The sequence below is a fragment of the Hydra viridissima genome, unplaced genomic scaffold (assembly GCF_058129835.1).
Source record: "Hydra viridissima isolate aposymbiotic clone 2 unplaced genomic scaffold, HvirCarnegie_v1 scaffold_4, whole genome shotgun sequence".
NCBI lineage: Eukaryota > Metazoa > Cnidaria > Hydrozoa > Anthoathecata > Hydridae > Hydra > Hydra viridissima.
Window position 1 is genome coordinate 8,269,066 of NW_028324303.1, and position 72,089 is coordinate 8,341,154.

A 72,089-nucleotide genomic window follows, 5' to 3' on the forward strand; every position below is an offset into this window, starting at 1 on the left:
ATATATATATATATATATATATATATATATATATATATATATATATATATATATATATATATATATATATATATATATATATATATATATATATATATATCTGTTATTTAAATGGAGAAAAACAACATTTTAATAGTACTTAAAGTTTCGTGCCTTACGGCAATCATCAGCTATTAATTACAAATTAAAAACGTAAAAAACCGTTTAAAAACGAATCAAATTTACAATTTTAATCGGTTAAAAATTACAAAATTTTCAAAACTTTTAAAATTTTTAAATATTTTTGGTTTAAATACTGTAAGGCACAATCCTGAAATCCTTCCAACCCTGAAACCAAGACCTGTAACCTTTGCCTTCACGAGAAGTTTGAAATTTTATCGCATAAAGAAAACAACCTACTCAACAAAAGAAGCGAAATATTATCTAAATGTCGACATGCTAACAAGTTCCTTTTATCCTCTTTTGATACTGAAGACTAAATGATTGCGTCTTTTTGCTCATTACGTCAGAATTCGTTCTACCGTAAATTTGATTCGTTTTTAAACGGTTTTTTACGTTTTTAATTTGTAATTAATAGCTGATGATTGCCGTAAGGCACGAAACTTTAAGTACTATTAAAATGTTGTTTTTCTCCATTTAAATAACAGATATATATATATATTGCTCTATTATTATAATATTGAGCACTCTTTTACGCACAAGAGCTTTGTATTATTTTGATATAATACATAACCAATCAATATATATATATATATATATATATATATATATATATATATATATATATATATATTATATATGTTAATTATATATACTATATGCACTATATGTGTGTATGTGCTATGGACAGTTTTCCAAAACGTTAGTTTCTAATTTAAATATGATATTATTGAAGCTTAATGTCATATTTAAATAAGTAAATATGATGGTATGGAAATTGGAGCAATTTTTTACAAGCGTATGCCCTTCCTGATGTTAACTTGTTTTGTTAATCAGAACTGAGAACTGAGTTTTTTTATTATGATACTACCTTTAGGGGTTTACCATCAAAGGCTTACTAGCTCCTCCTGACATTACCCACAATTAAATTAGGAGTTTTATCGCAAGATATTTTACTATTATAAAAGAACACTTGTTTGATGTAACTTTTGTATTCTTTGTCTTTGACTTGTTAGCAGATTTATATTTTTTTTTTTAGTTTAATGATCAAAAATTTATTATAAGCAGTTTTTTATTACATAGGAAAAATACTTTTTTTTTTTTTAGATTAATAGCAGTTTTAATACATTTTAGTTTACACAAGTTTAAACTAAAAGTCAAAGTCAAAGAACTATGTGGGTTGAATATTGCAGAAGAAATTCGTAAATGTCACTCAAAGCATCATTTTGGAGTCAATCGGACGATGTTCACAGTTCAAAGAATAATTCCGCAAGTGATGAGGAAAGACGTCGAAGAATGTGTGCGCTCTTATCGTCAGTGCAACTCAATCGATCCAGCACCATTAAAATGGGAACACGGAATGCTAGATGTTCCCGATACATGGTATCGTATTGCCTTTGATGTGACTCACCATAAAAGGTCACTGTTCCTTACAATGATTGACTGTGGTCCGAGTCGATTTGCAAGGTGGAGAAAAATGTCTCGCGAAGATATAAAGAGTGTACTAACTCAATTATATTCTGTATTTAGGGAGCATGGTCCACCACGTGAACTATTGATGGATAATGGAGCGGTGTTCAAATCGAATGAGCTCTCCATATTTTGTGAGAAATGGTGTGTACTAAAGATATATAGATGTGTATATAGACCAGCAGGAAATGGGATTGTGGAGCGTAACCACCGTACAGTAAAACGCACCGCTGCACAGTGGAAAATTGTAGAGCAACAGCATATCATAAATGTTTTTTACTAATGTCGCTACTGTCATTATATTTCAATTTTATTTAATAGTTTAATGGTCAATCATTACTATAATGCAGGAATTTCACATAATTTTATGTAAAAATAAAAGATTTGAAGCCCTATTGTTTATTACTTTTGCGGATGTTCATTTCAAACCTGTTCGCTTCATCACTTTAAAAGTGAATTTTCTATAAAACTTTCTAGGAATAAGTATAAAGTATTATACATTTTTGAAAGGCTCATGTTATGGAGATTTTAAGAAAATTATACATTTTTACTTATATGGTTCAGTTTAGGAGTAATTATTTGAACAATAAAATAAATGAAAAAAATTAATATTCTTCAAGTTCACTGAGACTTTTGGTAGTTACCCACGCTTCCCCACGCTTTACATTTAATGTAGTATTGTAGCCTAGGTGTTTATTAAAAACATGTATAAAAATGAGTTGCAGAAACGTGCGGTTTCCGAAATTATCGAGAAAAGAGTGATAAAAGTAAAAAAACAGAAAACCGCTTTTTATCGTGGTTTCAAATTTTGTTCATTTATAACAATAGCTTGGTGTATGTTTTTTAACTTATTATCAATTTTTTATTTATACCATGGCATTCTTGTATTTGTGCACTCCTTTTGTAGTGAATGTACACTGCCAATATATAAAGAGTTGAAACATTTATATCAGTATAACAAATTCACAGTGGAAATTAAATCAACTCGTTTGAGTATTGAATATTACTTTAGTTACTTTTGTGACTTGTTAAAATGACAACTTTTAAGTGTTTGAAATGTAAATTATTGCTTTCCTATATTGATGGAGGAAAGACAGTTGAGGCACTGTCAACAATTTTAAAAGAAAATTATCAACTTTCTGAGGACAACTTGTGTTTCATCATGGGTGATATTCAAAGACACATTATTCCGTCTTTTAATAAACTATGGATACTGGCGTCACGGAAAAAGGAAGCTTTTTTATCTAAGAACAGTGATTGGTTGGATATTGTGTATCTTTACCTAACTCAGAAGAGACAATTACCGACTCCACGCCATCTACTTCTTTTGAAAAACGCGGAAGGCCGTGCGTGTCTTATGGAGATTCGTCAGAATCCAGCAAAAAAAAGAAAAAATTCCATGTTACTTAAGGAATATGGATTCGAGCATATTTTTAATACATATCTTCAGGCGTTGCATTCAATAGGAGAAGAAGCAGAAGCAAAACTTGTGGAATCATTAAGGATTGCTGATAAAGACAAAAAAAAAATTAATATCGAGTTTTATGGAAAACGCAAGCCAAAAAAATATGCTAACTGATGAAGAAGCACTCAGCGTGTTTATTGATTCAGATTTAACAAAAGCACAATATTTGTACATGAGGAAGGTGACAAATGAACGAAATTGTTCCATATTTCCACCATATTGTAAAATTCAAGAAATTAAACAGACCTGCTATCCACCATCTTCTGCAATAGAAATTACGAACACACATCCGAAAATTCTGGAACTGCAAGATTTATTGGATCACACTGTAGCTAGAATTTTGACCATAGATTCCGTGTACAGTATTGAATTCAAGCATTTACTTTCATATAGTAAATGGGGCTGTGATGGTTTCACTGGCCAAAGCCAATACAAGTAGAAACTTCCAGAGGAATCTGAACTTATTTCTGATGCAAATTTGTTTACTAGTTCTTTGGTGCCTATCAAACTAATTGATATAGTAACTGGCGCAGTTGTTTGGCAAAATCCGGCACCTTCATATGTCCGTTTTTGTCGACCTATATGCATAGAATTCTGCAAAGAGATTTCCAAGAAAACTAAAGCCATTGTAGATGAAGTAAAGAGCCAAATAAATTCTTTGCGTGAAATGTGCAAGAACTTGATGAAGATACTCTGCAGCTTTTGAAAGTCAACGAACTGATTTCAGGAACTGAAAGTCCCTATGTAGTTATGATATAGTACCTTTAAGGTGGTACCAGGGTAAAAAACGGCTATTTTTGATAAAATTTTGAAAAATACCAAAATTAATGTTTTGAATTCTTAAATCTTCCTATTTCAATATGCGTATTGCAAAAAGTCAAAAATCTTCTTAATTTTAATCAAATTTGGCCTTTTTTTAAAGAGCAGTTTGGTTCTTGCTTCATAACAACGACCTTAGAAACGCTTTTTTTCTCGCTAAATCTCAATTTTTCAGAAAAAATAACTTTTCATAGAAAATAGATAATAGGCTGAAATTTTGCAGGTTTAAAGATGAACATATTACGAATGTTGTCTGTGAAGCAAATTTTTGTTATTTTTTATTTAAAACTCATTTTTATCATGCTTTGGTCCCAAACTACCTTTAATTTTATATCTTAAAGTTCGAATGTCAACCTGGTAAAATTAAAAATGTTTTAAAAAAATCTGTTTCATTGACAACATTCTTAATACATTAAAGAATTCATGTTCAAATTTTCAAGCAGTTTTGACTCTTTTTGAGTTAGTTATATTAGATGAAAGAATAAGCAGTTTTGGGGGTAACATAACACTAATTATGCGCATAATTAATGACGTCATCACTAAAATTATTTTTTTTGGGCTACTGTTTTATATATATTTTTTTGTTCATTAACAGAAAAGAGCTAAAGTCTATTAATAGTTTTCAATTTCTTGTTAAAAAGTTACCTTTACCCTGGTACCACCTTAATATACCTATACATTATTTCATAAAAGCAACTATTTAAAAATTGTTATTAAGAAACTCTTTTAAATATTTCTATAATTAGTAGGTAAGCACTTTATGTATTTTTCGTCGTTTTTAATAATTTTAAGGTATTTTCATACATTTGTAAAGCATTGTGTTAAAGTGTAAATTAACAAACTGCCAATTTTGAAGTTTTTAATTTTTATTTATTTATTTTTAATATTGTATTACAAAAAATTCTTATAAAAAGTATTTCTCAAGAAGCGTCATATACTACTTTACATTTGTGCAAAATTTCAAATCTCTATTTTTAGTAACAAAAAAGTTATCGATTTTTGGTCCGAAACACACCTTTATTTTCCACTGTGCGCTGCGAGGGCACAGATATGTCCATTGCAAGCAGTATTTTGGTATATTTTAACACCAACGATTGGAACGCAAGAAGACTCAACACCTGCTTCTCTAAAGTATAAGTACGAATGGCGTCTACCACTTCAAGGGGAGAATAACACTGAAACTCAGGAAATATCAACACAGGTTAAAAATAACTACAGGATAGGAGAACAAGTTTACGTTCTTCCCAGCGACGCAAAGTGCACCTCGATTTGGAAAATTGGCAATGTAACCAACGTAATCACAAAAACAAATATCGAAATAGATGGTGTACCAAGACATGTGCGAGACGTAAGGAAAGACGTAAGGGACTGCAACATGACAATTTGCGACATTGCCGCTAAAATATGATTTTTGTTTCTAATTCCCAAATGTTTTTACATTAAATAACTATAATAACAACATGTAAGTTATATAAAACTTATAGTAATAAAAAAAAAAGATATTTATAATTTTTTTTCGATATAAAAATTCAAACATTTTTAAATTAAGGTGAAGAGTCCTATATTAATAGTCAGGTCTTATAAGAGCCAAAGTCTGGTCCGCTCTTTCTTGTATTTATTTTTCAATAATACACTCTAAAAACAATCCGTTAGAAAAAGTAACGGATTGCGTGTCTCCGTTAAATTAACGAAGTAATTCGTTTCCAAAAACAACAAAAATAACAGAATAAAGTTAACATACTACGTAATCTTCGAAATTCCATTAATTCAACGGATAAAATCAGAGTTGTTATCTGTCCAATATGTCCAAGACAAATTTTCTGCCGACATAAAATATGTCCGAAATATTTTTCTGCCTACCAACTTTGACATAATTTTATGTCTAAAACATTTTCTGCCGACATAAAATATGTCCAAAATATTTTTCTGCCAAGTTACTTTGACATAACTTTATGTCTGAGATATTATCTGCCGACATAAAATATGTCAGAAATATTTTTCTGCCTACTAACTTTGACATAACTTTATGTCTAAAACATTTTCTGCCGACATAAAATATGTCAGAAACATTTTTCTGTCCACATATTTTGACATAACTTTATATCTGAGACATTTTCTGCCGACATAAATTATATCAGAAATATTTTCTATCCACATATTTTGACATAATTTCATGTCTGGGACATTTGCTGTTTCTTATTTTAGAAGAAAAAATCGTACAACTTTATTGCTCATTTCAGATTAATTTGACGAGTAAAACAAAAGTTTCGATTTCCCCTTATTAGAATGTAAAAACTTAGTCTCAAACTTAGTTTTTATTACTGAATGTGGTTTTTATTATATGGCGTCCTGTGCCACATTAGAAATTATGTTAAGTAGAAAGAAAAGTAGAACTTTTAAAGGGTCGAACCATTTACAGCATAAATTCGACGATCTAATCGTCTTCAACATAATAAAAATAGAAAATAACTCTTTGTCAGAATATTTAATTCCGTTCCAGGATAGGTCGAATAATTTATGGTCGAAGCAAACCTTATTAAAAATTTAATTTTTCACCAGCGCGGCGTTTCAGGTTAAAATAGAGTAACCATAGGACAACCGACAATTTCAAGCAGCGGTTAGAATGCAATTTTTAGCCGTAAGAAAATCTCTGGCCAAAATTTATCTTTTAATTTAACCGAACCGTCAGAATCGTTTTTTGAAGAGTAGTGATCTTAACCGAAAATTTACTTCAAACAAAACAAATATCAATGATAATGTTTGGTTGTTAAAATTTTTTTTTCTCTTACACGTTTTTTAAAGAGAAAATATCCCTTTTCAGATTGTAAATGATACAACTCAAACAAATTAACTGGCAATTAAATGCCTTAGAATCAAATATTTGTCTGCTCTCCTCAATCAAACCACATGGCATTATAGGTTGCTAAACTTTGGAAAATTGGCATTTTTTTTTATCCAATGGTATTTTATGGCCTTTTACCTTTATTTTGGCATTTTGACACAGAAAAATTTAAGTTCTTGAAAAAGTATTTATTTTGGAAAAAAAGTTGAAATTAATTTTTGCCCCTCAAGAATTTTTAAGGATAATAAAAAACACCTTTTGACTTCCGATCCGAAGATTAACTAGTTGATTTCATTGATGAAATTTGTTCAAAATAAAGTGACGGAATCATTTTGAAACAGCCGCGATATGAAAAAGAGCATTATTATGGCATTTTACATTCACGCTTTTGGCATTTCACATGTAAAAAATGTTGGCAACACTGAATTTAATTGTCAATTAAAACGACTAAAATATGACGACTTGGAATGCTCGCTTCCACGTTTGAGACATTAAAACGATTTTCCTAACCGCATTAAAAAAACTCTTGGTGCTGGAGCCTTTTGATCCAAATGCTATTCAGTTGTAGCATTTTATATCACGACCGTTTTTATCATAATTCTATTCTCAAAATTAACTTTGACTTTTTGTGCTAGAATTCTGTCAAATACTTTGCTAACTCAAAAGCTAAAAGAATTTTATTACGTTATAAAAATTTTTTTTTTTATGTTTCGACTCTAAAAAGGTTTTCAGAACTCGACTCTTGCACTGGGGCGCCATAAAAAATTGACTAATAGAATATGTGAAATGTTCAGCTTTTTAAACAAATTTTATTTTATCAATTAAATCTAGATTATTTTTTACCACCATAATAGAGTCTAAGAAATCATTTGAAATGCGAGTACGAAGATGGCTATAAACCAAAGCGAATTCAGAGAAATCACGTTCAACTTTTACGCTGGAGAAGACTGCACCATAAACTACTTGCGAGATTTCATAGAGCCGATTCCATTTCGTTTTCTGGGTTTTCTTCCAGTACGCAAGAATGCTGAATTCAACGTCTAATGACACTCGTGGTTCATTAAGAGTCCATTTTAAAATTAATTGACGAATATCTTGATCTGATTCTAAAGCTGCATTAGCAACACCTTGTCTGGTTCCTCCTCCAGTATATTCAATGAAACGGCGTACTTTTTCAGCATCAATTTCTTCTGAGTTCATCGGAATCATCTCTTCAGAAGTATTTGAGGAATATGACGCATTTAGTTGCATGGATTCTTCTGTTGATGAAGAACTTGATTGTTCTCGTTGAGTACAAAGTTTTTGATGGATTTTGATTAGCTGTATAATTCCTCTATTCAACAATTCTGTATTAAACAGTTGATGACCAGATGTAAAGCAAAATCTAGGATCCAGAACTAAAGCAGCAATAAATGCTTCGCATTTAAAAAAAACTTGTTCTCGTGTATTGATTGCGTTGGTCAGTAGCATTTTTAATCCCAAATCACCTGTAGTCAATGTTATAAACGTGTTACGCTCGTGATTTACGCAGTTTCTAGCGTAAAAACAAAAAAATCGATTTCATAAAACTTTTTTGGCGTAACTTACGCTGGAAGCATCGTAAGTCACGCTCAAAACTGTACGACAAAAAGTCCAGCGTTAGTTCAAATTTTTGTCGTAATGATATATGGCGCTGTGCAATATCTATATGTTTTTTTTTGTTTTGATTAAGTATTAGAAGGTAAGTGGCATCCTCTAACTTTTTTAACAGAAGATAATACTAATAAAACAAAGTTTATTCTTTGCCATTTGAGATTCAAGGTAAAAGTATAATTGGTTTATATTATATTATTTTTAATGAAAAATAAAAATATTTTAAGACTTAGAAATTCTCATGATTACCTTTTCAATTTATAAATTGTTATTATTATTGTTATTGCAAGACCAAAAACCTTGTTGTTTTGTCCGCCAATTTGAATCACAGACATCTAAAATATTCAACTCATAGAGTTGAAATCTTATGACACACTTGAAACAAATGACGAAAAGATTACGATACGATGCAATACGCTGAAAATTATTTATAACATTGAAAAACTTTGTCACGCTGAAATAGTCGTAGCGTAACATTTCCATCGTAATTACGACATTTCTAGCGTTAGGCTAGAAAAAGTTTTATAACATTGACTACTGCTGGAACGTCCTCAATTTCTATTTTCATTTGACTCCATCAAACGTAGAATTCACTAATTGATAATTTTGCGGATTGAAAATCCATCATAGCCGAATGAATTGGTAAAAATGCATCGAAATATTCATCTATTAAACTCCATGAAGCATCATTTAATTTTAATTGGTCGTGTCTTAGCCTTTGATATGCTTCTGCATTGGTATGGAAATCTTCTATCATCAAAAACGTGAAATCCCAGCGTGGTTTAATGTCTACACGAGGTTTTTTTAGATTTTTAAATGTTTGAATATATGCTACTTTTTTGGATTCGATAGCAACTTTTCTGATGTTATTTAATGCATCTTCAAACATTGATGTTACGTCCTTAGCACCTAGCTGACACACATGTGCGCCACAAAACATGGCTGAACAGAACGATCTAACTGATTTTTCAACAAAAACAGTGTGGGCTTCACTATAATTCCCTTCTTCATTCTCTAAAGCGCCAATATCAATTTCCTCGTCTTCGAAATCTATAAATTCGTCATCATAAATTTCAAGGATCACTTTCATTTGAACTTGTGCATTTTGAAGAATTTTTGAAGCCTTCGTCATGTTCTTTCCTTGATCTGTGCAAGTTGCGTAGATATCATTAGCACATTTTCCAATTTTTCCAATTACATTTTCTAACTGAGCAGCTAAAATTTCGCCAAACTGTCGACCTTCTTGAGTAAGTATGCCTAAGGTTCTGTCAGCTATTTGCCCGTCCTTCACATATCTACAGCTAACTCCAAACACGTTTCTTCCATATCGCGACGCACTATCAAACATCAACGAGACAAGAACATTTTCAGTTTCTTCTCTTATGAGCAAAAAAATATTTTCACACGCAAGTTGAATGTAGCGTTTCATGCTATGACGATTTATAACAATTTTGAATTCTTTGAGTGCATTTTTCACTAAAGACAATTGTCCGATTTCATCAGCTGACGCGAAAGACAAGTTACGATTCATCATTAACTTAATCATTTCTCTAATTAATTGATTTACATCAACATCCAGTTTGATTCGTTTAATTAATTGAATCTCATCGTCCTTTCGATTCCTTGTAGCCGAAGTAGCTTCAACTAAGTCGATTTCGCCTGCTTTTTCTTTGTATTTTCGAAGAAGGTGATCTTTGAGGTTACTTAACTTGCCTTTGTAAAATTTTTTGCACATTTTACACCTTCCTCCTTCTTTACTTATTTCAAATTGACTTTTCACTTGTTTGTGCAATAAATTATTCTCCATATTTGTCTTTAAATCTTAAGGAAAACAAAAACAGTGATAAGAAAATAGTTATTCCAAGATCTATTTATACCACAGGACAATCGTTTAAACCGCGAAAAATGAATAATTAGATTAATAATCGTTTTTTAATGCGGCTAGGAAAATCGTTTTAATGTCTCAAACGTGGAAGCGAGCATTCCAAGTCGTCATATTTTAGTCGTTTTAATTGACAATTAAATTCAGTGTTGCCAACATTTTTTACATGTGAAATGCCAAAAGCGTGAATGTAAAATGCCATAATAATGCTCTTTTTCATATCGCGGCTGTTTCAAAATGATTCCGTCACTTTATTTTGAACAAATTTCATCAATGAAATCAACTAGTTAATCTTCGGATCGGAAGTCAAAAGGTGTTTTTTATTATCCTTAAAAATTCTTGAGGGGCAAAAATTAATTTCAACTTTTTTTCCAAAATAAATACTTTTTCAAGAACTTAAATTTTTCTGTGTCAAAATGCCAAAATAAAGGTAAAAGGCCATAAAATACCATTGGATAAAAAAAAATGCCAATTTTCCAAAGTTTAGCAACCTATAATGCCATGTGGTTTGATTGAGGAGAGCAGACAAATATTTGATTCTAAGGCATTTAATTGCCAGTTAATTTGTTTGAGTTGTATCATTTACAATCTGAAAAGGGATATTTTCTCTTTAAAAAACGTGTAAGAGAAAAAAAAATTTTAACAACCAAACATTATCATTGATATTTGTTTTGTTTGAAGTAAATTTTCGGTTAAGATCACTACTCTTCAAAAAACGATTCTGACGGTTCGGTTAAATTAAAAGATAAATTTTGGCCAGAGATTTTCTTACGGCTAAAAATTGCATTCTAACCGCTGCTTGAAATTGTCGGTTGTCCTATGGTTACTCTATTTTAACCTGAAACGCCGCGCTGGTGAAAAATTAAATTTTTAATAAGGTTTGCTTCGACCATAAATTATTCGACCTATCCTGGAACGGAATTAAATATTCTGACAAAGAGTTATTTTCTATTTTTATTATGTTGTAGACGATATATATATATATATATATATATATATATATATATATATATATATATATATATATATATATTGTGTGTTACGGATATTACAAAAATCACAGGTCATTGCAACTAGTAGTTCACTAACAAAACGCAATGACCTAAATAATATAAAGAAAAGAGAAGAGAAAAACATAAGAAATAAACTAGTCACATAGCAAAAGTAGAACTTTACAAAAATTTATAAGTAACACTTACAAAACAGACTTTTAAAAGAGTTAAAATATAGGTCAAGTAGCTATTATAATGTATTCACATATACATACATATATACACATATACACAAATAAGAAATTATAATATGTACATAAACATAAAGAAAAAAGTTATAGAGGTAAAGAATAAAGTTAAGCGTAACTTTTTAGGTAAAAATGATGGAGTGACGTTAAGAACAAATTCTTGGATCCAAGGATAAAATTTGTTTTTAGGGTGTACGGAAGGGTGTTCCAAGAAAGATTACCCTGATATGTAATAGAATTTATTCCATGTTTAGTTGTCTGTTTATATATATATATATATATATATATATATATATATATATATATATATATATATATACACACACATATATACACACACATACACACACACACACACACACACACACACATATATATATATGGCGCTACTGCAGTTTCTCCCCCACCCCCCCTTTTTTTTTTTTTTTATGATTGATTATGATAGAGAATTTTATGCTGATTCAGAAAAATATAAAAACATAGGCCTGAAAATCAACGGAAAGTGCTCTAATTCGAAGTCAAAGTTGTAAAAAATCCCACTAAAAACCCTAATATTCGCCATTTTGAAAATAATAAGTTAAAGATCTTTTTGCTGACAAAAGCAAACATTAATAGCATGGTTTTTACGTTAAAAAAGTTGTTAAAGTATGTTTATCTTGCGCAAGTTTTAGTGGCAATGAAAATAGCCGTTTTTTGACTTATTAGAGAATAAACTATATTGCAAGTAATGTACTTTTGTAATAATTTTTAAAAAAGAAATCAACAGTTTTTTTTTTCTAAAAGAAGAACTTTTGAAACTTAGTTCATAATTGTTTTATCACATGTAAAATTTAGAAATAGTAACCTTCAAACCATTTTTTTTTTAATAAAAAAACCAGCGTACGATACAATGACACTTATTCATCAGTTTGTCTGCATTCTCAAATTCTACGTTCAATCTTTATTTGAAATCTTCCATTAATTTCATTTCGTTATAACAATTTCGTTATAATACTTTAAAACAGTAATGAAAAGGCTGATGGAAACCAGGTCTGTTTATTGCGCAATGTAACGGTAATTAGTTTTCGTTAAAAATGAAAGCGTTTTAAAAAAAAAAGGCGAATATTAGGGTTTTTAGTAGGGTTAAGCATGGAATTCTCGAAACTATTTTTGTTTCGATACGTTACGAAACGAGACTCGTAACGGAACTCTTCTCGAAATGTTTTTGAGTTACGAGAGTAAAGTTTTTAAACTTTCGAGAAATTTATTTCGATCGGGTCCCGGTTGTTACGAGAATCATTACGAGAACGGTTTCGAGTTTCTCGTAATGATTCTCGTAACAACCGAAACTCATTTTTCCCAAATTTTCATTTTCTCATTACGAGAATTATTTGTGTTTCGGGATATTTCGGGATATTTCGAGTTATTTCGAGTTCCAGAAATGATTTGCAAAAAATTTGATTAACCAGTTAATCAGTTGAAGTACGCATTTTTAGGACATTTGACGAGCGCGACAGCTGAATTTTGTTTTCTTTTTTTAAAAAACACAATTAAAGGTTGAAAATATCAATTTAAAGTCTTTTATTATATTACTTATCAAGACTAGGGTTAGGACTATTGTAATTGTAATTGTAAAAATTAAATACAATTACACATTACAATACAATAAAATTGTATCGTAATATTACAGAAGATTAATTCTTCTGCGGCTGAAAATTCAGCCACTTATAGACTAAAAATTGCTTCTGCGGCTGAAAATTAACGCATGCGCAAGTATTCATATTAATTTACTTCATTTTCTTAACTTAAATATCATTGTGAGATATCTTTTAGGAATTTGAAGAGAATTTGAAGATAATTTAAAAAATACAATGAGCGACCTATCGATTGGAAAATCTTTTGAGAATTTAGTTTTTTTTTGATGTTATCATTTATTTGTCATCTCGATGTAACTTTGCGCATGCGTCAATTTTCAGCCGCAGAAGCAATTTTTAGTCTATAAGTGGCTGAATTTTCAGCCGCAGAAGACTCAAGCATTACAGAAACAATAACAAAATTTTACTTTAGTAATGTATTGTTGTGATGAAAAACAATTACAATAAGTATTGTATTGTTTTTCTTCTAACAATACAATAAAATTCGAGAACTATTGTATTGTTTTAATGAAATAAAATTACAATAACTATTGTAGTGTATTACTTTACATTAAAGTAGAAAAGCTAACGTATTTTAACGTATTTATATTCATCTCTTAACGTATTTATATTCATCAGTTTTTTGTTAATTTTTTAAAAAGTAAATGTACTATGTATAATTTAAATAATGTATTTTTTTAAAATTTTATTAGACTGTTTCAATGGTCGAGCGGTCTGAGGCATATGTCCCGTTATTAGAAAGTCGTGAGTTCGATCCCGAACAATCTATGACGTTTCGCGATTTGACTATTTCTTTAACTTCATCACTTCTTCAAACTACGTCACATTGCAAAAGCAAACCATCCTCAAAGCAAATTATGACCATTGAAAATTTTTTATTAATATTTTTTTCATTTTCTCGATATGTATCGAAATTCAGCTGTTGCGCTCGTCAAATGTCCTAAAAATGCGTCCTTCAACTGATTAACTGGTTAATCAAATTTTTTGCAAATCATTTTGGGAACTCGAAATAACTCGAAATATCCCGAAATATCCCGAAACACAAATAATTCTCGTAATGAGAAAATGAAAATTTGGGAAAAATGAGTTTCGGTTGTTACGAGAATCATTACGAGAAACTCGAAACCGTTCTCGTAATGATTCTCGTAACAACCGGGAATTTCCCGTAACGTAACCGAAATGTTACGAGAAATTAGTTGATTTTTCGAAATCGCTCTCGTAACTGATCGAAACCTCTCGTATCGTAACGTAACAATTTTCTCGATTGATTTTTCCCGAAACGTTTCGAGAATCCCTAGCTTAAGTAGGGTTGTTCGCCGCAAACAAAAACTTACGAAAATTTCGCATTTTTATCTTCCGTATTTCAAGTTGCTTTTGCGAAAGTTGTTCTTGCGCAAATTCACCTTCCGTAATGCGTTATACGAAAAAAATAAATAATAATTATTCCGTAATAACTCTTTACGAAAAGAAACTTGCGAAACAAATCATTTCGAAAGAATACTTGCGAAACAGTTCCTTACGGAAGGAGCATTTCGGAATGTGCGCTTAGGGAATAGACTCGAAAGAATTCATTAAACTGTTATACACAAAAATATTATTATTTATTATTTAATTAATGTTGTTAAATAATTCTTCAATAGTTTTTACATATATATCTGTGTATATATATATATATGTGTGTGTGTGTGTGTGTGTGTGTGTGTGTGTGTGTGTGTGTGTGTGTGTGTGTGTGTGTGTGTGTGTGTGTGTGTGTGTGTGTGTGTGTGTGTGTGTATACACACAATATATATACATATATATATACATACAGTGACCTAGAAAGATTAAGAAAGTTAGGACGGGGTGGGGGTGCTGAAACAGAATATAAGGGGGCCTAACGCAGCTAAAATTTTTAAATTTTAGTTGAGTTAGGCCCCGTTATATTCTATAATTAAATATATTAAATATATTATAATAATTAGTGTTTTAGTTACCTAGTTAATTATACGTATTTGATTCATAAAAGGTAATTAAAAATTTAAAATTAGCCGCGTTTCGTAAGTGTTTTTCTGTTAAGAACCGTTTCGTAAGTTGCGGTGCGAAAGAGTTTCGTTTCGAAAGAAATTTGGTTTTTTATCATTATTTCAAAAAATAAAACCTTAAAATGTTCATTTGTTGCAATACTGAAAATAAAATTTTATTATAAACATTTTGGTATATAAAAATTTTATTTTTTACAATTATATCCGTTTGGCCAACAAAAATTTATTATTGACTTCAAAACGTCGTTTAGCGAAAGAGCTCGTTCCGCAAGTGCGACTTCCGCAAGCGCTACTTTCGTATGTAGCAAAATAGTTTTATTTCGCGATTCAACTTGCGAAAGGCGACATTTCGTAAGTAGCATTTGCGAAATGAACATCGGCGGTTTTTTTTGTTTCGTAAAATTCGGTACGAAAAAAAAAAATTCCTGATTATGAATATCCTTCCGAAAGAATTCTATTTTTCCGGAATTGTACGAAATATTGCGGTTAACAACTCTAGTTTTTAGTGGGATTTTTTACAACTTTGACTTCGAATTAGAGCACTTTCCGTTGATTTTCAGGTCTATGTTTTTATATTTTTCTAAATCAGCATAAAATTCTCTATCAGAATCAATCATAAAAAAAAAGGGGGGGGGGGGGAGAAACTGCAGTAGCGCCTATATATATATATATATATATATATATATATATATATATATATATATATATATATATATATATATATATATATATATATATAGACACACACACACACACACATATACATACATACACTTAAACAAAATAAAATGAAACTAACTAGTAGTAGTTGAACTTGCAGCTTGACCTCATCAGGAATTATTGTTGAATGCTCGGTTTCATTATGTTTTCTTAACTTTATGAAACTAATGAAAACTCTATTGCATTTATCAAAAGTGCATTTGACTTCTGAACATCTCGAAATCAATCCATGTAAATTTCGAAAATGAGAAAAAAGGATATTTAATGATGAAAAATATAATCTACAGAGGAAGCACTTCATAATTTCTTTCAGAAACCATTTTTAACAAAATTTTTTTTTTTTTCAACGGATTTTATTATTTTATCCAGAGTTGTTACGGCATAATATGTCTGGCAGATCTGTCGACATATTTTCAGACATAATTTACATCGACATAAAATATGTCCGAAATATTTTTCTGCCTACCAACTTTGACATAATTTTATGTCTAAAACATTTTCTGCCGACATAAAATATGTCCAAAATATTTTTCTGCCAAGTTACTTTGACATAACTTTATGTCTGAGATATTATCTGCCGACATAAAATATGTTGGCAGAAAATGTTTTAGACATAAAATTATGTCAAAGTAAGTGGACAGAAAAATGTTTCTGACATAATTTATGTCGGCAGAAAATGTCTCAGACATAAAATTATGTCAAAGTAAGTTGGCAGAAAAATATTTCGGACATATTTTATGTCGGCAGAAAATGTCTCAGATATAAAATTATGTCAAAGCAAGGACGTATTAATAGATGGACGTTCAACGCATTGTTTTATAAAAAAGATATGCGTGTTACGCTATTGTTTAGATAACAAAAGCGAAACAATAGGTGATAATTGCGAAACCGGGGAGTATTTTTATTTTTTTCGACGTCGGAAAAAGATGGTCTCGACTATCCAATAAAAATATTTTTAAAAGTATTTTAGTGAGCATCGATACATAAAATGAGTATGACAGAAAACTTTGCTATTAATCAAGATTATTCTTTTTTGCTTGAAAGTATTGATAACCAAATTGAATTAGTTGTGGATGATTTTATTGAGATAGATCTTGAAGAGTTAGCGGAATCGTTATCAGAGGATTTTGAATTGGAGCTCATACCACCAGCAATTCCTACAGAGAAGCTGATTGCAGAAGAAACCAAAATGCTGAAAAAAACAGAAGAACGCTTAATAACTAAATTTATCTGTCTGAAATGTTACAATAAATATCTTAGAGAATTGAATTTTAAAAAGCATGAAAAGAAATGTTACATTGCCACTAAAGGTGTGCTTATACTCACATGTTGTGGAGCTTAACGCCTAAACGGGTGCTAATTTATATTTGCAAATACTCCCAGATTATGAAAATATTGTAATAACTCTTAATTTTGATTTTAGAAATTATTCAAAACTGTAAATTGTTGTAATGTACTATTGAACTTCCATATAGAAGAATGCAAGTTGTCTTGATTACATTTTTTACATATACTGGTGTAAGAAAATGTACACAGTTAAAAAATGGCTAGTTAAAGGTAATAGATGATTGACATTTCTCTTTAACCTGGGTTTCATTACAGCCAAGTTAGTATGGTAGATGGTACTAAAATCACAACAGACTTCTAAACATATTAATGAACAACCTTTATGTCTAATAAGTTTTCAACTGTATTGCCTTCTTTCGTTTCAATTATTCCAACATCCTCGTTTGATGTGCTTCGGAAGTTTTTAAAATCAGAAAATTTATTTCTGATTAGAAAAAAAGATAGTGGAAGTCATTATTATATTTACAGATGTTGATGCATGAAATGTTGGCACTTCACAATTTAAAACAATTAGTCTCTACATGCCATTTGATTGGCCATAACTATTGATTTTAACTATTACAAAATAATTTTGGTTATTTTCATTGTAACAGTCAAAACCATGTTTTGATGCAAATGCTTTTAACTGTTGATGAATACTTATCGCATGTACTTTTTTATTTCTTCCAACTCTTGTGAGTGTGTTACATACATAACAGGTTTTTGTGTGTTCAAAAAAAGTGAAGAATTTATCATTCCTCTCAACTTCAAAGCCTTTTTTTGATTTTAAATCTAACCTGTATAAGACCATATAACATGATTTGCATAAATATTCAGGATGAACTTTTTGATAGTCTGAGGTTGTATCCAGCTTGTAAAAGCTAAGAAGTGCTTGTTTATAGATAACAAAAGGTTTTATTTGATAGTGACTATCCTGCTTTATTATGCAGCCACACTTTCTCCATAAATGTTTTAAATATTCCTCATGAAGACTCGTTATTTATCCTGTAATGAGATAATAAATATGAATATAAGATTACTTCTTTTGATATAATATTTATAGAAGGTTAGAAATAAGGCTATGCATCACTTGTAGAAGGCTCAAGAATATGCAACTAAAAGTATGGTCTTATCATTTTTATTATTTCTGTTATTACTATTAGTAACAACAGTAATAACTAAAAAAATAAGATTATTATAACTTAATGTAGCTCTACACACTGTGAACCAGAAAGACCGCCAGGTTTTATGTCGTGGCACTCATGTAAAACCTTTTAAACATTAAAGTATTTGTCCTGTAGGTTTCGAAAAGTTAGTTTTTAAAATCTGGACAAAGTGCTAAAGGTCAAAAACGGGGCAAAAGGGTAAGCCTGAGGGGGTTTTGGCCCATTTATAAAATTAAGTCGTTTTTTTTTTTTAATATTATTAAATTTTTGTTTGTATCTGTTACATCAAATTGTTTAATTTTTTTAATATGGAAATTGTACTCTGAAAAAAATAAGCATAAATGTTTTTATTTAATTTCATACATAAATAACATCTACAACAGCACAGTTATAAATATCTGTAACAGTACATTCATGCCAATATATGTATACACTTATGATTAATATGAATTTATATACATCCATTTAGATGCTTAAATAAATGTACACACAGACATGAATATACATATTTTTAGTATATTCCGATAACATATATAAAATTACTTTTCTTTTTCTACAGAGCAATGTTAGTTTCGCCCCATTTTCAGTTAGTACAAGAAAATTAAATGTACTTTACAAATAATATTACAATGCTTTGTTCCAGTACTCACTTAAGAATTTTATTGAAAAACTCATACTTTTAACAATATCGGTCAGTTGGTCAAAATTGACGCAAATTTGGATCAATACAAATATAAAGATATACTAGAAAACGTATTGAAGCCGTATGCTGATGATAACCTACCTGTTACTTGAAATTTAATACACTTATGATTAATATGATTAATCTTTTAAACACTGAACAATTGGAACCAAACATGTAAATGACTCTAACATTTTTATTTCAAGGGAATCTAAGTTTTCTAATATTTTGTTTGAATTATTTCCGTCCCAGCCTCTACCTTGATAGCCTCTCTGAATGACATTTTTCGACTTTAGCCAATCATCAAATCCTGGCCAGACATCCAAAAAAAAATTTCCTAGCAGTGAAACAAAACCAATTAATAAATGAAGTTCAGGTGGAGGGACTAGTTGCTCAATTAATGTATCTGGATCTAGATCAATATACAAAATTCGAGGATTAATGCAGTTCATGAAGTCTTTCATGGATGATTTAACTGATTTATTTCCTAAATACTTATTGTACCAATAATCAATACTGCCGAGAGTTCGTTTTTTCCCTGAATCTAATGTGGATATTCCCTCACACCATAAACAAGCTCTTTTCCCAGAATGCCCAGATAAGCCAAATAATGCATTTCCACATTTTAGGTCAAAAGCAACATAAAAATTGACACATTGCAAATTTAACTTTTCTATAATTTGCCTCAAATTATAATTAGATTCAGGAATATCTTCAACAATAGCTAGAAATTGTGATCGTTGTACACCACTATTCAAAAACTCATCTGAATCATCATTATTCTTATGACAATCAAAGATATTGATAATCACTTTAAAAAATGAACCACTGCCATCCAATGAAATTCTTATAAAGGCTGAAGTTGGATCTAAACCACGTAATTTTAACAACTCTAGCACAAAATCTGATGTATTTTGAACATAAACAAGATCTCTTAAAGTTACATGTCCTATACTGTCAACAAATGCACACTTCTGTACATAGTAGTAATTAGAAATATAATCTTCTAATTCAGAAAGACGACCAAAAATATTAGGCTCTATGGATAGTTTACTTCCTAAACCTTTGCGTAGAGTAGCAACCATCTCTTTTGTTTTTCTATTTGATAGCTTTAGTACAACCTGTAATTGCTTGACTATTTCAAGGGAAAGCTGCTGGATAGAACTTCTTTTTGCTTTATTTTCTGGTGTGCCAATTGTGACTTTAAGAGGATTTCCTCCTGTAGATAAACAAAAAGTAGATCCATCAATCAAATTTTCTGAAGCCATTTTACTTTTTATGATTCCAGAAACAACCTAAATATAATTTGTACTAAAATATAACTTTTGTAGTTAATACTTATGTACTATCACCAAAAACTTTTTTTTTACCTGCTCAGCTTGAAGAGAACCTAGTAGGAATGCTAATGAAATAATATTAGTCACTGCACTGGTGGGTTTACAGTTATGAGGATAACCAGGTGCAAGATATATATAGCAAAAAGAACATAAGCTTGATTCAGATTTAGGTAAATTGATTGTCTCATCTTGAAGAGTGGCATTGGCACTGGAAGAACTTCTCAAAAGAGTTTTCCACTCAACCTAAATAAAGGAACTTTTATGAAAAAGAAAGTAAGAATAATAAAAATTAGGACATAAAAATCATTAAATATACCTTGGCTACTTTAGCTCCCCATTCATCACGAGGCGAATCTCCCTTTTTAAGTCTATAAAGATTTCTTCTGCACCCAGAACAAACAACTGATGGATAGCATTCGTTTTTCATCGAATATCCTGGAAAGATAAACAGCTGAATTTGTTCCTCTAAGTTTTTATTCATCTTTTTTAATGATGTAGATCTTTCGCTATACTTTTCCCAGCAGCAACAACAAGTAGAATTCATAGTTATTCAAAAAAAATACTTATAGCAATAAGATTAAGCGATTGAACCTTTCGAAATTTAAAAGTATTTAACTACCGAACTGAACTATTTTCTCCTTTATGAAATATATTAGTTTAGTTAAAATAGGGGGTAAATTAGGTAAAGTTTTATGTAATAAGTGCATTAGTTGAATCTTTTAGTTAAAATAAAAATTAAAACATTTAATTTATTTTTTATTAAAGTTTTTATTATATAATTATTAAAGATGCATAAAGTTGGATGCATTATACTAAAAAATAAATGTTATTAAACCTCCTTTATAAAATTTTTTTTTAGTGGTTTCCAGTGATAAAAAAAATTTTTATTCAATTTTTTAAGTTTGAGATTCGGCAAAAAATTAAAAAATTTTATTACAATTTTAGAATATAGTTATATCTAAAATTGTATGATAGCAACGCATTTTGATTTCAGAAATAATTTTTTTTGAAACAATATGGATAATACTATTACATAGTAAGGATTTGGTTTGAGTGCCACGACATAAAACCTGGCGGTCTCTTTGGTTCACAGTGTACATGGCAGTTTAAAAATGCTTAAACAAAAATGCTCATTAAAAATACATGCTTTATATATCTTTCCAACTCCTGAAACGAATAGTATTTTATGAACTTTAAGATGCTTTTAGTTATAATACCTTTAGACAAAATGCAGTTTAGGTCGTTCACCAAAAAAAAAATCACAAATTCAAGAGAAAAAAAAAAAGCGAGGCAAAAAAGTTTGACATTTCCGACAAAAATAAGAAATACTCTGTGATTTAAACCTTAAAGTGGGAGGCATAATTTGAGAGTAGGGTAAAAAGAACACTAAAAATATCTTTTTCGACCTTTAAACTATATCATAGCAGCTTCAATTTAATAAGGAAAATTTGTTTCACTTTACTCTATCCATTCTAGTAAACCAAACATAGCCTTTTTGCAAAAGCCTAGTTTTAGATGTCAAAGTTTAAACACAGCTAAATTTTTATTAAGCAAAGTTCATTGCTCAAATCAACCTTTTTCAGATTTGTGAACTATTCTTGATTAATTTTTTTGTCTTTTATAACCATAAGCTTCAGTAAATGCATAATTATAATGGGTTTACTGAGGGAGGTTTTTTGACGGAAATTTGACGGGTAGAAGTCGACAGAAAGAAGACGGGTAGGAGTATCTGTATCATGAATTTAGAAAATTGACGGTAACACGCATAGTTTTTGGATAATTGGCGGCACCTTTGATCTATAACAATGCGTTGAACGTCCATCTATTAATACGTCCTTGAGTTAACGGATTAAAGTTTTAACGGATTGAAATCCGTTGATACTTTTCCGAAAAAACAATCCTTTTAAATAAAGAAGTTATTACGTTAGTGCATCAAATAATGTAAATCTAATAATTACTACCCATCTGATACAAGCAGTACTAATTATACAAACTAACATGGTTGAGAGAAATATAGTGCTCAATTTGTTAGCAAGCTTCAAAAACTCTTTAACTGGACATTGAAAACTAATCAAATATTTATAATAATGTAATTCAGTACACAAACTTTTAATTACAATCAAAATAGTTTTTAAATATATTTTTAATAGTCATTATATTTGAGGTTATAAAACATCTGTATAAAACAAACACACACACACACACCCATATACATAATAGATGTTTAAACTAAACCAATTGTTAACAAACTAGGTTTTAGGTTTTAACGCTGCTGTTCTTAGTACATGTTTCACGCCTCAATTCCAGCAACGTGTTGTCAATTCCTAAAGGTAAATATAACATAAAATACAATAAAGAAAATATGGAACCTAAATGATATAAATTGTATGAAATGAAAATAAAATTTTACTAATTACCTTTAAGAAATATTGTTATTGCTAATTCTTTATTTATAAATTAATAATAGAAATTATTTTATTTTATTAATTTCTGATACCATTCTAAAGATAAAGTTCAATGCAAGAACTAAGTAATATCTTTAATAAAAATGTGTAACAAAAGATAATCTTATCTGATAACTGAAAGGTTCTATAATTTCCATATACTTCAAAAACTGCCAGGAACAAAACAAAAAAAGGTTTCTTACTTAAATAACAATAAATCAAAACAAGAATAAATAAGCACACCAAAAGAAATGAAAATAACAATACCAGAATTTCAATTTCATACCACATGCCTCGTGTCTAATGTAGTAAATTCTAAACAAATATAAACAAGGCATACATAAACTTAGTTGTACCTAACCTAAATAAATATCCCCACCAGAAGAAATGCAAATCAAAGTCTAAAATCTTTAATTTTACAACTAATTTAAACTTACAGTGAGATATTGCATGCTATGTGTCTAAAATAGCAAATTATAAGAATATAAACAAGCCATATAAAGATAATTGTGTAACTAACCATTTTGTTTATACTAAAACTGTGTAACTATAAAAAAACTAGCAAATTAAACTTATTGCAATAAACCTTTTATCTACGATGTAAATGTGATTTAAAGATCCTGTAAACAAAAAATATTGTTAACAACTCATTTTTTTACAATATTTGTCTGATGTAACTGACAAATTTATTTTTTAAAAAACACACAACGATTAACAGATAACTTTAATACTTGAACATGATTAAACCATTGTAAGCTGATGTCCATGTTAGTCCTTAACTTGCTTAAACTACATATTAAAGCTAAAAACATATAAGATAATAATACAAATATTAAAAATTATAACGCATCTATATATTTTTTTTATTGTTATATGATTAGTATTGTTATATGATTATAGAAAAAACAATTCAAAACTTTATTATTTTTTATGTAAAGTACTTCAATATGCTGACAAATAAAACTCTATAAAACAAGATTTTAAAAATAATTTATGAAAAGAATATCTTTTTATTTTTTAGTTTTAAAAATTTATATATATATATATATATATATATATATATATATATATATATATATATATATATATATATATATATCAATCAATCAATACCAATATACTTCGTGTTAAGGGTGTTACAAAAAACACAGGTCATTGCAAATAGTAATTCACTAATAAAATGCAATGACCTAAATAATATAAAGAAAAGAGAAAAGAAAAACATAAGAAATAAACTAGTCACATAGCAAAAGTAGAACTTTACAAAAATTTATAAGTAACACTTACAAAACAGACTTTTAAAAGAGTTAAAATATAAGTCAAATAGTTATTGTAATATATTCACATATACATACATATATACACATATACACAAATAAGAAATTATAATATGTACATAAACATAAAGAAAAAAGTTATAGAGGTAAAGAATAAAGTTAAGCATAACTTTTTAGGTAAAAATGATGGAGCGACTTTAAGAACAGATTCTTGGATCTAAGGATAAAATCTGTTGTACGGAAGGGTGTTCCAAGAAAGGATACACTGATATGTAATGGAATTTATTTCATGTTTAGTTGTCTGTTTTATACACACACACACACACACACACACACACATACACACACACACACACACACACACACACACACACACACACACACACACACACACACACACACACACACACACATACATACATACATACATACATACATACATACATACATACATACATACATACATACATACATACATACATACATACATACATACACTTGAACAAAATAAAATGAAACTAACTAGTGGCAGTTGAACTTGCAGCTTGATCTCATCAGGAATTATTGTTGAATGCTGGGTTTCATAATGTTTTCTAAACTTTATGAAACTAATGAAAACTCTATTGCATTTATCAAAAGTGCATTTGACTTCTGAACATCTCGAAGTCAATTCATGTAAATTTCGAAAATGAGAAAAAAAGATATGTAATGATCAAAAATATAATCTACAGAGGAAGCACTTCATAATTTCTTTTAAAAGTTGAAAAAAATCCGTTGAAAAAACCATTAAAAAAAAATATTTTTTTTTCAACGGATTTTATTATTTCGTCCGTTGAATTTATGGAATTTAAGTAATTTGTTAACTTCACTAATAAATTTTGTTGTTTTTGGAAACGAATTACTTCGTTAATTTAACGGATACACGCAATCCGTTACTTTTTCTAACGGATTGTTTTTAGAGTGTACACTGTGAGCCAGAGAGACCGTCAGGTTTTATGTCGTGTCACCCAACTAAAACCTTTATTATTAGTTTAGTAGACATCATCTTTCATTCAAATTTGTTCAAGAGACATCATCTTTCATAATGGATTTGATAAATCAATGTGCTCTAGACCTTCATTTAGCATTTGTACAAATTTCTATGGATGGTGGAGGATCTTTTTTGAAAGTTATAATCAATGTCTTTTATGCAAATGAAAGTACAAAGTCTGCAATTTACATGAATAGTGGTGTTCAGCGTTGTCTATTCTTGCAATAGTTGAAGATATTCCTGATACAAACCATAACTTAAAAATAATATTAGAAAAAATCAATTTGCAAGATGTCAAGTTTTTTGAAGCATTTGATTTAAAGTGTGCCAATGCTGTGTTCGGTCTGTCAGGCCATGCAGGAAAAAGAGCTTGCTTGTGGTGTGAAGGGCTGAGAAATGAAGAATGTGGAAAACTAAGAACTCTTGGGAGTCTAGATTATTGGTATGAAAAATATGTTGTGGAAAATAACTCCAAGAAATCTAACATTATATGAACGTGATATATCCAATGATTCTCTACCTGGAAGAGAATCCAGATACTCTAATCAAGCATTTAGTACCACCTCCTGAATTGTGTCTTTTAATTGGAGTTGTATCTACTTTAGGATGTCTGCTTATGGATACTTGTTTTGGTTGAACTGTTGAGTTAGATTATAAGTTAGCATTTGCTGAATTAAAAAAATCCTATCTACCCAAGACCTTGCACAGGTTCAAGGGGAAAAATTTTTAGTAAGTTGGAAGTTTCACATTTTTTAAAGTTAATGTTAAGTTTTTCTTCAATTAAAGTTGACTTTAATTGAAGAAAAATTTAACATTAACTTTAATATGACATTGCCCTAGAAATGCCCTAGAAACAAAAAGTCAGCAAGTCCAGGACAGTTACTATAATCCTGTCAAAACGGCTGTTTTCATAGCCACAAAAAAATTTTTAAAACATTACAAATGGCTTGTTTTGTAATATCTCAAGAGCTCTAATTCACAAGAACAAGTTTCATTTTAGGTGTTTATGTTTTTATAGTGTGCCACAAGATTAAGCAAAAAGTTAGGGGAGCGGGGAAAAAAAATCAATTTGCTCCTATTACATGTTTGAAAAGCTTTTTCAAATCCAATTGAAAAGGTTTCTTATAGTAATACCTACAGTAGAATCTTAAAATAGTTTAGAAATCAACAAATGATTTTAATGGAAGAAGTATTTAATTTGGTTATGATAAATATACGTGATAAATACATGTAAAAACTTAAAAATTAATTTTTCCAACCTTAGCACGCAAACTAGATTTTAAAAATATTTTAAATTAACCATATAGATTAATACTAAACTAAAAATAAAGGTTTGGATTGAGTGACACGACATAAAACCTGGCGGTCTCTCTGGTTCACAGTGAATACGATGGTTTAATCTACGTGGGTTCTCGGTAATTTTGAAAGCTAGGAATAGTCTAATTCTTAGCTTTCAAAATTACCTAGAACCCACGTATTTGACGACTTCAAACCATGATTTTGGGTCAAAAATGGAGCCATTTTGCAGGTTAAACTATTGGAAAACATCTCACGCAATATTCTTTTAGGCGTGGTTTTATGTGATATTTTTTTTTTTGTAGTATCATTATAGAAAAAATTCGATGACATTCCTGGAAAAATTGATGAAAGTTAGAGATGAAAAATGAAATCAAATCCATGAATCAAACAAGAGCCCACATTTTTCAAGAACTGAACCTTACCTAACTAGAACTCTGAGTTAAAAAAATCTTGAGAATCCAAACCAAACTAAATAGCAACAGCCGTACAAATAATATTTCGATGAAAGTTAATTCTGGATTTCTCCTAAAATTAACATTCATCAAAAACTATTAACTGCTAAAACTACAAATAACTGATGACTCACCAACTGTAGTAAATAGGTTTTTAAGAGAAGCTAGGGATCTCGGAAGATGTTCTAAATTTCATAAAACTGAATATATCGTAAACTAGCCAGCAGCCTCTTTCTATACGAGCCAGTAGCCCCATCGCATATTTGTGTTTAAAAAGATTTTAGCCTTTTGATTAAAGTGGTACTTAAACTAAAAGACTAATCTTTTCGTTGATTTTAAAATTGCTTATGTAGGAAATTATTGTGTAGTAATTCATATCACTTTATATTAAAACTAAGTAAATAGGCCTCCGACATAATACTAGTTTATTATATATGGATCATCAAATCAAAATCTAGGTCACCCGGAGAAAACAATACTGCTTAACTAATTGTAGAGAGTTTTTCAGCAACATGAACCTTAATGGTTGTCGTATTTACACAATAAAACGCAAAACGTTTTTTCAATTGTATTTTAAATCAAAAAACTTAAAATACCTTTGAGAAAACAAACATCTAATAACTTAATTGGGTTATCAATTGAAACTTAAGACGATTCATATGTGATAAAGTAATTTAGCTACTAGATACTAAGAATTTAATACTAATTCCTTTTCATTTTTACTTTATATTTGGATGATTATTTTTAGTTATACCGAATAGGAGAAAAACTGTTATTAATGTTCCGAATCGTTGAGTTTGAATTAAAAAAAAAACAAAAAAAAAAAAAACAAGCAAGATTAGAGAAATCCGTGACCAGAATTGTGAATTAAAACAAAAAAAATGAGATGTGATAAATATAAGTTAAAAGCTTTAATCTATTAATAGATATTAAGAATTTAATCTCTCAAACAATCAGTTTTAAACACGGATAAATTTATTACACTTACAATGATAAAAGGAATGTGTAATTTTTTAATAGGTGTTGAAAATAAATTTGTTCCGGGTTTTTTCTAAACCTTGTTTACTTGTACTACCAGTCTGAGCTTTTTAACACAATTCATTAGTAAGCGAGTCAGTGAAAATAGTCTTGAATATAAGCATTGTGATAAAAACATAAACATCTTCCTTTTTTCTCAATGCTTCACCTTCCCTTATAACAATCCAAATTAAAAAATCGAATAATTAAGAAGAGAGGAGAATACTATTTGTTAAAAGAGAAATCTAAGAGAAATGTCTGAGGCTTCAACTGGATTACTTAATGAAAATAAGAAAAAAAGCAATCCATATGAAAGGGTTAAATTGTCTCAACATTGGAAACTTTTATTGACTGGAGTTGGTGCAATTGTTCTAATTGCGTTAGGTGTTATTCTTGGCGTTATTTTGAATAACGATCGAGGAAATAACACTTTAAAGAATTCTAAAAGGGAAGGGTTGTTCCCATATTCAAATATTCGTCTACCTCTAAATGTAATACCAGATCGATATAAGATTTTCTTACACCCTAATATTACAGATAACAAATTTGGTTTTAATGGAACTGTTAGAATACTCATAAATGTCACAGAAGAAACTGACTCTGTGTTATTACATCTAAAAGACCTTAATGTTTCTGAAGTGAAATGCTATTTTGGCTCTTCTGCCATGTCAAAGCATACTGGGCCTGAAAAGTCAAAAGAAGTTCCTGTAAAAGATCATTTGATTAGTGTGGAACATGAATTTTTATTGATTAGAATGAAAGAGCAACATGAATTGGAAGTTGGAAAACAATACACTATTTTTATTAGATTTAGTGGTGTTTTGTCAAATGGTCTTGAGGGTTTTTATAAAAGTTCCTATACAACTAGTTCTGGGGAAAAAAGGTATTAATTTACTGCTATTAATATATATATATATATATATATATATATATATATATATATATATATATATATATATATATATATATATATATATATATATATATATATATTGCTAATAGAAATGTTAATTATGATTTGTTTAGTTAAATAGTGAAATATGTATAAATATTTATTAGGGTGCTTGTCAAGAAAGATTTTTTGAATTTCTTTTTGAATTTCTTTTCCTTCTCACTTTATTATATATCACAAAATAAATTCACATTTGGTCTAAGTAAGAATCTTACCTAAGTTGCAGCTTAATTGTCTAGATTTTCACAAAGTACAGGAACTTGGCTATTCACCTAGCTCTGTGCAATTCATTTTGCTAGGTATAGTAAGTTACACTGCAATGAATTATAATGTTTGTAAAGAATTAAAAAACAAGATAAAAGATTAACTGTAAAAAGAAATAACAAAATGTCTCATGAACAATATTTTATTGCATTGAAAATTAAAAAGTTTAACAAAATTCTAATACCATTTTTTCTTACTTCAAAAAATATTACAGTGTAAACTAGCATTGTTTTCATGATCAAAGCAGCTGAATAAGCATGACCAAGCTTGTAAAAATTTTTTATACCAATATTATATATCACTTTTTGCTTAAATTAGATAAATAGAAATGTTATGGCTTTTCTTAAAATGTTTGTGCCAAAAAATTCTATGCTAATATATTAACAGTTATTTGTAAAATTATTACATGCTTGTAACATGGCCAAGAAAGCTATAAAATAAGCTGTTTAAAAATTCGGAAAAAAAGTTATTGACTACTTGTAATTAGAAAAAAAGTTTTGAAAATTATACTATAAGTTTTAAATGGAAATTAAAATAACATTTGTAGTGTATTGTTAACAAGACAGTTCTTGGTCATAATAATTTGCGTTAGGAAAATAACAAGCTTAAGTTTGTTCTGATGCAATTCATCAAAATAAGAACCATTTACTATTTATCTATTTGAATTTACTTAATATTTATGATTTATAGGTATTTGGCAACCACACATTTTGAAGCGACACAAGCTAGAGCTGCATTTCCTTGTTTTGATGAACCTGCACTTAAGGCATTGTTTGAAATTATTATGGTCAGAGAATCACAACACACAGCTCTTTCTAATATGCCTGTTTTCAGAACAGTATGTTTTAACTCTCTTTTTAAAATCAAACATTAAATCTTATATGTATGTATATTAAACTGCTTTTTTCAAATTATCTTAAAAAAAGAACCAAAGAAGGTGTTTAGTTAATTTTTAAAATTTCAAGAAAAGTTGATTTTGATATCAAGTGACATTTTTTGGCCTTTAAAAGTTTTGACTAGACTTGGCATCCTCATTATCTTTGTTGTTCCACTCCCAGGCTTTCTCTAAATGCTACAAAACTTCATAAATAGAGTTATAATGTTATAGACAGTCTACTTAAGCCATCTCTAATCTTATCATAATTTTATGTCCTTGAGTGTGAAAGTCAATTCCAACATTTTTTTTTGGCATGTAGTCAAAAAAAAATTTTTTTCCCAGATATATAAGAAAATATCAAGTTCAATTATATTTAGCAATGGCATTTAATTTTGTCACAAGTAAAACAAGATCAAAATGGTCATGTGTTGCTGAGTCTAAGCAATACTTTTTGATTCAAGGTACAGACCCTTACTGCATTATACAAGAAATTGTAATTTTATTGGCATTCATATTGTGACATTGAATGTTAAGTAAATAAGTTTTAATCATAACTTAAATCAACATTAAATGTGTAAATGTAAGTATCTGTATTTATATGTATGTGTGTGTGTGTGCGTGCGTGTGTGTGCATGTATATTTGGGTTCATAGTTTTCACTCCATTTATTAAATGGAAATTTTGGAATAATTGGACAGTACTTAGAGAGTTAGCTGGCTTTTTGAATTTTTGTAATATTCCTAAATTAATGGATTTTTAAAATTTTTTAAAATAATATTCCTTAAGAAATGCATTTTTTATAAATATTTGTTTAATTCCTTTTTATATACAATAAATAATAAAATACATTTTTTCATCATTACTTCCTGGTATTCTAGGACATTTTTTGTTGACTTACAACTAAAAATATTGGCTATCAAATATTTAAAAAAAATTATCCTAGGTGTTAGTTACAATCCCCCTGATACCAAAAATACTTGATCAGTAAACTTGATTCAAGCAAAAGAAATTCTACAGAAAATATAAAATACTTGATCAGTAAGCTTGATTGAAACAAAAGAAATTCTGCATTATTCCAACTATTCATTTGTAATGATCATTTACATTAATCAAGCTTTTCGCAAATTGATTGAAAATTTTGTAGGAGGATTAGGTATGCCTATATTGAAAAGAAAAAGACAGACATTAACTTACCTAAACAAATCATTTAGAGCATGAGAAAACAAAAATCAATAATTAAAGGAGTAAAAGTTAAAGGTCCCAATCTTAATTTCTGCCCTCACATCCTTCCCACCATCTGATGTAAAAATAGACCTTAAGCTTGCTGATCAGTCTCAATTCCCTCTGCAACATACTGTTCTATTTAAGAAACCCCAGCTATTTGGAGAGCAGTTGTAGTTTGAGAAAATACAGTCTTTTGCCCAGATGATGCATAACAAACCATCCTGTTTTTCCATGCTTGATGACAACAGCTGGGGATATTGAATTGTTATCTCTTCCATCTCCTGTCTGTCTTTCCTCATAACATGTTCATAGTCTGTTCTTTAAAAAAGGGTAAACCAGAATGCTGGGATTTTTTTAGTTTTTTGGAGGAACTGATTGCTTTTGGACAATGCGGTTAAGAATATCAATTATCTATTTCTGTAAAATGAAGCCCTAAAAAAAAAAAAAAAATTTAGAAAGCACTTAATATATGCAAACTAGGGAAAGGAAATATTTAAGTTTTTTCTAAAACCGGTTTTTCGAATAAACCGGGTTTTCAATGTTTTAAAAACCGGTTTTCCAGTTTTCTAGTGTTTTTTTTTTTAATATATATATTTCAGGGGAACAACAGCAGCAAAAGTATAAAAATATATAGCAATAATGTCATATACATATATTGAATACAATTGAGCAGCAAACAAATAAGTCTTTTCAATGGTTAGTTTTACGCTTCTTAAGATAATAAGCACGTAAAAACCATAAAGCATTAAGTGTTTCATCATTTAACTTGACCTTAGTTTAGTGACAAATAAACCACTTGCAGAAAATGACCTTTTAGCCTCCATACTTGTAAATTGTTGTACTTGTTCCTGACTAATTTCATTATCTGACAAAATTTCCTCACCTATAGACTCACTTCTCTTTTGCTCAAACAAATGATTAAACAAACTTGATGCAGTAGTAGCAATTGGATTTCTCTTTGGCATGGAATTTTTGAAAATGTCATGCATGTTGCTCCATTAATGACATCAGGATTATTCAGATATTCAACTAAGTTTACTAATATAGCATTCCTCCTCTCAGTGACTCTTTTAGTAAACGAGTCAACTAGATCTTGAATAAAGGTGTTTTCCTGGCTTTTTAGCTGCTTGAAAATGAACTTCAGAATGCCATCAAATGAGACCAAGTTCGAATCTCTTCTGCAAAGTTCTTCAGCACCAACCTTGATTGGTTCTAAAGCATTTACTAGATTTTGTAAGGTGGTAAATTCAGACTCAGAAATCATAATATCGCTTGATAACTCAATCAGTAACATTTGAATACATTTCTTAAGGATAACAAATCTTGAAGTCATATCTAGTAAGTTGTTCCAACATGTCTTATAAGACACGGGGCTGCAATTGAACTTAGACTCTATAGAGTCTAAGATAAGCTGCAGCTCCTTTCTAAACTCAGACCGGACATGCTTTAGACAAATCATGTCATTTTTAACTGGAGACTTTCAAAACAATCTGACACATTTTCTGACCTTGCTGATGAGTTCTGTGACATCCTCCCTGATCATTGGAAGAGCTAATGCAGCTACTTCTGCTGAAACTTCCAATCCTCCTTTCTCATCGCTGTAATCATCTTCTTGGTCCTCTTCCTAGAATAGTGACTTGCTTAGGTGTGCCATTATCTTCTTTCCTAGATTGCCTATATAGAACATTACAGACAGCCAAGTGGATTCCATGTGCGAGGCAGAGCTGATGGTCTGGTAAAATTGAGCTACCAAATTTTTTCATTACAGCAGCTCCGTTTGTGGTTACTGCAACAATATTACAGACAAAACGTAGCCCAAATTCTTTCAGTTTCTCGTCAACAATTACACAACATTTCTCTGCTGGCATAGACCCATGTACCCTGATCATTCCAAGGTTCCAATAATTACCTTCCATATGAACATTTATCTTCTGTTTCTGGATGAAGTATACTCATCAAGGGTTAAACTAAATTTATGACCAACAAGCTTCTTTTCTGCAAATTGCTGCTAATATGTTTTCTTGATATCTTCATAATATTTCATTAGCAGAGCCTTAATCGATTTAGCATCTTTGGGCAATTTATATCCTTGTATCTCTAGAGCTGTTCTCAAATGTTGACTGGTTAAAAAAACACGAAAGGGCAGCCCATCACATGAAATAAGCTCAGCCAAAACAACATCAACAGGATCCTTTGTCTTAAAAATGAACTAATTGGTTTGATGACTTCGAGTTTCCTCTCAGGAGTAACAAAAGTAGCAAATCTGATGTGCTTTGTCCTCAGATGGTTCCTCATGGAGCTTGTGGTTCTTCCTTTGCACCTATTTTTTTAATCGCTCCGCGATTAAAAAAATAGGTGCAAAGTAGACAAAAATAAAAAGTTTTGATTTAACTTTTTTTATTAAATGTAAAACCTAACTAAAGAAAAACTCAATTAAATTTAAGATTTATAATAATTAAAGATTAATCAAAACTAAAACCAAATTTTATGTTGTCTATGCCATATTTAAAATTTTCTGGGTTTGTGCTGAAAATTTTAAAACTTGGTTCAAAATTAGTTAATAAAATAATTAATAGCTAGTCTTTTTATTAAGCATCATTATCCTAATATAAAATGCATATTGTTAATCTAACATACTTGTTTTTAACCTAGCATTTTATTGTTAAGCTAACATTATGCATGTTATTAACCTAACTATTATCCAGTTATTTTTAAATACAACAAGAGACCAGATTTTTGGTGCTGCATCAAAAGCCAAGTGTTTAAAGATTTTTTTAACTTAGAAATAGTTTTTTAGATTTAATTTAAAAAACCTTTTCTAAGTTAAAATTTGGATGTTTTAATTAACATTAAGACATCCAAAATTCAAAACACAGATTTCTATCTTAATGTTTTAAGTTTAAATGCCATAAATTTGCACAAGACACTATGGTATTAAATCTTATGCAAACTAGGTGTTAAATCTTATGCAAACAATAAGTTATTTACTAAAATTATGTATAGTACACCTCACAAATTATAATAAAATTGTCTCTAGCTATATTATATAAATTATATCATTATATAAAGGTCTTGAAAAGTCACATTGCATTAGGCTGATTCACAAGTTTAAGTATAACCATAAAGTATTTTTACATTTTTAAGTCACTTTAAGTGAAGCTTTTATTATTTTTAAATGTCTACATAAGGTACTTTTTTTCGCTAAAGATCACATTGGTGTAAAAGCCCATTTAAAGTTAGTTTACAATTTGTTTTTTACAGTTACAGTTTAAAAAAAAAAAGCTAAGTGGATCGCTTCTTTTTTAATTTATATTTGTAACAGATTATTGTTGTTTGCTCAAGATGTGTCTCATATTATTTTTAAATTTGAATTCATTTAAAATAGAATTTGTTTTCAAAATTTAACAATGTTTTTGTGGATTGGTACTTTAAGTAAAGATTTTTAGGCTTAAAATCAAATGTTGCACTATCTTCAGTTTTTAATAAAACTTTTTCTAATAGATTAAAAGAAATGATAGTCTTCTTGAGGATCATTTTCAGCAAAGTGTTATGATGAGCACATACCTAGTTGCTTTTGTTGTTTGTGATTTTGGCTACAAGAGTGCTAAAACAAAGAGAGGAGTGGAGGTAAATATTTCAGAAAGTTCAATTTAAATAAAAATGAACAAATCAATACAATTAAACATTTCATTAAAAGGAAAACCTTTTAAAAAACATTAAATTTTTCAAACATTTACTTATGCAATGATCTAGACACTGCATAAGTAAATGTTTGAAATAAAATGTTGTAGATGTTAAATTGGAAATTGTTGTTGTAGATTTTGTTTAACATTTTTATCTTTTTACCTTACTATTATCAGAATTTAGCAGGGAATAAGAATTTATCAGGGAGTGAATCACTTCAGAATCCTTTATCTGTTATTTGCTTTGTTTTCTCTACTATTTAGTCTAAAAGTAGCTTCTTAAAAAATTTATTTTATGTACATTTAATTTTTTAGTTGCATATTAATGTTACTTTAGGTAAGATTCTTACTTAGACCTTTTCAGAAATTAACATTCTGCTCACTTAAATCTTTTAAGAAATTAATATTCTGCTCACTTAAATCTTTTAAGAAATTAATATTCTGCTCACTTAAATCTTTTAAGAAATTAATACTCTGCTTAAAAAAATATAATATTAATCTCATTCTCTACTTGAAAATTTTTTTTGGTTTAAAGTATGTATATTACACAATATTAAGGTAAGAGTTTGGGCACCAAAAGAACAAATTGAGCAAGCAAATTTTGCTATATATGCAGCACCTATAGTCCTTGATTATTATGAAAAGTTTTTTCAAGTTGATTTTCCATTACCAAAGCAAGGTAGTCTTTTTTTTATTTTCTTTTGAATTAGTTAACATTTTATTATTTTCTTGAGAAATGAAAAATAACTTTCTAATAGACCTTTTGTGTTCTTTATCAATACCACATTATCTTTTCAGATCTGATTGCTATACCAGATTTTGCTGCAGGTAAATATTCTATCAGTTTATATTGATATAGGAGTTCATCTTTTATGTAAAATCAAGAAATAACTGCTTGCTTTTACAGGTGCTATGGAGAATTGGGGGTTGGTTACATATCGATTGACTTCAATATTGTATGATGAAAATGAATCAAGCTCAGCAAACAAGCAATGGGTAGCTGTTGTTATTGCTCATGAGCTTGCACATCAGGTTCAAGTTTTGTTATAGCTAACTCAAAGTTAAACAATACTTATTGTATTTTCAAAACATGAACAGAAGTTATTATGTTTTTAATAATATAATTAGATTGGACAAAACAAAATCTTTTTACTATATCAAAGAATTGCTTGAAACCAGTATGCAGCATTTCCGCTGCACAGTGGTTTCTAGCAGTTAATAAGATTTTTAGGATTTCTATTGAAGTTATGCTATTTAAAGGATCTGCTGAGTTGATTGGCTATGCATATACACAGTGCTAGAAATCATTCTTAAAAAATGGTTTTCATTTTGTAAAGATATTAAATTAACAAAGTCTATATAATCAACCTTTGACTGACTACAGTGTTGGATTTTTCTGACTGTAGTGTTGGAGCTTTACTGATTATAGTGTTGGAATTTTACTGACTTTGGTATTGTGAACTACTGCCTGTAAAAAGAAAGCTCTACAAAATTTTACACTCAATTTTTTACTATTTTTTATCATTTCATTTATAAGGATGAAACAAGAATGAAAAAGGAAAGTATTTATGCAAATAGATTAAAGAATCAGCAGTGAGGAATTAAAATAAAGTGTTCTAAATTTTTCAGAATTAAGGGTAAAAAATTAGTCCATTTCACTTAATTGTCAAAAGTTAACATTTCATAATTGATCAGTGTTGTTAAATCTTTAGTTTGGTGATGTAAAAAGACTCAATCTATTAAAATAAAAGCAGGAAATGGAAAAAAAAAAGGATTTAAAGATAAATATAAAGCAAAATCAATAATTTGCTTCATAAAGATGAATTCATGTTAGTCGCAGAGAGATCTTGTGAAGAAAATTTAAATGCAGCCTAGCTTTGATAAGAAAAGTATTTAAATCTGCAGAATATAAAGTATATCATAAAAAGATATGTTTTATATGTAACTCCAAAGTGATCCATTGACAGAGATATAAAAGCAATTTCTTGTTCAAAAAAACTATATACACTTTTAAGCCAAGAAAACTGCATAATTGAAGACAATGAAACCTAATTTTAAAAAGAACTTTTCACAATTGCCAGGCCAGCAATATTTTTATCAGTCAAATGCTAGATATGTCGCCAACAAATTCAAGTATATTCAAATTATGTATTTGCTCCCAAGTCCTTTTTATGGCAAGCAATCTGCTCCTTTGGTTTGAAAAGTGCACTATAAATTACTTGTAAGACTTTAAGCTCAGATTTGTAAATAGTACAACACTTAAAGAAACATTTTTTGCCATTCATAAAAAGGCATGATGTGCTCACAATATTTTAACATGATTTGCCTACAATCCACTACTCCAAGAGGTCTCTAGAACACTATAAATAAAATGTACTCAAAATGGTACCTTAGGAAGTAAATCCTTTATTTTGTTCTGAGTAGCAAGTTATTGAATGTTATTGGTCAGTTATAAAAGGAATGCTATTGAAAAGCAAGAAATTAGCTTCAGATGAAGAAAATTTTAAGAAAAAGTGGATAGCAGCTTCAAAATATGTAACTCAAAGCAAGATCAAGGAAGTGATGTCAAGTACTTGCAAAAATATTTGGTTTCTATCTAAGCATCTTAAGTGAAAATGTAAAAAATGATTGAAATAAATAAATTTAGCTTCATTATGTAAAAGAATTACAAAAATTTGTTAAGCAGCTTTTAAGTAATTAACGAATAAAGTGTGCTAAATTTTATCATGCTCAACCAATATTTGGTATACTTTTTTCTATGGATTTTTGTAAATCTAGATTTGCATGTGTACACCCACACATATTCTATGGCCCAATTAGGGTGAGAAAAAATTAATCACCATTTTGAAAAGTTTTTAAAAGTAGCCTAGTTATTAAAAGTTTATATTTCTCAAAACAAAAGAGTGCTAAACTCTCTTTTCTTTTTTCTTTTAGTGGTTTGGAAACTTAGTAACTATGAAATGGTGGAATGATCTTTGGTTGAATGAAGGGTTTGCTGCTTTTGTGGAGTTCATTGGTGCTGACATTACAGAACCCAGTTGGCATATGATGGATCAATTTATTGTTGATGATACACAAAATTCATTAACTCTTGATTCCAGTTCCAACTCTCATCCAATATCAGTAACTGTTAATGACCCTGCACAAATAAATGAAATATTTGATACAATTTCCTATGATAAGGTTTTTAAGTTGTGCTATTTGTTCTCTAAAATACATAAAACTATATTTAAACAATGAATGAAAGCTTAAACTAACAAAAAATTTTGATAAAAGTTTTTAAAAACAAGATAAAATACAACAACTGAAGTATAATATCAATAAAGATTATAAAGATTGTAAAGATTTTAAAACAGTTTTACCTTTAATACTTATAAAGGGTGCATCAATTATTCGAATGATGAAAAATTTTCTTGGCTCAGAAACATTCCATACTGGTCTTACTGTAAGTACTAATGAAGTTTACATGAAATGTTACTGTTTAGAAAAACAAAAATCTCTGATATAAATGTAGTTTCACTACTTTTTTTTAATTTGAATAATTAACTTACTGTGTGGTGCAAATCAAATAAATGTAGCAAGTTTAATTGTATCTTTTTCTCTTAAAATTATTAAAATTGTTAAATGTTTTTATTTTTTTGAGTTGTTTTTTAATTTTTAGGACTACTTAAATAAGTATAAGTTTAAAAATGCAGTTAGTGATGATTTATGGGCTTGTTTAACAAAGGTATCACCTTTCTCATAGTTATTTTTGAATAAATTTTTAAAAATTTTTGAGATTTTTTTTAACTGTTTATCTTTTTAATATTCTTTTCTTAGGCTGCTAATCATACTGTTGATGTTAAGTCCATAATGGATACTTGGACACTACAGATGGGTTACCCTTTAATAACAATTATTAAGGATCGTGATCAAAGTGAAAAAGGTCTTGTCACACAAGAGCATTTTCTCATTGATGTTGATAATCGAACAGCTTCTTCACCTTTTAAGCAAGTTTATTCAACATAATATTTAATTCAATAAAAAGTTCAAAATTTTTTTTGCTTCTGTTGTCAAATAAACTTGTTCTGTATATTTAAAATACAGTAGGTTATTACTGGTATTATTCAGAGTTTAGTATTTCAATATTATAAATATTGATATATCAAATAATGTAAATACAAAAGTGTTTATTTTTATTTTTAAGCTTTACTTTATCACTTTTTGAAGGGTATTTATGCTTTTTGCAAGGACTAATTATGCTTTTCTAAAGAACTAATTATTCTTTCCTAAAGAACCATGATAAAAGTTATTACATAAGAATTACACCTAATTCTTATGTAAGAACTTTTATCATGGTTTTAACTTGTTTGGAAATAGTTAAAAACCAACTGATTTTCGATAATATTTTATCAATGTGCTAAACCATGAAAGTTATTTCTGTTATTACTGTTAGAATTTTTTTTGATAGATTTTGATAGTGATAAGAAATCTGACAAAGAACACAAATGAAACAATTTACATTTCATCTTTACATCAGGCTCATGACAAAAACATTGTTCTGTTATTACAACTAATAAGCTTTTATGTTCTGATTATTAAAACCGTATTTTGGTTGATGTAGTTCAATAATATTTTCCCCATAACTTTCAAAATGCATAAGTAGGTAAAATGTTTTTATTAGACCTAATAAATTTTATTTGAGGTGATATTTTATACGTATAACTAACTAATCAAGTAATTTAATAAATCTAGATTCTGGATTTGTATTTCAATGTTGGTAAACATTTTTGGAAAATATAGGATTTAAGTGAAAGAATTGTTGTAATAGATAATGAACTATTATTTTATAGGAAAATTTTAGCTTCCAAATTTTAATAAAGTGATAAAGCTGAGGAAATTTATTGAGGATTCTAAGAAAAAATAAAAGAGGAAAAGTTATTCATTTCAAGTTGAAATAGAAAACCTAATTGAATCAAGACAATTTGTAACTTTGAGACAGTGGCTGTCCTAAAGTTCCACATTGAATCTGAAGTGAAACTAACAAAGAAATGCAAAAACTCCTGATGATAAATTCAATTCATCAACAGATCTAAAGAGTGACACAGATAGTGACCTAGATTCTGTGTTTTGAGTTTTAATTTATTTTTTATGTAAAAGTTGATGGCCATGATTTTAAATTTAAAAATGGCAATTATTATTATTTTGCGAGCATTAGTGTTTGACTTCTTGGTTTTTAACAAATAATAATAAGCATTCTGTATCATTTCTTTAAGATAAGTTAAAAATAGCAAATTTTTTGTATGTGATCAGTTTTCAATGGTACTTAAATTTGTTATTTAAAACTTAAACTTTTATATAAATCTGTTAAATGGTATTTGTGCAAAATCAAATACCAATTCTGCACAATGTCTTGAAGGCTTGAAACAAAATAACATAAGGTATGCAAGGTATTGCAATTTTATTTCCAGAATTCTGTAACTTTGTAGGTCTAAATATGTTAAATTCAATTTAATGACTAGTATAGAAGTTTGTACTTTATTTGTTATTATTAATTAAAAGCTAAAAACAGATGCTAGCTATTTGTTTAGGTTATTGTTCTATGACCTATAATTGAATGAGTTTACAAAAACAAATTCTCTAAAACCACCATGCAACATTGTTGCATGGTGGTTTTAGAGAATTGATTTTCATAAATGAGTTTTAAATTAAACTGCTCACATATCTAAGAATATTTTTTGTTTTTTAAGGTTTTTTATAATTATGACATGTTTATGTCATCGCAGATTTTGCTTTGACATTTTTTTAAGTGTAGATTTTTATTAGGAATTAACCTTAGCTACATGTAAAAACTGAAATTTTTTTGAAAAACTCAGGGAAGACCTGGAAAGTTCAAAATTCCACTAAAATGACCATAAGCAGAAAAAATATTTTTGTTCTTTTTGTTTTGATCATTTGGCAAATTAGTGTTTCTTCAACATACATAAGTTTTCCTCTGAAATAATCTTTTTGTTGTTATAATTTGCTTTGCTGACGTTGCAATGTTCCTAAAAAAATATTCTCAAGCTTTTTCTGAGTTCATTTCTTAAAAAACTATTTTGATTGAATAAACAAAGAAAATTGCAAAAAAATGATAATGAAAGTTTGTTTAAATTATCTTTTTTGTTTCCCACCTTAAAGATTCTATCACAATTTAAATTTTTATAGATGCAATTTTTATTGAAAAGCTCTCTCTCTTTTCAATTACAATTGCATAAAACTTTTTAATTTTGTTGGTTATTAGATCTAATTTTCTCTAAGAACAAAAAATTTAAAGTTCTGATTTTATTTTTAAAGTAAGTTACTGTGTTTTTTACAATTAATGTCCTGTTTTAAAAAATGATTTTCTCATGAAAAAATCTCTTGAGTAAGACTGCTTTTGCTTATAAAATTTTTAGGAAACATGATTTCAATTCTCTAACTACTCTAATAAATCATTTTTTAAAAACATTTTTAACTTGTGTTTTTCTTTTATGATCTTTTAAATTTATGTTTAAATTAATACTATTATTTACTGTTTTCAGTTACAAATGGGATGTTCCAATAACTTTTTATTTTGAACATAAGAAGGAAAGACAGCTTGTTTGGTTTAATCGAACAGCAAGTAAGTTTTTCATGCAAATAATTACAAAAGTTATAAAAATAGCAAATAATCTTTTCTATTATATTTATCTTGATCTTTTTAACTTAAAAATTCTTTTATTTTGATATCTAATAAGTATTATAGTTCTGAGAACTGAACATTGTTTAATCTTTTTAAAAGCTATTCAAGGGATTTTCTTTTAGCAATAGAAAAATCATTATTTTAAACAACTCTTAGATTCTAATTTTTCATCCATTATTTGTGTTTAAAGTTAAAAAATGTCAATATTTAAGTAGTGTGTAATTTTTAAAATGTACATTTGGCTTATGAAAAAAAATTTTAAGTCTTTTATTATTTAAGCATTTAAATTTCTTTTTAAAATGATATTTCACATTTATATCTTTCCAATATTTTTAGTTTTCTGACTATAAAGGTTTCATATTATCCTTAAATAAGTTAAAATAATTATGATTAAATATATAATTTTGATTAAATATTTATTCTCTATTATCTGGCTGATTTTAAATTTATAAGTAAAATAAACTTAATGAAGAGTTATGTGAAAACAATTGGTGTAAAAATTAATTTTCAAATAATCTTTAAACAATTCTAAAGCATCTGAAAATCACCTCTGGTTTTCACTGTAAGCTTTAGCTTACCTGTGATAAAATACCCATTTTTTATGGATTTATAGCATAATGTGTGCATAATATGTGCATGTTACGCTGTAAACAAGATTTAATCTTTTATGAAAAATGCCTAATACCTTGTTTTGTTATCTTATTTTGACTGGAATTGAAGAATAAATAACATGAATAAAACTTTGTTATTGCCTTAATCAAATAATCAACTCAATTAATACAATAAGTTAATTAAAAGTGCACAAAGAAATCAGAGAGAATAAAAAATATTTGTCTGTGTTATATTTGAGTTTGTAGTGTATAGAAGATTTTGCATAAATTTTGTTTCAATTAAGTTAATTTAACTTTCTCAAATCAAAATTAAGAAAATCTGAGAGAAAGAAGGTTTTTTAATAAAAATTTTTGTTCAATTTAAGGTTCAATTAACATTCCAATGATGAATGCTTCTGGTTGGATTAAGGCAAATATAGATCAATTGAATTTTTATCGGGTTAACTATGATGAAGATAATTGGAATTTACTTTCAAAACAACTTCAAGAAGATCACAATGTAAAAATTAAATTGTTTGTACACTACAATATATATTAAAATGATTTTGTTAATTTTTTAGATTTATAAAATCATTTATAAATGAAAGTCAATTTTTCTTTTTAGGCACTCTCAGCATCAGACCGCTCCAATCTTATTGATGATGCATTTGAATTAGCAAAGTTAGCTTAATTACAAAATGAATCAATTACTTTTAAATTAACATTATTCAAAAAATTTTTTTGAACTATTTACATAACCATTATAATGATCTTAACAAAATGACATTTTTTTAGCTTATATAAACATGTCGTTCTTTAAGCTTACATAAACTTGTCGTTTTTTAGGATGTAAATATGACATTTTTGCAGCAAAATTTAAAACATAAAAGTTTTTAAGTGTTAATACCCAAGTAATGGTTTTATATATTTAGAATAAGATAATTTACTGTTAAGATTTTGTGTTGAATATTTTTTACAAATGTAAAATGTTTATACCAAAATGAAATTACAAAAAAATTTTAAAATATTTCAATTTAAATAATATATCAACAGATTGTTTTTTTGAATTTGATGAAATTGACACAAAGCAACAAAATAATGCTGCATTAAAAAGTTTTCCCAAGAAACTTTAAAAAACTTTGTTACATTAAGCAAACTTCTCCCTTTCATATTTTATCATTTAGAGCTGGGAAACTGGATCAAATTAATGCTTTAGAAATGACTGCATATTTAAAAGATGAGGTAGAATATGTTCCATGGATTACAGCACTTGGTTCGTTGGGTTACATTGGTGGTCTTTTACAGGGGAGACCATGCTACAGCTTATATCAGGTTATAGAATTCTATTTTTGTTATTAATAATGCTCTATTTGATTTAGATCTTTTTTGAAAAACTAACAGTTAATGAAATATATTTAGAAATACATAGTTCAACAAGTTAAACCAATTATTGTAAGGCTTGGATGGAAAGATGAAGGAACCCATCTAAATAAGTATGTTTTTTTTTAATAACTAAAACTTATGTATTACTATTTTTTAATAATACTGTGTATTTAGAATATTCTTAAACTGTTTGTCATTTAACATTCTTGTTGTATTTAAAGATATTTGCGAGGGGCTGCATTGCGTTCATCTGTGATGCATAATGACACTGAATCTGTAAAAACAGCTTTAGCCATGTTTGATAGCTTCATGAACGACCATAAAAAGTATACTTGTACTCTATACTTGTACTTTTATAGTAAATAAAATTGGTTAAAAGGTGTTAATTGAGTTTTGCAGTTTAAAATAAGTTGATTTAAATTTTGAGAAATTTTTTTCATTTTTTTCTTAAATTAGTATTGCACCAAATTTGCGTTCAACAGTGTATTTAGCTGGTATTAAGTATGGCGGCAAAGAGCAATGGGAATTTATGTTGAACAAATACCTTAGTTCACCGTTCCCTTCTGAGCAACGAAAGATCATGTTTGCATTAGCTGATAGTGGTGATGAATCAACACTAAAAAAGTTAGGAGAATTATTTGTTTATGGATTTAAGACTTTAGTTTTCCTAATCCACAATAAATATGATTTATTCACTTAATGGAGATGTTTTAAGTAAAGAGAATAAAAGAAATTTTGCATTTGTTTTTGCTGTAATGTAAAACAAAAGTTATTGAAAAAATGATTATATATTACTTATTTAAAATGACGATAGTTATGATACTGTTTTTTTTTTATTAACTTAAAATTGTAGATTTTGTTGATTACAGATTTGTTTATTGAATCTTAATAGGTATTTACATTGGTCAATGAACACTTCTATAATTCGGTCACAAGACACGTGTGCAGTAATTGAACATATTTCTATTAATACTAAGGGAACAAAAATGGCTGAAGACTTTGTTATGAAAAACTGGGACAAACTTTACGACAGGTATTACAAATATTGTTTTCTTATTCTGCATTTTCTGTATTTTAACATTTCTTATCAAAATAAATCATTAAGATTATTTTCAAAATTGGTTTTTAAAATGAGGCAATAATTTAGAACAATTCATTGAGATTGAGATGGGGATTATCATTTTTTACTTGTCGCACCACTGCACAGTGGGCCAGTAGGTGGACAAAATGGGAAAAATTTTAGTTATCTAATCTTGAAAACTTATTAAGTTTTAGTATCTATATATATTAGGAGAAATTTATTGATAACTTATTTATATTAAATCCCTTAGTTACCAGGACTCTAAGCATTTGAATATTGAAATTAAAAAAAAAAAATTTAAATAAGTAATTAACGGTGATATCAACGTTGTGTTATATTTCAATTACATCTACGTTTTTGAAAAAAAAAATTAGTACATGTTATTCTAGAGTATTTAGAGATAAGAAAAAACCAATGTGTGAAATAAATTTGTCAAAGCATGTTATCTCAGTTATACTTTGAAAATCACAGATTAAAAAAAAAAATTCCTTAAGAAATTTTTTTTTTGCCGCACTATAACTAATAATTACCACAATTTGCCATGTGCTGTCTTATATTTATTTGATCTATATAATGCTTCAATCGAGTTTTAATTGATTGCTCGTCCCCTTAAATCCCCGTTCAGATTTTATATACGTTTTAACTTAGTTGCTATGGTACTAAATTTTGCATAGCAACAACTCATTTTTACATTAACGTTGTTTTAAAAGTATTTTACTTCCGCTAAGTACACAATATTGGGGGTATGTATTAAAATGAGATTCACAATTCTTATGAGATTATTTTTTTTTTGGTTAGTAATTTAATTACTAACACTAACAGTAGTTTAATTACTTTTAATTTTAATTACTAACACTTGTAGTAACTTAATTAATAACAAGTATTAGTAGTCCGGGCGGCATATATATTATAACATTAAACTTTTAAATACAAAATACTTGTTACAATAATTATTTAGATATGGTTTTATTAAACTTAGACATTCATAATTTTCTCCAAAAAAACAATCTTAGTATTTCAAAACAAAATATTAATGAAGATATATCAAATTTTATTCAGCCAAAATTTGCTGATTTTAAAGAAGTTGATTTTAGACATGCTGTTCAACGATTTGTTTACTTGTATAAAAAAAAAGTGGAAATCTGCAAACTATACTGTCAAAAATTTTGAAAAGAAGTTTGTGAACTGACTTAATGAATATTTAATTGTCAGAAAAAAAGACAATGAACCAACTGCAAGTAGACGTGGTCGAAAACCAGTTGCATTTGATAATAGTTCTAATAAAACTAAAAAACGGCGTGTATCTTGTTTAATTGAATCTCATTCATCCAATGAATTATTTTTTGCTGCTAATAGAAAATTTAGAGATGAATCTATTGTTATTGCTGCCAAGAACATTTTAAGTATTTCAAATACAGATAAAGCAACTAAATATTCAGCAGACGAAGCACTGGCCTTAATATATGATGCAAGTCTGACAAAAGCTTCCTATCAATTGATTAGAAGTGGAGCCTTGGAGAAAGAATATAACATCTACCCTGCTTACAATGATGTCAGAGATGCAAAATTGAAATGTTATCCTGCAAAAATAACAGTGGAGGACTATTCAGCTTCAGTTCCTTTAAAAGATTTAATAATTCATACTTTGATAAGAATCTGTGCAGTTCGGGAACCTGTGCTAAGGCACTTGATATTGAACGACAAAGCAACAAAAACAATAACACTAACGTGTAAGGCTAGTTTTGATGGTGCTACTGGCTAAAGCATTTATAAATAAGTTTTATCAGAACCTGACATTAACAGAGATTTAAAGCGTGAAGAATCATTATTTATTACTTGTCTAGTACCATTGGATTTAACTGGATTTAACAACATCAACAAATAGGTGCCTATTTGGAGAAATCAAAAGTCGTCCTCCACAGCCTATTGTAGACCCATAAGATTTGCATACAAAATGGAATCCAAGGATTCTGTGATTGAAGAAGATCAGTACATTAAAAGTGAGATAGAAAGTTTGGGTATGATTTTATTAGAGGTTTGCAGATCTTCTATTGAAGTGAATTGTATTATTGAAGTTACAATGATTGATAGGAAGGTTCAAACGATATTATTGTTTTATAATTTTTGAATATTATTGTAATAATATTATTGTTTTATAAATTTAAAATTTACAATGTTTTCTTGCACTATTTTTTGCTTTTATTATTCGTAAAACATTATTTACCTAAATACTCAATTATTTTTCAATATAGGTGAGTCAAAAATCCGATAAAATATTCAAATTATCAATTTACCACTTTGTAACTAAGGAGAGTATCCAGTAACTAAGCAATATAAGTATCCATTGCAACTAAATTTAAAAAATTATCACTTTTGTAAGAAGTGTGATCTCATATTGGTACTCATGCCAAAATTTAGTGAATATAGCACTTATAAAATATCTGCAGATAACAAAATAGGTTGTTGCTAAGCAAAATAAAGGTATCCATAGCAACGAAATAAAAAAATATTACCTTCATAAAAAGCACAGACATCATATTAGTACTCATACTAATTTTAGTGAATATAGCTCTAATATTAAATTAGTTACGAATTTTGTCCAGTAAAAGTGAATTCTGGCCCACTGTGCACTGTGCGTATAGACTTACGGGTAACTTATTTTATTCAGAAGTGATTTAGGATACTCTAAGTGAATTGATGGAGTTTTTTGTAAACAATCCGATTGTTTTATTATACTGATTCTATTATCAAGTTTTTTTCCTTTTCAGAGGCCTGAATTTTTTGCTCAAAGGGGAGAAGCATTTGTTTTTTTCAAATGTGGTTACGTTTTTTTCCACTGGGCTCATTCTATATATAAGTACATCGGAGCTTTTATTGATTATTAACAACATCGATATGGTTCTAAAAGTTTCGATGCTGTTGATGACATCATTGATTTCTATCGGACATAAATCTACTAGATATCAGGTGGACATGAGTCCACTAGATATAGTTTCTAAAATTACTTTTAGAGTATATCGCGTTTCCGAAACCGGGCTCGAGAACATCTACAATATTGCCCCATTTTATGTCTAAATTCTTCTTGAATGAAGTGAAGTTTTTCCTGTTTGTATAGGTTTTTATCATCTTTAAGTTTTAGTTGCCTCTTTTTTTTGAAGGTAGCACAGAGTTAATAAGAATTCAAATAGGTGAGTACTTGCGTGAAAAATAAGTAAACTAAATTGAAGGGAATCCTCATTTATTATTATTAGATGAATCGGTAAAAATCTTTCCACTTAGTGTATAACGCATATATAGCGTTATTTATATTTTATTTATAGCATATTTTATCCTCGATATCATGTGAGTGGTAGCATTAAATGCCGCAAACAGGTACTGTTTGCGGCATTTTATGTAATTGACTTCTTTAGAAGAGCTTTAAAGTTATATTTTTGACAGAATTAAGTTGATTTTCAATATGCGAACCTTATTATTATTGTTATTATTATCTTTTTGTACGAGTTTGTACGAGTTGCTCCTTTATACGAGTTTGTTACATCCAATAGTTCGTAGCTGCATTTGAGATACAAAAATGAATTTATCCGAATCCGTGCTATTGCATAGCTTTTCTGTATTACGTCTCCTACTTATATGAAAAAGATTTCTTTTTTCTGTGGCCTTCTTCAGGCTCTTCAAAAAAATATTTTCCGCGAATTCCTGTCGCATGATATTTCTTTTCTTTTTATTAGAATAACAAGTTCGTACGGAGTATCAACTAATTGATTAAATACAATGAAGAATATAAATTTAAAGTGTTTATTCTTCATTAGACACAAAAATCCTATTTTAGATAATAAATAATCTTTATATTTAGATGCCAAGAATACCTTTACTAGCAATACTATAGATATCAAACGTTGAGGGACTAGACATAAATACTATAGATATCAATCAAAATGCAGAGATAAGAGAGATTCTTTAAAATCATTCAGGACTGGACACAAATCCTATCACGCTCAAAGTGTGAAAAAAATATCAGTATTAAAATAACCCCTAAATGATAATGAACGTAGACGCAGCCCAAAATTTCATTGGCGCTAATTTACTATACGTTAAGCACGAAAAAGCGGAAGACCTCATAATTACTGAACATCACAAAAATTGTTTTTAAAAATTTTTAAATTAAATTTTAACGTGTTTTCTAATTAATCCAACATAAAAAGTTTGAAATATGGTCACAAAAATATATTTACTAGAATCCATAGTGCAAAACAGGTATCACTTTTCTAAATAAAAAAAACTCGCCTTTGAAAGTAAGTAATCATTCAAACGCCTGAATAAATAATCAAAGATCAGCATTAAGCGTCGGCGATAAAAAGAAAAAAAAAAAAAAAAATAGTGATTTGATGTTATCAAACTGTTCAACCTTTTGATAACATAACTCGAGCAAAAATCCAGTTGTGCGTCGGCTGGATGAAGTTTTAGCCCAAAATTTTCTGAACTTAAAATTTTCCTTTTATCAATCTGAATAAAATTTTAAAAGCATTTCGTTGAGTATATTTAAAATATTTAGAATTTAAATTTTCTAGCATAAAATATTTTGAACAAATTTAGATATGGGAAAGGTTCTTTCGACATGTCAAGCCTAATTAAAACTATTTTCGCCAGAATGAAAACAAAAGAAGACTTATCTAAGGTGAGCTAAAAATTCCACATCTTTTCCCAACGATATATTTACGATATATTTAGTAATTGTTTGCTCGATTATATTGTTAAATTTTTTGAAAGAGTTCTTTTATATTTGCCTCCTCAGGCGAAGAAATTTCTCAAATCTCATAAACTGGGATCAGGAAGTCTCGCTGCAAAACAATCGATCAACGCTATCAGTAATCACATTGATTGGCTGCAAAAAAATGAAGAAAAAGTATGTAAATGGCTGCAGAAAAAAACAAAATTGTAACATATTATTTTTTTATCTTGCATAATCTTTGAAGAAGAATTTTATTTTCTTATTCTCAATTGTATTATGAAAAAAACAATTGCTTGTATTTGCAACAATATTCAACATATGAAGTCGATTTTCACTGCTTCTAACGCCAATGTTAGTTGATTTATTTATGGGGTAGAATGTTAATGATCATACATTGTATATTATTATTTACTATTTATTTTTTGTGGGTTTAAATATTTTGAAAAAAAAAAATTGATTTTTCTTTCAATTGTGAATCTCTATATGCACACCTGTGTTCAAAAAAATACTAGTAGTTAGTTTAAAAGTACTCAGAAACAGCATATTAATTTGTTTTTTGATGTTGTTTTTTTTTATTATTATTATTTTGTTATAAATCCTCTAGATTTACCATTCTCAAACTCATAAATATTAGGTATTCAAATACACATTAATCATTACATTGTTCTTAAATGATTTTAAAAATTTGCAAAAGAAGTTTGCAAATTATCAAAAAACTGAGTTTGGCAGAAAGTACACGTTAGTATTTATTACAATTTTCCTTATTTTTATTAATGGCTGAACAACGACTCAGCGATGAGTCCAAAAGTCGCTTACACCTCACAGATGATATAACATACTAAGTCGATTCCACAATTCATCCCGTAATTCAGCTGTTGTGGTTTTCTTTTTAAAAACTGCTTTTTTAATTATTAATCCATAGGTTTTTAAATGTAATAAGGTCTGGTAACTTTTTCTAGCGATAGCCAGTTTTGCAGCTGTCAGCTGATCTATTCTCAGTTTAATTTGCATTTCACCATGAATAGATTTGTACCAGAACAACGCAAGTTGTGCAAATTCATTTCGAAAATCTTGGAAAATCTACGCATCAGTGGAGACGTACATTAGACGTGCACCAAAGAAACTGTGGAGCATATGATAATAGAATCATCTCGCCATCTTTGGAGTTGTTTCCATACACTTTATGGAAGATTTTGCAAAAAGATCTAGGTTTACGAGTTTACAAGATCCAGCTTGTACAGAAATTGAAACCGTATGGCCATTGTATGCGTCGTATGTTCGATGAATGGGAAGAAAACAAAATTACTCTTAATCCACTTTTATGGTTGAATGGCTGTCAACAAGTAAAATTGTCGCATTTGAAGTGAAGAAAATCAATAATTGAGACCGTTGCATCCTTAAAAAGCTACTTTAGTGTGTTTTATTAACTCAGCATGGTGTTTTAAAGAATATCTTTGTAATGGTATTGATCCATAACTTATAGAAAAGGCCTCAAATATTGATTTTTGCTGTGATTTACAATCTGTGAAATATACTAGGGGGTGGTAAGCATTTCGTGTGTAAAGTGTATCGAGGAATGATTCAGTGCTGTTTAAACTTGAAGCAGCCTCTAGAAATCAGTTGAAACCTGTAGTTCAGTTCCAGCTGCACTAGTTGAATAAAAATCTGAATTTTTCTTAAATAGTATCAGGTGGCTTCAAGCATTTGACAAATTTTGCCGTCTGCGGCGAATTAATCTAGGCAAAATCCAAAATCTGATAAATAATTTTGTGTTAATGTAGTATACGGTGTATAATGTAGACTTCTACATTATACAGAAGAAGTCTACATTATACACCGTAACATTAACACAAAGTTGCTTATCAGATTTTGGATTTTGCCTAGATGAATTCGCCGCAGACGAATGGGTTCCCAGGTCACTTACCCTTTACATGTTATCAGTTTCTGCATATTTAACTCAGAAGGTTTATAAAAATATCTTTATGGGAAACAAACTTGATAAAACTCGTGGGTTCTTTAATTTAAATTTAAATTATTGTAAAATTACATTTGTACTATAGATAAATTGTAATTTGTAACAATCAACAGTTAGAGTCTAAAATCTAAAATTAATATATTTTACAATATACTCACTAAAGGGAAAAAAGCTTCTGTCATGAAAAGATAAGTTAATGACGTGAAAAATTGGGTAAAGCACACATTTGGAACGGTAAAATGGAGTAAAGAACACATTTGAAACGTTAAAATTATATTGTAAAGATCAACTTTGGTAAAAATTCTCTAATTTTGTTTTAACTTTCAACTTTTATTTTCCAAATCTTTTTTAGTTAAAATTTTTTTTCGTTGATTTCACAAGGATATCATTGGCTAAAGAACGTGTGTATTTTTGGCTAATAAACGTGTGTATTTTTCATAAAAGCTTTCATAATGTCCGAGCCCCTTTCTAGAGAACCAATCCCATTATTGAACACTTGCATAAATTTCAGAAATTCAATTGGAAGAATTTTTAAACCTATTTTAACGCCATGGCGATAATTTACAAAGTTTATAAAATTCTAATAATTTTTTTTGAGAAGTTTCTGAACAACAGTCTGCTTATCTTTTTTAACAGCACACTATTACGAAACAATTTTTGAATTTGTTGCTTCAGTCGTTTTAACATTTTCCTACAAACGTACAGATAAAGTTGTTAAGTACAGCAATGGAAAATCTTATTCAAAATAACCCTGAAGTTATTTTTGGCCTGATTAGAAATCTTTTAGAGTTTCCGTAAAGAAATTACCTTCTGGAACTATTATATAAATTTTAAACACTTAATACCCAAAACAACAATAAAACTGTTTTGAAACAAAAATCTGCATTAAAATTTAGGTAGGATTGAGATGGAAGGGTTAGATGATTAATTGACAGAATCTTATGATATCCAAACTGAAGAGTTTAAACTAGATAATGAAGAAATAAATTGAAATTTCTAAAATTTGTAATTCTTGCAATTCTTAGTTTTGGTTTTACTTAAAGATATTTCAGAGCACGATGGAAATTTTAACAAAAGATTGACATCGCTTCACAGTGGGAAAAGTCCCACACAACTACGCGGATAAAAATAAAAAGGTTGTTAAATCAGCGAGTTTTTGATATTTTTTGAAAGCATAAATCTAAACATTTTCATAGCAAAAAAAAAGGAATCTTTTAATTACTTTAATTCCTTAGAAATTTAGCACCAAATTTTGAAATTGCCAAAAAATCGGACTGTAAAAACCCTACAATCGATAACGCGAGAACGATCGACCCCTTGTTGAAGAGACCAATAATGTCTTTTCTTTGAAAAATCGTTTTAAAATTTTCAAATTCACCAACAATTATAATTGAAATTTCTCAAGTTTTATATAAAAGACAGGTTAAAAATTCATTTGTTATTATCAGGTACCTGCGCAGTTATTTTTAACATCAACATAGGTACTGCCTGCATTATAAAACTTAGTATAACTTATATTAAAACAGGTTAAAGTTTTATTTTTCAGGTTGCAATTCTTAATTTAATTCTTATATTAAAACAATTCTTATATTAAAATTAAATTCTTACATTAAAACAGGTTAAAATTTTATTTTTCAGGATGCAATTCTTAATTTAATTCTTATATTAAAACAATTCTTATATTAAAATTAAATTCTTATATTGATACAGGTTAAAATTTTATTTTTCAGGTTGCAATTATTAATGTCTTGAAAGATAGCATATACAGGATAGTAACATTGACATGTATAAAATTCAATATGGCGGGAAAAGGCGGATGAGATCGTTTGAGATTTTGATTAGAGACACATTAAAGATAATATCTGCAAACAATGGGCAATATATACAGTATTGGACAAAACATTTGCAACCAACAACGAACAATGCTAAAAAGTGTTCCTAATTTTACATGTCTTAAAAACAAAACGAACTATACTACCACAGCAAACAGTTCAGGAGTCTGGAGTCATAGCATGCCATGACATGAGCAATCAGCTGACAGGTGACAGCACACAGGCAGAATTTCGTTGACAAGTGCCATTTTGCAGCGGACAAAACAAGTGCAACTTTTTTGGTTTGTTTCATTTTCTTAAGTCTGGTCCGTGTCAACGCCACGAAAGTTTTTTAATAATTAAAGGAAGTATCCAGAAGTTTCCAGAAGTTTCCAGAAACATGCAGAAGCTTCCAGAAGTTTCCAGAAGAAGCATTTGGAAGCATCCAGTAGCATCCAGAAATATCCAGAAACATTCAGAAGCATCCAGACGCATCCAGAAGCTTCCAGAAGCATCGAAAAGCATCTAGAATCTTCCAGAACACAGGTTCATTTTACTATATGAGACATGTAAATCGACATGTAATTCAGTCAGTATATGGAAGTCAATCAGTCAGTATTATCAAGACAGTTTATCGAAGTGAGTTTTATCAAAGTGTTTTATCGAAGAACATCAATACAAGAGTGAAATACAACAAGTGTTTCATTACATCAATACAGTCCACATCCAACCAAGACGTTGTGTTCCACCGAGCATTATTGTATCATCACAAGGTAAATGTAACACGGTAAGCCTTGAGAAGCGTGATTATCTATTTTTATTATTTTTATGACTTCAAGTGCAAAAATGGCTCCCGACAGTCTTGGATTGGAATTAAGAAAGAAAATTATTAGCAATTACGTAAGTGGAATGTCACAAAAAAGTATTTGTGATAAAGATCGCGTGAAAAAATGGACCGTATCAAGACTATGTTCCAAATATCGTTCTACGGGGAAGTTGGCAGCAGATAACAAAGGTGGAAGACCGCGTTCCACCACTTCTAGAGAGGATTCTATGATCGTCGTATCCGTCAAGAAGGATCCCTGGATACCATCAGTCGAGATACAAAAGCAATTAGAGCTGCCTGTATCGGACCTAACAATCAGACGACGTACTGTTGAAGCCGGATTGTTTTCTCGACGCCCTGCAAAGAAACCGCTGATTTCACTAAAAAACCAGAAGAAAAGACTCCTGTTTGCTACATCTCATATTGACTGAAATGTGCAGAAAAGGCGAACTGTCCTGTTCAGTGATGAATCGAAGTTCAACATCATTGGGAGCGATGGCATTTGCCGTGTACGTCGACCGACCGGAAAACGCCTCGATTTTCGTTACTGCCATAAAACCGTGAAGCTGGTGGAGGCAATGTAATGGTCTGGGGGTGTTTTTCTGCTAACGGTCTAGGTCCAATACATCGAAACGATGGAATAATTGACCGTTTCATGGATAAAAATATCCTGAAAGATGTTATGTTACCTCATGCTGAATGGAATATGCCAATAAAATGGGTTTTTCAGCAAGACAACGATCCTAAACACACTGCAAAAGTAGTCAAGCAGTGGTTTCAAGATAACCACCTATCGGTGATGGATTGGCCGCCTCAATCTCCGGATCTCAATCCTATCGAGAACCTGTGGGAGATCGTCAACCGCAGAATTAATCGTAAAGGTGTTCGTAATAAGGATCAACTGTTTGAACAAATCCAAAAGGCCTGGGCAGCGATTCCACAAAGTTTCATTGATCATCTGATCGAATCTAAGCCTCGAAGATGCAAGGCTGTGATCGACAACAAAGGATTCGCCACGAAATATTGATAGCGAAATACAGCTTGGCCAACATTTTGTCGAGTTGCACTTGTTTTGTTCAGAAGGAAATCAACTTTTTTTAATACTTTTGATTAATTTATTAATTTTTTGTACAAATAATGAACTTTGAATTTTTTGTACAAATAATGAAACAGTTACATAGTTATTTCTCTAAATTGAAAAAATGCAGCACTTTTATATAAAGAAACTAAATTAGCATTAATTGGTTGCAAATGTTTTGTCCAATACTGTATATATATATATATATATATATATATATATATATATATATATATATATATATATATATATATATATATATATATATATATATATATATATATAATTACATATATATATGTAATTATATTAATGTCTTGGAAAAATTATTACATTATATATTAAGATGCCACCTTAAAAACTGATCTTCTGTAAACCTTGACATATGAATTTAATCAAAAGTTTTGACATTGACGCTTTATATCTTTATAACGGTCTAAGAAACTTTATATTTTTGATTTTTCTGTCTTGAAGTGTTCTTAATCAAATAAAAATTTCAATTTCAAATTTAGAAGAAATGACTTTTCTGATTTTTTTCCACCTAATTTCCATAGTGCGCTTGCCCTGGAAAATATAAAACAATCAGTAGAATTTGATCTAAAATGCATAAATACATTTTTGACCAATGTAACTGGCAAGTATGCCTACCTATCAAGTATGCCAACCTGGTGTGAAGGAGAAAATACTCAATTGTTGTTAAAACGCACAAAATAATATATTTACACAAATTTAAATTAATTTAATTGTCACATTGTAGAAAAAGATTATTTGGTTCAATACAAATTTAGGATTTTCATTGCGGTTCTTTTTTTGTTTATAGCTCCGTACTTTGATTTCTATCTGATTTTAATGATGTCCGACGATCTTGTGTATTGCTATACACTTTTTTTTTCACAAATTGTATTAACTTTATACTAAGAAAATAATGTCTGAAACGGCGATTGAGCCAAATATTAACTATAGGGTTGATAATAGCAGATAGCTTTACAAGTAAAGCTGCAGCCGTTGATAACATAGAAGGAATGTTACACTTCAATACAGATAAGAAACTGACAACAGCATACGGAGTCCAAACACCAGCGTACAAAACTGTTGTCGCTAAATACAAATTAAAATACTTTTTTTCTAACTTTTTTACTTTTTGTTGATATTCAATAGAAGAGTTTCTACGAATAGCGGAGTTTTGATTTGTTAAAGTTGCATTTTTTGTCCATATCAGTAGAATAATAGTCACAACTAACGGTAAAACGAAGGTAACTAAAAGAATCTTTTCTCTCCAAACGCCAATCTAAAGAACAACGTTTTCCATCAATATCTACGGCGTATTTTGACCATTTTAAAACGGGAAGAACAGGCCATATGGTCCCATATATGTAACATAAAAGCAAAAGGATAAGGGTTAATCGCTTTTCAATAAAAGTGGCCGCATAAAAAACAGGATACTTCAACGCAACTGTCCTTAAAATTGAGAGTAAAACGAAATGCATAATTATAGCGATTGTGAACAAAAATGTCATTACAGCTGATCCTATGCAAATCCACGAATCACCTTCTGAAGTTGTTACCTTAGTAATGCGCAATGATGCTAGCAACTCTGGAACATATCCAAGAATTGCCTGCAAAATGTCACATATAGAAACGCTCGTAATAAATAAATGCGGCATATCGATGTAAGAATACCGAGTTCCAATAACAAACAAAACCAAAAAGTTCAGCGTTACAATCAACACCAAAATTGTACCAATAAAAACTTGCTCCGTTATCGAACTCATTTATAAAACTGAAGCGTCTGCAAACACTTTATTTTATCGTCATTTTATTTTGCTAATTCAAATCTTATTACAGGCTGAGATTTTGTTTTTGATAACAGCTTGAGATGAATTACTTACAAAAGCGACGAATCATATTTGGCTAATTCTCTTACAATTAAGAAAAACGTTTTGAGCAGTGAAAATATCTTCAGTAAGTGTTTTGAATTATGCAAAAATTGTCGAAAGTTTTTAAAGATAAAAATTGTTAAAGGCAACAAATTATAACGACGTTGATAAGAAATCGTAGGTGATCAAATAAATTATTATTTTGATAAAGAGACTTTAAAAAGCGCTTAATCATTTCCAGAACTAGGTTAATAAATTAAAATGAATAAAAAATTTAAGAATAAAAAATTTGATGTTAAATGATTGAGTGTTTAAAGAGTTTTTTGACCAAAAAAAACAAATGACGAAAAAAGTCGTTTTAATCATCGCGGAATCTTTTTGTTCACAAATAAAACATGATCATTGGAAAGATACGAGGCTAAAATAAATAATAACTTTCCAATTTTCTTCTTGTTAAAACAAATTTTAGAATTATTCTTTTACATAAATTTATTAAAAAATTGTCTACGATTGTATCACTCATTATTTTACGCTGTGATATATTTATACCTTTGTGACAGATTAAGTAGTCATTGTCGGTAAATTTTTTTAGTAAAATCAATTTAAAAAAGCTCCCAAAAAAAGACACTTTTACACGATATTCCAGAGAAGAAAAAAAAATCAGAATTGTAACCTTAGTATTACAGAACGGAAAGAAGAACAAAAGATGTTAATATGGCTATATTGTGCCCTTTGTTGTAGCAAAAAGATGTCAAAATGAAAAGAATTCAGAAAGGAAAGATACCAGAAAGGAAACAAAGAAGAACAAAAGCTAGAAACGAAAATGTTAAAACCAAAAAAAATGTCAAACCGAAAAAAAAAAAAAGAAATAACATTTTTTATTCAGAAACGTAAAAAGTAAAAGGATGTTCCTGTCTCTTTTTTGATTTCGAATCTTCGAATCTTGATGATAATATCTGTGAAATTTACTAAAACTGTTCAGTTTAAGTAATGATCAAAATATTGAAAAATTTAAAATCTAAAAACATTTTATGTACTACCACGATTTGTCAAAACAAATTTATTGATATTGCATTCCTGTGTTAGAGAACTTTCTCACATTGATACGAAACGTACAAACATCTGAACTACACCAAACATCTGAACTACACCAAACATCTGAACTACACCAAACATCTGAACTACACCAAACATCTGAACTATACCAAAAGTTTCAGCTTTTAACTTCCTATATTTCTAGAGATATCGATTGTCAAAGACTTGTTTTGACTAAAGCTTTCTTAAAACCGTCATCATGGATTTTTACGATTATAAGTTTGGTAGATTTTTATTGATAATCAAGAAATAAAAATTTAGTATGCAACGTTTTTTTTCACATGGAATTCATTAGAATATTGAAAAAAAACAACAAACATTTGAAAATATTATTTAAGAACTTTTTTTACTACTAAAATTAATCTTTCTGAATTACAATAACACCAAGTGTGGCCAAACCGATTTGACCTAATTTAGAAGCTGAATTTCTGTTGAGTGCAGCATATATTTCAGACTAAATAACGGGTTTGTAAATTGTTGATGTTACAAATGGGTGATCAACAGCCCAGCAACAGCTAAATCTTATTTAGTAAACACATTTTTATCTAATGGGTATATTTCACTAATTTTAGACCATGATTAAAAAATTTTGAGCAGTTGCAGCTTTTTAATACAGTGGCTTTAAAAATTTAAGGTCACTTAGATTTTTTAACGATTACTTAAATTATTTCCGAGCATTTTTAAAAAAATGAAAAAAAATGAAGGGGGATTTTTTTTAAAAAATTTACTTGGAATACATTGAATAACCACAGTAAAAAAAAGATTTTTTAAAAGTATCACTTTCGGTACCAAAATCAATCGAAAAGGAGAATTAGGTCAAAAGCTTTAATAAAAAAGTGTCAAAAATATAAGGTAAGTTAATTTAAACTTAATAACTCTTAAATTAATTACACAAGAATCCTGAAAATTTGTACTCGCTTTGACCAATATAAATACAAATAAACTTGAAAAAAAAAAATGATTTCAAGAAATACTTTAATTAGTAAATTCTTGGCACACCAGAAGCCGAAAAATGGGCAGAAAAGTAGTACAAGAGGTCAAGTTGCAAATAGTCGGTCTATCCAAAGATAACACAAAAAGTCTACCAGAAATAGCAAGACTATGTGGTGTTTCACTATGCTGTGTTTAAACAACACTAAAAACTACAACTTTCAAATGACGTAAAAGATTCACCAAGAGTTGTAAGGCCGTCAAAGCTTAATTCCAGGAATTAAACCTTATTTTATCGAAGGGTAAGGGAAGATCCCAAAATTAGCTACCGAGAACTGTTACTTGAGTTTAGTAATAAGGCTGGCTACGTTAGTGTTATAGCACATTTGAAGGTATCTTCATGAAAAAGGCATTGATTGTTATGTTGCTCCCAGAAAACCGCTTTAAGGAAGACATATAGAATTAAAAGATGTAAGTAGTGTTACGAAAGACTTTAATGGTCAGTAGAAGATTGGTCTAAAGTCACTTTTAGCGATGAATAAAATTTTGAGATGGTTAATCATAAATCAAGATTTATCGTTAAAAAATTAGCTTCAGAGAAATATAAGGAAAGATTTTGTGTACTAAGAGTACAAGGCGGTGGCGGCTCTATAGATATATGGGAATGCATTTCTTATCATGGAAAAAAATTTTCAAAACATTTCTATTGGGAAATTTAACCAGTAAAATTACAAAGAGGTCTTGGAAATTAGGTTTTTACCGACTGTTAGATCATTTTTTGGAAGGCGTAAAAATTGGATTTTCCAACAGGAAGTCGCGATGGCACATACAGCCAACTCGGTGAAAGAGTGGTTTAAAAGGCAACATACTACTCTTCTACCATACCCAGCATGATCTCCAATTCTGAATCCAATCGAAAATATTTGGTCATGGATTGACAAGAAATTATCAAAAGAGAATTTGGATAGTGTTGCGCAATTGAAACTTGCACTGGAAAAAATTTTGAACGAAAGGAGTTATGTATGCATTTGGTTGAATCTATGCCAAAACGTATTCGAGCCTGCTTAAAAGCACGTGGTGGTCATGTAAAATACTGAATTAAAGCCTGACATATTTTTGACACATTTTTTTAATTATAGTTTTTTTAATCTGATTCTCATTTTTGATTGAATTTGGTACCAAAATAACGATTCTTTTTTTTATTTTGGTTATACATGGTATTCTAAATAAATTTAAAAAAAAAATCTCTTTCTTTTTTTATTTATTTTTTTTTAAAAAAGCATGGCAATGATTTAAGTAATCGCTAAAAAATCTAAGTGACCTTACATTTTTGAAAGGTCACTGTAACAAGAACTTAACTAGTTGGAGTGATCCTCAGTATTAATTGTGCAGTTTTAAAATACTAAGATACTTCAATAAGAAACAATTTACCGCAATTAAGCTTCAAACATAATTTTATACTTTATTATCGATAAAGTGAATCTACAATAAGTGAGGTTTTCCTGCTTCGCAACTCTTCTTTTTTCCTCTTTTACAGCACTCAAGTCTTGAGACTATTTGAAGGTATATACTATGGACTATTTGAATGTTTTCTCTTATGCCAATTCTTGACGTTTGGTCATTGATACATTCTTTTCCTTAATCTAGACAAACTTAAAATTTATTAAAAAGAAAATTGTAGAGAACCTAAGTTAATTGTAAAGAAGCTGAATTATTTTAGTCTGTGTCATATTTTAAAATTTCAACTAACCTTGCTCTCTAGCAGGTAAACAGATGCAAAATGCTTATTACGGCAGGTTGGAATTTTGCATTTCGCTCGATCATCATGACAGGAAACTTCATCTAAAGTGCAACTGCATCTAAATTACAAGAGGACCTAAAACGCAGCATACAGTGTATTGGAAAACATGACATATCTGCCTGCAGAAGATATGTTATATATGGGCAATTCCACGGCGGAAACTGAAAAAGCAGTCAAATTTTAAACTCTTTTTTGTCAGTTTTTAACAAATGAATATTGATGTAGACACATGAAATTTTATTTAAAATATACCTTTAGTTCTAAAATAAATGTATTTAAGTTATTTTTATGGCTCCGAAAGTTACGGTTTTTCTCATTGATGCATGTTAAAAAAGTACCACTGTAAAATGTTATTTTACCCATGATTTTTTTTGTATATTCCGAAATATTTTAAAGTGATAATGGAGCTAAGATGTTCAATTTCTTGTTGGTCAGATTTTTTTCTTTAAAAGATAAATATATTTCAAAAAAATAATAAAATAACTTTTGCAATTTTCATGTAACGTAAGTTAACAAAAACATGATCAAGTTCTGTTTTTTCGAAAATTTAATTTGAAAACTTAAACTTTGTAATATTATATGTGAAAGAATATTAAATCTTATATTTATACATTAAGATTTTTGAATAACGATGCTTAGTTAAGGCACATTTTCATTTTGAATTTGTGTAACGTAAGTTAAAACTACATTTATTTCCAAAAGTTTTAGCGCTTTTTTCGTAAAGTTTTTTAACATAAAAAAAACGATTTTAATCGCAACTCCCAAGGGGTTTGAAAAAAACAAAAAATTTTTAAAGTTACGGTTGTTTATAAAGACGAAAACTATTTTACATCGCAATTCCTTAAAGGTTTTTTTTTTTTTATTCTTTATATGCCAATAAGTTTTGATTAATTAAAAGTTATTCAAGCAAAACTTAGCAAAATTTGCTTTGCATTTTAAAATGGCTAAAAGTTCTAAACAGAGAGTTAAAACTTATCAAGCTGCTTATCGCCAGCGTGATTCCGAACGGAAAAAATATATGAATGCTGATCACCAAAAAGCTCATCGTCAACGAATAAAACAAGATCCGGAAAAAAAAATGAAAGAAAGAGAAAAAATAAAGGAAAGAGTCCGAAAGTATCGAATCAAAAAGAAAGATTCTGCAAAAACAGTTAATTTTTCTACCATTATGAGTGTTCAAACAAAAGGGAAATTGCTCAAGAAAGTCCAGAAATCATTGCCCAAAGATCCCGCACAACGTTACGAAGTCCTAGCCACATTGCTGAATGGATCATTCAACAAAGAAACTACTCTTCCATTAAATAGCGTAAATAATCCAGCTTTAACTGAAGTAAAAATAAAAGTAAAAAGGTTCTACTGCGAAGATGACATTAGTCGACTGTTTCCAAATGTTAGGGACTTTGTATCAGTAATTGAAAATGGAAAGAAGATTAAGATCCAAGTTCGTCACCTTCTTTTAACCATGAAAGAAGCGTACCAACTTTTAAACATGATCACTTAGATATCAAGATTGGATTAAGCAGGTTTTGTGAACTACGACCAGTAAACGTTCGATCTATCGCAAATTTGCCTCATAATGTATGCGTTTGTACTTACCACGAAAATATGCGATTTGCTTTGGATTCCTTGGTGAAAGTTGATCGTTTACTGTTGTCTAACATTAAAATTGGGAAAGATATGTCTCAAAATTTTGTTTGTAAGGACTCATTAAACGATTGTTTCTACAACAAATGCAACAAATGCAAAGATCTAAAGTTTTTCCAGCAATTCCTGGCCACCATTGAACCCCTTAACTTTGAAACAAGTTGGTACCAATGGCAGAAACCAAATGAAAAGCGTTACGCTGTAATCGAAAAAGTTAAAAAGTTTGGAAGTGGTAAAGAATTGATTGCTCACATTATGAGTATGAGAGAAAAATTCACAACTCATGCCAATATCAAGGGTAACCAATCTAAATGTTTTAAAAAAAGCATTACTAAATCCATGAATCCATCATTGAATGTTGCTACTATTCAGGTTGACTATGCAGAAAATTTTAAGTGTTTTAGTCAGAATGATCCTCAAGCAGCACACTATGGCCAAAATCAAATTTCTCTTTTAACTGCAGCTATTTGGCAAAAAAATCTTAAAACTTTCACCATTGCATCTGACTCTCTGGATCACACAAAGACCTCCTTAATTGCAAATTTGGATAAGTTATTGGAGTTTATTTCATTTAATACCCAAGAAATTCACATTTTTAGCGGTAATGCTACATCGCAGTTTAAAAATAAAGTCGTGATGAGCGCAATAATGCACTTTGAAAAGAAATTTAACAGAATAATATTTTGGCATTTTTTTGCAGCAATGCACGGCAAAGGAGTTGTCGATGGCGTTGGGGCTACTGTAAAGCGTTTGGCAACCAACAGAGTAAAGTCTGGAAAAATTGAAATCCAATCAGCTAATGATTTTGTGAATGCTATTTAAGACATAAATGTCAAAGTTCTATATTTGTCAGAGGAAGAAAAGTCAGCGCGCAATTGTGCACTCAAACTATCTCAAATTATCCAGCAAGCCAAAAAAGTGAAAGATATCTCTAAATCCCACTACTTTTATGTCGGTAAGAGCCAGATCATAGCGGAAAAAACTTCACCGTGACGTATTTAGTATTTAAAACAAATAAAAAGATGTAACCATTTTTATTTTAAATTATATTCTTATTCACTTTATAATTTTGTTTTCCTAAAACAAATGGTTTGTAAATGGAATTAAGGGGGCGTCCTTAAAGTATGTCACCCAATATTTGTCAATTTTAACCCTTGCCTCCTGTCACAAACGATCAGATATACAGGCACCCCTCTCTCATTAAAAGTATGTCGCATATTTCAGCACACACACCCCCCCCCCCCCCAAAAAAAAAAATAATAATAATAATAATAACACAAAACAACCAACAGCAAGCAAACCTTTTTTCACGTTATTGAAACTAAATGAAATTAAATATTTTGATTCCATCCACTTTGGTGTTTTCAAAGTTGTTCGAGCAGTTTTAGCGTCAAAATCTTTTTAAAAGATTTTAATGTTCTCTCGCCGACCGAATAAACAAGAGGGGACGTTTATTAATTCCTTAATTTTTTTCCGAATCCTCGGAGCTTATTAGGACCCCCCCCCCCACCCCCACCCACCCTCCCGTTTAATAATTTTGAAGCAATATAAAATATTTTCTTATTTTTTTACTTTGAGAAAAAGTTTCTCTCAATATTAGATGAAAATATGAACAACCAACCAATAAAAATATTTTAAGCTTTTTAAAACTTTGACCTTCCCGTTTTATTAAACGTTATTATTAAAGTTTATTAGATTTTAGAAAAGTTTCCGACCCTCCTGTTTATTAAGACCCCACCCCCTCCCGTTTATTCAGCAGGGGAGAGTAAATAGTTAGCAGCATTTTAAAAAATTAAGCGGGCACATAAAAATTATAAGCGTAAGTAAAATTTTCGAATAACTGTAACATTTTCTTATTTGAATAACTCAATAAAAATTAATAAAGTTGTCATACCAAATGTAATTTTTTAAGTTGCTCTTGCGCTTCGGAAAAAAAGTGTTAACAATTTAAAAACTTCATTAATATCTACAAAAAAATCTGTCAGTAGAGAGTCACCAGTTATTGAAAATTACTTTTGTTAATTACTTTGAATGAATGAGTTTTAATACAACTGCCGTTCTTTTGTTACATAACTCTAAAAAATCTATCACGAAATAATAGATATAAAAATTCCACGAAAATAATCGCAAGGTAACGTAAGTGATGTAACGTAAGTTAAAAACCTAGTATCAAGAAAACAAGTATATCTTTCTTTGCCGGTCACCTCTGATAATTTTTTTTTTATCATTGTAATTAGTATTGAATTCTCAACATCTTGTAAAAATTTCTAACACGATCCGGATTAATGGTTCGCAAATATTCGACCTAAAAGTTGCAACACTTTTTTTACCTTGTTTTCTGCGTAACGTAAGTTAAGTGGCATTTTCGGTAATAAATTCGCCCTCTTTTAGCCAGACTCAAAACTTTTTAGCTTGTTTTATTTTTTAGACTGACAGCTTTCATAAAAATCAGCTAAAAATTTAATTTAAAGTTTAAATATGCAAATATTTGATAAAGTTGTTGCGCGTGTAACGTAAGTTAAAAATGGAATTGCCCATATTTTTTCAGATGTATGCTGCCTTTTGAGATCCTCTTGTACACTTTTTTCCGTTAATAAGCTTGATTGTGTAATAAGTTTTGATCCGTTAATAAGTTTGATTGTGTTTTGAGTAATATAAATGAATTGACACATTTGTTTTTATCAGAAGCAATCGTGGATTAAAACTTAAGTAAATTTTCACAGTTCTTTCTGATTGCACGAAATAAAAGTATTTATATAACCATAAGTTAAAAGTATTTATATCTCCATAAGTTGATAAATCACTAAGAAGAAAATCCTTTTTTAAAACTACCGAAAAAAAAATCTTGATTTTGGATAAAGTTTTGAAATTTGTTTAACTTGCTTGGTTAGTTTAACAATGGGTTTAAGCAAACTCAGATTTTGCATCTCCTTAGAACAAAAGACGCGAACGCGATTTCTGTCTGATTTAAGATAAGATAAACTTGTCAGCTAGCAAAATGGAAACTATTTCACTGTCTAGTCTGCCAAGAATGCGAAGACAATCCAATTCTCTATACTACATTATGTCACAGGAAACTCATGATGAGATGAACCTATTTTTAAGGTGTTTTCTCAAATAGAGTAGTTATTTTTGAAAGTAACAAAACAGTATGTTGTCGATGAATTGAAACTATTGCAGCTGCCTTTTGAAAGTGACTTTGACGCCGATTCATTGGCTTTAGAACTTCGAATATTTCCAACAATCTTCGAAACTTGTAAGATGTAACTAATGTGCGAAAGACGTTTTCATGAGAAAAACAAATGATATTCCAGAACTGCCTTATTGTTATAAGAACCGTCCTGGCAGCACCTGACATCTACAACACCTAGGGATTAAAACATGATATCGATCAACAATGATATAGAAAAGACTCAACGCCTTATTTATTCTTTTTGACAACCAAACTACTCTTGATGCAATTAGCTATTGCTAATTGAGGTAGTAGGTAAATTTGTCGCTTGTCACCCAGATCAGAAGAAATTTTTGGTAGTTTTACTGCCAAAAAGATCTTTAGGTTCGATGTTCTTTTTATATATATTTCGTTGACAATTTTATGTTTATAACTTCATCTTAATGACATTTCTTGGTAAAAAAAACGTTGAAACCATGCTGCTGTTTTTGTAGTTTCTCTGTAAAATCAGGTATTAAAGTAACCGTTTTAAGGTAAAAAATGGCTGTTCTCAAGCCTATAAAGAGCTTTTCTACGTCTCCCAAGCGTTGTTGGCAACAATAAAGAAGCCTTAGCCCTTACTCAGATAAAAACTGGTGCCATGAAATTTTTTTTTGTATATTCATTTATTTTGAACTGAACATAGTTTCTATGCTCTATTATTCAATTATAGGTATGTCATCGATTCCATTTAATAACAGTTATCAAAACTCCTATTAAATTCTTTTTTTTTTTTTACTCCTATGTTTACTATATTTGTTGCTGTAATTTATCTCATATTTCAACGTTAAACTTTGGCGGACATTTACAGTGCGCATACTAAACTATGGATTTTTTTTTAAAAAAAAGAATCGATTTCCGATATTTTTAAACTCGAAAAAATAGCTACATATTCTAAAACTAATGTCTTCTTCTTAGTATTGCATTACTTCATTCTAGAGGTACAGCACTGTAATGATTTAATATGATATACAAAATTAAAGAAAATCCGCTTCTGCTGCTTTTTAACAAACTGAACAGCGGTAAAAAAAATATAAATTAAAAAAAAGTTTCTGCTTTTCTAAAAATCTAATCCAACAAAGATTTATGCATCTACAAGATTTTCATATGTAATATACAGATCTGTCCTACCTAATAGCTATCAATCTTTATTTTGTGCCCCATACTTCTTTCCATACTTAACTATAAATTTGGAAACAGAAACAAAATGCACAATTTGTTGCTGTAATTTATCTCAGGGTAATATCTCAAAAGCAATAACAATTAAAAATTTCCCTAGTAATATAGACCTCCAAGCCGATTCTTAAAGGAAAAGGAAACTGGCTTATTAGTAAAATTGGCTGGCCAGCTGGTTAATTTCAGCTAGCTATTTACAAATCGGCTAATGTGAGAAAAGAAAACGAAAGAAATTGCAAACATAATCATTAATTTTTAATCGACTCAAATATAACAACCGATGGAAAAAAAGTGCGAGCTGAAAACCCAGGTGGACACATGTATAATTGCATAAAAAATAAAACCATGAAAGTTTAAGACTGTTTTTACAGTACCAAAAACTCAATTGTAACTACACTGATAAAATGATAATAGTTTAATTAATAACGTTGGCGAAAGTTCTGTAATTATGTTATAATTTTACAAACAAGTTGAGGCCGGGGACAAACGTTTATCAAAAGATAGCTAGTAAAATCTATTTTAGAGAACCATGAATAACTGGTCGAAAAAAAAGCACTAAAGGAATTTGAAGATAAAATCTATTGTCTACATTACAACAAAAACTGATTTAAGAAACATCTGCGGACACAAAAAAAGAAAGATTGAGAAAATCTAGCGGATTATTTCTTAGATTTTTGAAGAGAAAATCAAAAAGATTTTCTTGGGATTTTTTGAGAAAAACTCGAGTAGAAAATTTTTGTAGAACTTTTGAGAGAACATCCAGTAGAAAGTTTTAGGAGAATTTTTGGAGGTTTTTAAAAAAAAGGTTTTGGGCGAAAAAGAAAGGAAAGGAAAATTAGCGATGAAAAAAAAAAAAAAAAGAAGAGAGTTTTTAAGTTTAGAATATTAATTATATATGTAGACACTTTAGCAAACCATACACAAACCACACACGCACACACACACACACACACACACACACACACACACACACACACACACACACACACACACATAACACAGGGTAACCAAACAACCCAATCATAAACAAACACAAAACAATTTCCACCCTCACACTAAGAGAGATAAGCAGATATTGGCTAATAACGGTTATGTGACAATTTACTAAATAGAATATGAACGCTGAATTTCCAGATACTACATTTTTTTAAATAACTGTCACTTTTGGAGAATTGGTTAATTTTATGCTTTGTATCAATTATGAAGTACATTTCTACCAAAACTCTCTGACAACGTGATCAAAATCAATAACAATACTCAACTATTAAAGTAGGGGTGTACATTTACATCTCAAATTCACAGGCCATTATTAGGACATACACTTTTAAAAAAAATTTAGAATATCATAATTTTGATTTAGCATAAATTTAGTTGAGAACATTTAAAAATAATTCATTTATTTAATACTTTAAGATTAACACTTTTAGATGATTATCTTACGACTTATTAGTCGTCAGATAATCATCTAAGTCAAGATAGTCATCTAAATTTTGAAATACTTTTGTTTAATACTTTCAGTGTTGGAAAGTATTTTAAATACTTGTATTTTAAAGACGTAATTTAAATACTTTTAAAGTATTTTATTTTGTATTTTAAATCTTTTTCCGCCAAGTATTTTGTATTTGTACTTTAAATTTTTTACAACACTGAATACTTTAAGACATAAGGCCGGGTGAATAAAAATGAGCAATTGCTTTTACTCAGTAATTGGTCAGCTTTGCGTGAATAAAAACTTCAACAACTTTTCTTAAGTTTTTATTCACGTAAAATTGAGCAATTACTGAGTAAGTTGCTTACCTTTACGCGAATAAAAATATGAAGAAAACTGCTAAAGTTTTTATTCATATTTTTATTCGCGTACACTGCAAATCTAAAGGGTTCTTGAAGGTTCTGCGGGCGCTAATTTACTTTTCTACCCCCCCCCCTATTTTTATTTTTGATTATGATAGAGAATTTTATCTTGACTCAGAATCGTATAAAAACATACACCTGAAAACCAAAGGAAAGTTCTCTAATTTGATGTTGAAGTGTCAAAAAAATATACCAAAAATGCTAATATTCGCCATCTTTTTTTATAACACTTTAAAATTTCACTATTTGATTACGCCGCCTGGTTTCTATAGTTTAAAAGTAATTAAAATTCTCATGAAAATTCAGAAAGTATTCATGAAAATTCCGATGCAAAAAATTTGCAAAAAACAAAATGTATTATAAAAAACTCTCTCTATAAGAAATGTTTCTTTATTTCTGTTTTAAAATTAAAATGGCGAATGCTAGACGACCGACTATTATTGAGTTTGATAGCCTTAATTTACCGGAAATTGGTCGCAGGTTTAAAAACAATAATAACGAGTGTGTCCGTTGGTGCAGGGAGTTTGGTTTACTTGCTATCAACATGATCTGTCCTCGATGTAACATCCAGTGCAACGAACAAAATAGTCGTAATGTCGATGGAAAGATTTGGAGATGCATACAAAAACAATGCATAAAAAAATAAGTATTCGTGTTGGAAGTTTTTTTGAAAGATCTCAATTGAAACTTTGGCAAATAATAGGTATTACCTATATTTGGACTCGTAGCGCCGGAAAAAGTCGTGGCCTTTCATTAAAAGACATTCAAAAGGATTTAGAAATTGGTAGCAATAAAACTGTTGTTGATTGGAATCAATTTTGGAGAGACATTGCCGTTACTTATTTCCTTAACAACCGTGTGCAATTAGGAGGACCAGGTTCAATAGTGGAAATAGATGAATCAATTTTTTCAAGAAGGAAATACAGCCGAGGTAGAATTGTAGAAGATCAATGGATTTTTGGGGCGTACGATATAGCGACTAAAGAAGGGTTACTCGTTCCTGTAGCGCACCACGATGCTGCAACCTTACTACCCATCATTATACAATGGATTCGTCCTGGAACTGAAATATGGAGCGATATGTGGGCAGCATACCGAGGTTTAGCAGCGCAAGGTTTTCAACATGGTACAGTAAACCATGCTTTACATTTTGTTGATCCCGGAACAAATGTTATAACAAACGGAGTTGAGGCAATGTGGCAAAGAAGCAAAGCCAAATTTAAAGCTATGTTTGGGCCCACAAATCGAGAAATGATTCCCGATTATTTGTCAGAATTTATGAGGGCGCAACGTTTTAAAGAACATTCTTATTTTCACTTTTGGAACCAAGTTGTAGATGAATATCATAGTTTGAATAATATTTTTAATATTGAGTACCGTAGTTTGAATAATATTTTTGTACATAATAACATTTATCTAAAATCATTAATATATTTTTAAAAAAATCTATATAATCTGAAAATAAGAAAAAAGCTTATTGAAATTAGAAGTTTTTTCAAGAAAAAAATACTAAAATAAAAAGAAAATGCAAAACAAATTTCTCCATAAAATGTTTTAGCGAAATAAAAACCGGGCTAAAAAGTTTTTTTTAATGAATAAATTCATTTTTACGGCATTAATTATTAACTTGGAAGTGTTTCAAAAAAGATGGCGAATATTAGCGTTTTCGGTATATTTTTTTGACACTTCAACATCAAATTAAAGAACTTTCCTTTGGTTTTCAGGTGTATGTTTTTATAGGATTCTTAATCAGGATAAAATTCTCTATCATAATCAAAAATAAAAATAGGGGGGGTAGAAAAGTAAATTAGCGCCATACTAAGGTACAAAATATTCGATATACTTTTTAAGTGCAATTTACGATTAAATAATATTTATGCATAATCTATGTACCTTTTAGTTCTTAGTTACCCAATGCAGTGTGCTAGAAGGTTGATAACATGACTGTATAGTAAGCGGAAGTGGTGTCTACTTACAATTTTGACAAATTTTATATTTTCAATTTTTGTAGCAAGATACCAGATATGTACATGCTGCATGAACTATTAGCTGAGTGTGTGAGTACGCACAACTCAGGGGTTCCTTCTAGGATTATTTAATACATATATGTAATTAATGGATATAGTATTTAATAAAAATATTAAGAACAAAATGTTATTTTTTAATATATGTTATTTTACTTATATATTATTCTTTATAATATTTCAGCTCTCAATAATTGAGTCAATTATTTTTAACTTGTTATTCAAAACAAATCATTAAGGGAATGTTTTGATAACATATATTTTGTATGTTATCAAACATTATCAACATTATGTATCTTATCAAAAAATTTATGATACGTAAATTTACAATAAACCATCTGCATTAAATGTTGGAATGCATTAGTACTTTCTTATCATTTCGAACAAACCAGTTTTTTTAAATTCAAAGACAGAGGAGGTTTCATTAAACCAACCAAAAGTGTTGTTATCATATGCAAAGAAACTGAAAGATGTTTCCATAGGTTGCTTGCCTCAATAAATGGCAACCTTCCAAATGAAATAGGAATTCAAAATGCCATTTCTAGTGCTGTTTTGAGATCAGTTGATTACTCAAAACTATTTAATGAACAAAATTCTCATATGTTTGACTCAGCTATAACTGATGACCATTTATTTGCACTGATTAAACTTATTTCAGAAAACTATGCAAAAATATATCTTTATCACCTGGGTAAAAAACAAACTGAGTTGTGTGTAATCACAGCGCTCAGCTAATAGTTCATGCAGCATTTATAATTTTTTAGTGCCTATCTGATGAACTAATGCCTAAAAAACATCTTAAAAATAAAATCAGCTGCCTACCATGCTGTTATGTTATTAACCTTCTAGCACACAGCATTGGGTAGTTAAGAACTAAAAGGTACATAAATTATATAACAAATGCTTGAGATTTCTGCACAAGCAAACAAATACTTTTTCTTTACTTTTATTAAACAAACTAAATTTAAGCAAATTAAAGTTAAAATTTGTACTTAGTTTTACTGAGAATTTTTATTTTATTATATTTATTCTAAAAAACGAAAAACAGAAAGTTAATATAGAGCAACTTATTGTAAGAATGTTTTGTTAAATAAAAAAATATTTATATTTGAAATTTATGTAAATATTTAATATTCCGTTATTTTTATGAATAAAATCTTATGTTAAACAAAAAAACTAGATTAGAAAATTATATATTTATCAATATCTGAGCTCAAGATATAAAACTTGATTATCATCAGTTTCTTAATTTTCATATCACCATTCCTTAATTCTGCCGCCATCTTGGGAGGCCAAAACTGGCTTCAAAAAATTTTTTCGTAAACGCTATCCAGTTATATTTTGAGCAGAGATGATAAACGGCAAAAATCTTCTCGCCTCCGCGTTTCTTCCGCAGCTATTGGCGGCCGCTT

At 29.2% G+C, this 72,089-nt stretch overlaps 2 protein-coding genes, 2 long non-coding RNA genes and 2 pseudogenes across 7 annotated transcripts; 2 read left to right on the forward strand and 4 right to left on the reverse strand.

Moving 5' to 3' along the window:
• Positions 1-7,553: 7,553 nt before the first annotated feature.
• On the reverse strand, positions 7,554-9,144 carry LOC149889693 (uncharacterized; annotated as a pseudogene).
• A 9,574-nt stretch (positions 9,145-18,718) lies between these two features.
• LOC145185711 (uncharacterized) lies at positions 18,719-21,060 on the reverse strand. Its single transcript, XM_090084310.1, has 3 exons — positions 20,712-21,060; positions 20,429-20,638; positions 18,719-20,353 (listed from the first exon to the last, which is right to left on the reverse strand). The coding sequence occupies exons 1-3, from the start codon at positions 20,937-20,939 to the stop codon at positions 19,199-19,201; spliced, it is 1,593 nt and encodes a 530-aa protein (XP_089940436.1). The 5' UTR covers positions 20,940-21,060; the 3' UTR covers positions 18,719-19,198.
• Positions 21,061-22,471: 1,411 nt separating this feature from the next.
• Positions 22,472-25,894, reverse strand: LOC149889694 (uncharacterized). 4 transcript variants are annotated; one of them, XR_016452262.1, is made up of 5 exons: positions 24,640-25,894; positions 23,571-23,641; positions 23,277-23,459; positions 23,107-23,154; positions 22,472-22,719 (listed from the first exon to the last, which is right to left on the reverse strand). It is a non-coding gene; the product is annotated as an uncharacterized LOC149889694 (long non-coding RNA). The 4 variants fall into 4 exon arrangements; XR_016452260.1 differs by having other exon boundaries at positions 23,277-23,641; XR_016452259.1 differs by lacking the exon at positions 24,640-25,894 and having other exon boundaries at positions 23,277-23,875.
• On the forward strand, positions 22,645-24,609 carry LOC149889695 (uncharacterized). The gene is made up of 2 exons (XR_016452263.1): positions 22,645-22,725; positions 24,294-24,609. It is a non-coding gene; the product is annotated as an uncharacterized LOC149889695 (long non-coding RNA).
• A 2,079-nt stretch (positions 25,895-27,973) lies between the features above and the next one.
• On the forward strand, positions 27,974-49,923 carry LOC145183813 (aminopeptidase N-like). Its single transcript, XM_090086531.1, has 20 exons — positions 27,974-28,797; positions 29,821-29,968; positions 34,732-34,857; positions 35,472-35,592; positions 35,712-35,741; positions 35,821-35,945; positions 37,848-38,096; positions 38,293-38,358; positions 38,575-38,640; positions 38,733-38,902; positions 41,456-41,535; positions 42,572-42,705; positions 42,811-42,866; positions 43,370-43,517; positions 43,605-43,678; positions 43,790-43,894; positions 44,025-44,192; positions 44,461-44,601; positions 49,243-49,324; positions 49,442-49,923. Exons 1-20 carry the CDS (start codon positions 28,169-28,171, stop codon positions 49,586-49,588), a joined length of 2,865 nt encoding a protein of 954 aa, XP_089942657.1. The 5' UTR covers positions 27,974-28,168; the 3' UTR covers positions 49,589-49,923.
• Positions 49,924-55,780: 5,857 nt separating this feature from the next.
• On the reverse strand, positions 55,781-56,893 carry LOC149889696 (opsin-3-like; annotated as a pseudogene).
• Between the last annotated feature and the right edge of the window lie 15,196 nt (positions 56,894-72,089).

Coding starts and splice junctions, on each gene's coding strand:
- LOC145183813 (XM_090086531.1), top strand. CDS start 28,169: ATGTCTGAGGCTTCAACTGGATTACTTAATGAAAATAAGAAAAAAAGC. Junction 28,798..29,820: donor ACTAGTTCTGGGGAAAAAAG/GTATTAATTTAC, acceptor TATGATTTATAG/GTATTTGGCAACCACACATT. Junction 49,325..49,441: donor CAAAAGAAGACTTATCTAAG/GTGAGCTAAAAA, acceptor TTGCCTCCTCAG/GCGAAGAAATTTCTCAAATC.
- LOC145185711 (XM_090084310.1), bottom strand. CDS start 20,939: ATGAATTCTACTTGTTGTTGCTGCTGGGAAAAGTATAGCGAAAGATCT. Junction 20,639..20,711: donor GGGGAGCTAAAGTAGCCAAG/GTATATTTAATG, acceptor TCCTTTATTTAG/GTTGAGTGGAAAACTCTTTT. Junction 20,354..20,428: donor GTTCTCTTCAAGCTGAGCAG/GTAAAAAAAAAG, acceptor AATTATATTTAG/GTTGTTTCTGGAATCATAAA.